This window comes from Zingiber officinale, chromosome 8B, assembly GCF_018446385.1.
Source record: "Zingiber officinale cultivar Zhangliang chromosome 8B, Zo_v1.1, whole genome shotgun sequence".
NCBI classification, from domain to species: Eukaryota; Viridiplantae; Streptophyta; class Magnoliopsida; order Zingiberales; family Zingiberaceae; genus Zingiber; species Zingiber officinale.
This window is the reverse complement of record NC_056001.1, coordinates 32686689-32758777: the sequence shown is the minus strand read 5'-3', so window position 1 is coordinate 32758777 and position 72089 is coordinate 32686689. Positions and strand designations below refer to the sequence as shown.

The 72089-nt window shown below is 38.8% G+C and overlaps 2 protein-coding genes across 2 annotated transcripts; both read left to right on the top strand.

Moving 5' to 3' along the window:
• The first annotated feature begins 15709 nt into the window (after positions 1 to 15709).
• Positions 15710 to 29567, top strand: LOC122014664 (DNA repair protein RAD50-like). The gene is made up of 17 exons (XM_042571009.1): positions 15710 to 16141; positions 16208 to 16375; positions 16459 to 16634; positions 17252 to 17366; positions 18328 to 18556; positions 19502 to 19680; positions 19764 to 19934; positions 21752 to 21856; positions 21946 to 22053; positions 22150 to 22361; positions 22452 to 22544; positions 26308 to 26435; positions 27308 to 27422; positions 27512 to 27641; positions 27732 to 27941; positions 28681 to 28889; positions 29280 to 29567. The coding sequence occupies exons 1-17, from the start codon at positions 15932 to 15934 to the stop codon at positions 29554 to 29556; spliced, it is 2835 nt and encodes a 944-aa protein (XP_042426943.1). The 5' UTR covers positions 15710 to 15931; the 3' UTR covers positions 29557 to 29567.
• A 1131-nt stretch (positions 29568 to 30698) lies between these two features.
• On the top strand, positions 30699 to 45853 carry LOC122014665 (DNA repair protein RAD50-like). The gene is made up of 7 exons (XM_042571010.1): positions 30699 to 30835; positions 30917 to 30969; positions 44698 to 44848; positions 44911 to 44973; positions 45159 to 45292; positions 45377 to 45505; positions 45587 to 45853. The coding sequence occupies exons 1-7, from the start codon at positions 30710 to 30712 to the stop codon at positions 45624 to 45626; spliced, it is 696 nt and encodes a 231-aa protein (XP_042426944.1). The 5' UTR covers positions 30699 to 30709; the 3' UTR covers positions 45627 to 45853.
• The last annotated feature ends 26236 nt before the right edge of the window (positions 45854 to 72089 follow it).

Below are 72089 nucleotides of genomic sequence, written 5' to 3'. Positions count from 1 at the left end.
GTGAAATGTTGTTAATCATGCATAAGATTAGTTAATAAGTAAGCTTAAGAATTCGAATCAATTATAATTAGCTGTTGTTAACTTGATGAAATGGATCATGTCTAGATAAGAACATTCTTTCTTTGATTTTATTCTTGACCATGGTGATGTAAGAATTTGATTTGAATCAATTCTAGAATTCATAATTTCTACTAGTTACCCTTGGAAAAAAAATACAACTTGGGACTCGTTGCTACAACACTTGTTTAAATTTTAATGAGTTTCAATTTTAATTAATTTGATGTGCCACGTGACATGCAAAAAACCGACATCATTAAACTGGCTCCCGGTTGAGTCCATCTGCTGCTTTAAAGATTTTCGCAAATTCTTTTTGCACCATTTTGCCTGCAGGAGGTATTAAAAGACCAGCCTGAGTCTGTTCACGCTCAAGCAAGGGTCTAAGGAATTCCTACGAGCATACATCAAACGATTCAATCAAGTGGTGCTTGATGTTTCGCCCGCCACTTCCGAAATACTAATAAGTACTTTCTCTCAAGGCTTTTTAGAAGGAGAGTTCTTCCAAGCCCTCGTCAGAAAGCCCCTAAAGGACTTTGATAACCTGTTGGGGAAAACGATCAAATATGTTAATGTCGAGGAAGCTCAGGGCGCTCGGAAGGAGGTGATTCTCTCAGATCTGATCGGCCAAGCCGGTCGGAAACCATTGCCACCTTTGGAACAACCCAGAGACTCCCTCCCGAATCTTTCGCTAGTTCGAGAAGAAGGGGCAGTGCGGGAGGTGGATTAGTCACTGCTTGAAAGATGTAGACATTTTTATGACTACCATCAATCTCTTCATCATGCTACAAGTGAATGTTATCAGTATGCCAAGAGACTTCGTCGAATGGATGAATCAAGAGAAGCAAATAAAGGATCAGTCTCGCCCTCCTCTCGAGGATCTCCTTCGAGAACATAGTGATGTGTGCATTTCATATAGATTTTTATCGTAGTTTAACATACATCCTATCTCATTTTATATGCATATATTTGATGTTTTTTATCTTTATGCTTCTTTTGTTACTTTTAGTTGGAGAATTGCTCTTTGCTTGTTTACATTGATAGGATATGAATTTAAAGCTAAAATGGAGCATTGAACATCGAGCCTCATTATCAAGCTGAACACACGAAACACCCACTAATAAAAAAGATTCAAAAGACCATCAAAATAAAGTTTTAATCAAGGAATATGCTTTGTCAATGTCCCATAACTCAAATGGGTTCATATAAAGGAAATCGGGCTCAAAACAATCCCAAAACACTTCCCAACAGTACCCACCATGAGCATCCGTGTGGCTAGCCACGACCTGTGGCCAAATTGGTCATTTTCCCACGGGCGCTCGTGGGAACCAGCACAGCTTGTGACAGGCCTCTGTCTGCACTACAGACCGAATTTAGAATAGTCATAACTTTCGGGTTAGTAGGAGCCAGGGGTCGAACCATATATGGAAATGTAAATAATTTCAAGATCTATAACTTTGTTTCAGGGTTCAACTCGAGAAAACCATGTTTAAGAGTTGAAAAACTAATTTTGGTGGAGCCAAGTAATTATGTAGAACTGGACAACTTGGGAGGAGGTATAAAAGGGTCAAGCAAATCGTTGTTTGAGCAATCTTGGACCAGAAGACTTCGTCCTCCTCCTTGGGAGAGGGCTTCCCCACTCTAGAGGAGACCTAGCTAGAGTCATCATCTTTATTTACTTCGGAGATACGTTCACCTCTGGCGCAAGGGAATCACTTCGAAGACACTGAGAATCTTCTCCCTAAGCATCTCTCTATCTCTATTTATTGTTTTCATCTATATGAATGCTTTCATTTGTGACTTTGGATTTTAATTCCTTTGCTATGGAGTAGTTCTCATGATTCTAGGATACAGGGAGTAGTCATTGTTGGTCCTTTTAGAGGCCGGCAAGATGTGAGGGGTGAATTGCCCTGAAAAAATAAATCAACCATTTCTCGACTTATAACTAAATTAATAATACTTGTAATTAAAAATAAAAAGACTAATTAAACAGGAAATAGACACAAAGGAGTTACTTGGTTTGTAATCAGAAAATTGCTAATCCAAAGAGAATGAAGCGCACTATCTGAAGATCTCCTTTGGACGGAGTAGCCTCTTACAGCGTTAACAACACACAAAGAAAGGTAGAACAAACAGAAATGGATTACAAGTTGTTGTTCAGCTTCTTGGACCAAGGATATATTTATAGCCTTGGTCGGGGCGCCTGGAAGGGTTTCAGGCGCATGAGAGGATAAAACTTTATCTCTTTTCGCATATATTGCGTTTGACCGCGATTTGGATAAAATCTAAGTCCAGACGCCCCGAAGGGTTCCGGGTGCTCGAACCAAGAAAGTCAATAGTGTTGACTTTTTTAGTCCAAACCCTCTGCTTCGATTCAGCTCGCCTCGATCCGGGTCTTCCGCTCCGGCTCCGCTTGCTTGGGTGATCTCGGCCATAAGGAAAAGGGTTCACCCGAACTCAAGTTCCGACCTTCTCCTCAAGCAGCCTTCCTTCCCGGTTTCTCGTCCCTCGAACGTTGCGTATGTTCTTCTCATCCACCGGTATAATCTTCCGTGGCACCTCGTCCCTCGAACACACCGAGCCCGTCAGCTCTCTCCCCGTGTCGTCCTTCTCACTAGCCGCGTCTTCCGCTCGACTTCCTGTGCTCCTAAGCTCCTGCACACTTAGACATAAGGGTTAAACCAAACATGACCTAACTTAACTTATTTGATCACATCAAAACAACCTTGGAGTTCCAACAATCTCCTCCTTTTTGATGTGAGCAACCCAAGTTAAGATAGGGTAAACAAATGCAAGAAAAAATGCAATGTAATGATAATTATTTTTGAAAATAAGATTTTTCAGTTAAAAATTAAATTATACCTCTCCCTAGACTTAATATATCATTCTCCCCCTTTGATCACATAAAAAAATTGGGGTTTCTTAACAAGTCTAAGGTTAACTTTAACACTTAAAAAAAATTTACAATAAATTAGAAAATTTTAAATGAGAAAATTTTCAAGCAGAAAAATTTCTAATTAAGAAAATTTCTAAGTAAGAACAATTTAATTTTCTAAGTTAAAAATAAAATTTTTGTGCAACGGAATAAATAACTTAAAAATATTTTTAACAGAAATAATTTAAATATTGAATTTTTCTAAGTGAAATTTTTAGAAGAAATTTCAATAAGTGTTAAACTATTGACAAATATTGAAAGCAATTAACTATTTTATGCTTATCAGTTTGTCAATTAAATATTTAATTCAGAAATCAGCTTCCAGACTGTGACGATGCACTAGACCTTCTTGGTTATTGGATCATTAACCACTTCTAAACAAAGCCTTTTAATGAATTCAAATATTCAATTTTTTACCTGAAAGCTCTATGTCTTAATTATTCTTTTAATTTAAACACGATTTTGGAATCTAATAGAGATTCCTTCCTACAGGGTTAATTAGGTATTTTCTAGGTACATAAGCTTTTGATATTTTTCTGATATGACTTTTGTAAAACCTATAGTACCAGTTTAATCCTCTATAGTTTCTAAAAGCAGAAATATTTGAATAAGTAGAATTTCTCAAGTTTTCTATTTCTTCTTTTAATTTATCATTTTCAAGTCTTACTTTATCAAAATCTTCTATCAGACATGATTTTGTTAAAATTCTTTTTATTTCTAAGTTTTAATTTTTAAATTTATTATTTTTATTGTTTAATTTGTACATAGATTTTGCCATAGATTTAATATCATAATAAAGCTTATCAGGAAGTAAGAGGTATACCTCACTTATCATATCAGACTTGAATCCTGACTCTCCCCCTGCTTCGCTGCATTCATCTGAACTCGCTCTCCCTTCATCGATGCTAGCTTCTGATGTATTTTGTCCTTCATAGCTCGCCATCAGTACAAGTCCGGTATATTCTTGTCTTTCGGACTCAGATAATGAATTGTCGTCCCAGGTAGCTTTTTGAGTGTACTTCTTAGATATTTTGACTTTATCCTTCTTGAGTTCTAGGCAATCTTCTTTTAAGTGTCCTTCCTTTTAACACTGGTAGCAACGAACCCTTCTTCTATTTCTTGGATTTTTCTTATTCTGTATTTCTTTAAATTTATTAAATCTAAAGAATTTTTTGAAATTTCTTACCATATAAGCTTTTTGATCTTCTTCTGAGTCTGACTCGGGTTCATCCTTATTAGTTGCATTTAGCGCTATAATCTGGCTTGAGTCTTTTGATGTCCATGCACATCTGGTTTCATGTAATTCAAGAGTAGAAAAGAGTTCCTCTAGGGTACTTACCTCTAGGTCCTTCGAGATGTAATATGCGTCGATTATTGAGGTCCATTCTAGAGTCCTGGGAAAGACATTGAGTGCGTAGCGTATCATGTCCCGGTTGGTTGTCGTTTCTCCGAGGTTTTCAAGTCCAGTGATTAATTCTTTTACCTTTGCATGTAGATTGACTACCTTCTCACCTTTTTCCAAACAGATATTTATCAGTTTGTTCCGAAGTATGTGTCTTCTTGCAAGTTTGGCTTCGGATGTGCCTTCATGGAGTTCCAGGAATTTTTCCCAGAGTTCTTTGACCAACGAGTAGCTTCCGATGTGGTTGACTTCTTGAGGCAGCAACACGCTCAGCAAGTGATATTCCGCCTGGTTATTTGCTACGGAATCGTTTTGTTCTTTCTTCGTCCAAAGACTTTCTTCTTTTTCTTCTCCATTTTGATTTGTAGGAGCTACAAAATCATATTTTATTATTAAACGAATTTCAAAGTCTGTTTTCAAAAATACCTCCATACGACGTTTCCAGTGTGAGAAGTCTCCCTTGAATTTTGGTAGAACGATGCTTGGTCCAGTCATTGGTTGCTTTGCTTCGGTCGACAGTTAGTCCCTCTGAAGCGTCCTCGCTCTGATACCACTTGTTGGTCCGTTTGGAGGCCGGTAAGAGGAGAGGGGTGGATTGCCTTGAAAAAATAAATCAACCCTTTCTCGACTTATAACTAAATTAAGAATACTTGTAATTAAAAATAAAGAGACTAATTAAACAGGAAATAGACACAAAGGAGTTACTTTGTTTGCAATTAGAAGATTGTTAATCCAAGGAGAATGAAGCGCACTATCTGAAGATCTCCTTTGGACGGAGTAGCCTCATACAGCGTTAACAACACACAAAGAAAGGTAGAACAAACAGAAATGGATTACAAGTTGTTGTTCAGCTTATTGGACCAAGGCTATATTTATAGCCTTGGTCGGAGCGCCTGGAAGGGTTCCAGGTGCCTGGGAGGGGATAAAACTTTATCCCTTTTTGTACCTGGGAGGGGATAAAACTTTATCCCTTTTTGCATAGATCGCATTTGACCGCGATCTGGATAAAATCCAGGTCTGGGCACCTGGAAGGGTTCCGAGCACCCCGGACTGGTCCGGGCACCCAGACCAAGAAAGTCAACAGTGTTGACTTTTTCAGTCCGGACCCTCTGCTCCAGTTCAGCTCGCCTCGATCCGGATCTTCCGCTCCAGCTCCGCTTGCTTGGGTGATCTCGGCCATCCAGAAAAAGGCTCACCCGAACCCAAGTTCCAGCCTTCTCCTCGAGCAACCTTCCTCCCCGGTTTCTCGTCCCTCAAACGTTGCGTACGTTCTTCTCATCCACCGGTGTACTCTTCCGCGACACCTCATCCCTCGGACGCACTAAGCCCGTCGGCTCTCTCCCCGTGCTGTCCTTCTCGCTAGTCACGTCTTCTGCTCGACTTCCTGTGCTCGTAAGCTCCTGCACACTTAGAGACAAGGGTTAAACGAAACATGACCTAACTTAACTTATTTGATCACATCAAAACAACGTTGGGGTTCCAACAGTCATTTTGTTATATGATCATCTTTTCGGTTAATCTATATATTTGCATTTATGGTCTGGATCTACTATATCAACACAATCTTTGTGCCAAAAGCACGAGATTCACATCCCATAAGAGTTTAGGGATGAATCAAAAGGAGAACCCGACCCTCTAACTCGTAGAAAAATGAAACACGGAGAGTTGGATACGAAAGTGCAACTCGATTTGTCGCGAGAAGCCCTAGGCTGACAGAGCTTAATAGATCAAATATATTTCGTTGTAGACAATGATTAGGGTTGATACACCATTGTAGAAGTAAAAGTTTACATCGGATACCATAGGATGGTCTACTTGCATAAATACACATTGAAGATATGAAACTAAATATAGATTAAGTGTTTACCATCAATTGGGTGAACCTGGAGTCCTAAAATCACTTCACCCTTCACTCACTCCTTTGACTCGACTTTCTTCTCTACCCCTCCCTCAATTCTCTTGTGCTTAGTTCTCTTGCTCTCTCTCTCAACTCCCCTTCTCTCTTTCTCACTTGTTCTTGTGACCACACACACCCGTGATTATTTAGATAATTTATTTTATCAATTCGATTAGTAGTTGATTCATAGTCCTCATGGAATCGATATCTTTTATTAATTGACAATATCTCCTTGCACTTATGGATTTTATTAGGGGTGTCAAAAATGAACCCGACCCGATGACCCAACCCGAGTCGACCCGAAAAAAATCAGGTTTGGGTTGGGCATTTTCGGGTTCGGGTTGGGTTCGGGTTGGAGGGTTGGAGTGTTAAATATTTTTGGGTTGGGTCGGGGCGGGTTCGAGTTGACCCGGATTGACTTAAATATAGGATTTTGTGGATTTTTTTGGGTTAAATCAAATTTTATTTTAAAAATTTAGATGTTTTTATGTATATTAATATCATGTTTGTATGATAATGATGGAGTATTGAGATAAAAGTGAAGAATTATAGGGAACATAACCTAAAAAAGTCGTTTTGAATCGGATTTTTGGGTTATATGGGTCGGGTTCGAGTTGATCGGGTTGGTCGGGTTCGGGTTTAGGTGTTTTGGGTTGAACTCGGGTTCGGGTCGGGGTTCGGGTTGGGTTAAAAAAAAAACTCAACCCGATCCGACCCACCCGAATTGACACCCCTAGATTTTATCACATCAAATAGTAGGAAATGTTGTGCAGACGCTCAAAGCAAATAATGGATATGTAAATTCGAGGATTAAAACATCCAAACGACATCTTCACGTGAAGTCCGACCGACTTCCTTAAACAAACGTTGATCGACATTAATCAAAATGGACATCCAATTAGAAAATCAAATCCGATCGATAAAAGGCAAAATCAGTGCTTGAGTGGAAAACTCAAAGGACCAAAATTTCAAGCCGATCAGCAGCGCCAAAACAACTCCAGTTGTAGGAATGCCTCGACCGTCTCTCATATCCTCGCTCAGTGGTTTGAGATTATCAGCTCAAGTTATCTGAAGATAAGTATGAACTTAAAATTTTGAATTCAAATTCTAAAATATCTCTTTATTAAATAGGAAATCTGGATCTCTCCAAGGCATTCGGGTCATCATTGTGCCTCCCCAGTTCTCCAGGGCATTCGGGTCATACACCGTGCCTTCCTAGTTCTCCAAGGCATTCTGTTTATACACCGTGCCTCCACAGTTCTCCAAGGCATTCAAGTCATACACTGTACTTCCGTAACTCTCCAAGGCATTCAAGTCATACACCATGCCTCCCTTGTTCTCCAAGCCAATCGAGTCATACATTGTACCTTCGCAGTTCTCTAAGGCATTCGAGTCATACTATATTACTATGCCTCCGCAACTCTTCAAGGCATTCGAGTTATATATCGTGCTTCCGTAGCTCTCTAAGGTATTCGGGTTATACACTGTGCCACCGTATTTCTCCAAGACATTCGGGTCATTGTGGACAAAACCATGAGGGCTTAGGCCCAAAGTGGACAATATCATGTCATTGTGGAGATATCTAAATTCTTTTCGATCCTACAATTGGTATCAGAGCCCGGACTGCCAGAAGGTTTAACCGCCGACTGTGCACAAGAGCTATGGTCTGATTGAGCCATGTGGGTACAATATTGACATCGAACAAAGAAAATGGGGGCTCCTATGTTCGGATCAAGAGGACCAGACACCAGGCAGGAAGTCCTAGTTGCGACTAGGTAAGGAAGTCCTAGTAGGTCAGGTGGACCGAGGGGCAGGAAGACCTGGTGGGTCGAGGATCGAATATGGGAAGCCTATGGTCATTTGTTTGAGGGGGGGATTGTTGGGGTTACAAGGTTGCAAACATAGTCCCATATTGGAAACACATGGGAAAGATCATGGGTTTATAAGAGAAAAGATATCTCCATTGGCTTGAGGCCTTTTGGGTAGAGCCTAAGAGCAAAACCATGAGAGCTTAGGCCCAAAGTGGACAATATCATGTCATTGTGGAGATATCTAAATTCTTTTCGATCCTACAATAAGCGAGTCTGCTCTCGTGCCTGCCCTAGACTCTCGTGTCGCTTGATCGATTTATAAGTGAGTCTTTCTTCGTGCATGTCCCAAACTCTCGTATCGCTTGGTCGAGTTATAAGCGAGCTTACCCTCGCGTCTGTCCTAGACTCTTTTGCCGCTCGGCAGAGTTATAAGTGAGTCTTCCCTCATACCTGTTCTAGACTCTCGAGCTGTTCAGTCGAGTTATAAGTGAGTCTGCCCTCGCGCTTATTCCAGACTCTTGAGTCATCCGGTTGAGTTATAAGCGAGTCCTCCCTCATGCCTGTTTTAGATATAGGATCGAAAAAATTTTAAATATCTCCATAATGGTATGATATTATCCATTTTGGGCATAAACTCTCATGGTTTTGCTCTTGGGCTTTACCCAAAAGGCCTTATGCCAATGAAGATATATTTTCTCTTATAAATCTATGATCCTTCCTATGTATTTTCAATGTGGACTATGTTTGTAACCTTGCAACCCTAAGAATCGCCCCTCAAACAAAGGACCACAGGCTTCCCACATCCGATCCTCGACCCACCAGGTCTTCTTACCCCTCGGTCCACCTGACCTACTAGGACTTCCTTGCTTAGCCGCAATTAGGACTTCCTGCCTGGTGTCTGGTCCTCTTGATCCGAACATAGGAGCCCCCACTTTTTTTGTTCAAGGTCAATATTATACCCACATGACTCAATCAGACCATAGCTCTTGTGCATAGTCGGCGGTTAAACCTTCTGGCAGTCCGGGCTCTGATACCAATTGTATGATTGAAAAGAATTTAGATATCTCCACAATTGTATGATATTATCCACTTTGGGCCTAAACCCTCGTGGTTTTGCTCTTGAGCTCTACCAAAAAGGTCTCATGCCAATGGAGATATATTTTGTCTTATAAACCTATGATCCTTCTCATGTGTTTTCAATGTGGGACTATGTTTGCAACGTTGCAACCCCAACACTAGACTCTTGCCCGACCGACCCAGTTATATGCGAGCATATTCGCGCCCCAGTCTTAGACTCTCCAGCAACCCGATCGAGTTATAAGCAGTATGCCCTCGCGTATGTTCTAGACTCTCACGTCGACCGATTGAGTTATAAGCGAGCATACCTCGTGCCCTAGTCCCAGACTCTCCTACCGACAGGTCGAGTTATAAGTGAGCATGTTCTTACACCCAAGTTCCATACTCTCATGTCACTCGATCGAGTTATAAGTGAGCATGTCCTTGCAATTATCCTAGACTCTTGTGTCGCTCGGCTGAGTTATAAGCGAACTTGCCCTCGCGCCTGTCCCAAACTCTCATGTCGCTTGGCTGGGCTATAAGTTAGCCTGCCCTCACGTTTGTCCCAAACTTTCGTGTCACTCGGTTGAGTTATAAGTGAGTCTACCTTTGCGCTTATTTCAAGCTCTCGTGTTGCTCAAACGAGTTATAAGTGGGCTTACTCTCACGTATGTTCTCAACTCTTACCACAACCGCGAAAGGGCAACACTCCCAACATAAAACTCGAACGGCAAAACTAGGAATGAGCGTCCAAGCCAATAACACTAAAGAACACAATGTCTAGTCAGTCGAGCTACAGCCTCCTTCGACTAGACTTGAAGAGGAGGATAGTAATATGACGAGTAAGGTGGGACCCTCGAAGTTGGGTTCAAAGTCAAGAAAGTCGGCTAACGTGTCGGTCCAAGTCAAGGAGGGGTGGACACTCAAGGCTAGTACTATCGCATGGTTCAACCAAATAGTAAGTTGAGTAGGATATTTTGTCTGATCAGATACCAAGTCCCCTCCCTAGCCTAATAGAATCCTGGGTCATTTTAGTTCAATTCAGAACCAAGGTTGATCGGACTACCTGCCCAGTCAGGCCCAGAGCCGGTCAGACCTCCAAACTTGGTTCTCCTCGATACAACTCCTAGCTTACATCCTTCCGGCTCTAAAGCCGGTCGGACCTCCATACTCAGTTCTCCTGGGCGCAACTGCCATCCTATATCCGTCCGACCCAAGCGCCAGTCAGACCTCAAGGGCTCAACTCCCTATTTTTTTGGAGCGCGGCTCCAGTATGTTCCCGATTAACCCAAGCACCTATCGAACTCCTTCTAGGAGACAATATTGTCAGAGAATCATAACAATCTGTCAGAAAGTAACAGATACTCATCAGGGAATATTCCGCTCCTCTGACATTACAGTCTCCACTACCCAATATACTTTGACACCAAACATTCTCTTTAACCCCATTAATTGTGGAGGTTATGAAAGGTGGTATAAAAGGGGGTCCTCTTTATTAGCCAGGTATGCTCTGATACGCAAGGTCTCGCTACTACAGTTCATCAGTTGTTACTACTGTTCATCTTCTCTATGCCACTTGGCTACTATTCTGATTTGAGCGTGAGAGTGCCTGCACCAATGACCCCTTCCCTTGTTCTTGCTCTAATATTCCCATCGACTCTGTCTGTGGTGCGTGCAGGTCCGTAGATCCTAGTTATATGATCGCATAGCACCATCTTCTTCCAATTCAGAGTCCTCTCCCATTCAATATACAAGCCACATTGACGCCACTCCTAACCAACGCGCTGTTTCCCCACTTTTAGACATAATCAATTTTCAACTTGGTTTAGGATACCTTTGACTTAACGAGAATCCTTGGAGGTAAAAAAAACAAAACTACTTACAGGACATAATACATTAGTGAAAGCCAAAGCCGAGCATTGGCTATAAAGAGCCAATTGCTTAAGTAGATTATCTAGGGTAGGGATGCAAATGAGCCAAGCCGCTCGCGAGCAGCTCGATTAAAGCTTGACTCGATTTCGGAGTTGACCGAGCTCAAGCCGGCTTGTTTAATATTCGATCCGAGCTCGAGCCCATTTAATACTGACTCGATGGCTCGTCAAGCCTGTTCGAGCCAAGCTAATTCAGTATTTTAATATTTAAAATAGTTTATACTTTAAAATTAAATAATAAGATAAGAAGGTGTTTGTGGTTAACCTATTTCATTAGGTAAGTAGAGGTTGAAGGTTTGAATCTCAGCCTATGCAGTTTGTTTTTTCGTTTAAATTCACTGTTTTGAGCCGAGCTTGAGCCCATAATTAAATGGTCGAGCCGAGCTCGAGCTTAGATTAAAAACTTGCTCGAGCCGAACCTCTTTAGTTTTCTCGAGCTCGAGCCGAACTAAACTCGAGCTCGTCCACATCAACTTTTCTATCTAAAATATATAATTTAGGTTAAAAAAGTTATTTTATTAAATTTGGATATCTACTTTTAATATACCATATATTAGATTCCCTATTTATTCTCTCTCATCTATAATGTTTAGGGAATGAAATTCATTTCCTAAATTTAGAGAAGTACTGTTCATAAATGCATAATTTAGGAAATGGATAATGTAGCTGATGCAAAGGTTTTTTAGCTACTCTATCCCAAATTTAAGATAAAATCCGCTTTGACCCTCTATTTCGGATGAGTTGTTTGTGAGAAAGTAGAGAAGGTAAATTATGTATGGCTACTAGTCCTTGGAATAGTGATTGACGTATGATGGAGGTATTTATCTTGACTATGTCAAGATTCAAACTTTAGATCTTAAGTTGACAGTACCTCATGCGTTAACCGCTAGACCGTTTCCAAGGGGATTGTTACAATTTATTAACAAGAAAATATACCAAGATGATATGCCCCACTTGCAGGGAGAGATGCAAGATGGAGAGGGGAGGGGCAATGCTGGGAAGGGAGAGGGCTGTTGGAAGGAACAGATGAGGAAGGAGAGAACCGGCGGAGGAGGGATTGATGTTTATAGGGGTGAGAACCAGGAGACATGGCTGCCAAGGTCACTTTGAATGAGGTAGTTTTTATTATTGTAAGTAATGAATTAGTTGCTTGTTTTTCAGGAAAAAAAACCTAGAAGCACAACTTTCGGATATGATCTCTTGAAAATATAGAGCCTTTGGCAAACTTGTGAAGATCTAAAGGCAATGATCTATGACATATCATATTTCTTATAATCTTTAGGTTCATGTATTTTGGGCAAGCAATAAAATAGCCGTTGTAAAGAACCTTCAAATTAGGAACAGAGATTAGTAGATGTATTCTATGAGCAATTCGATCTCAAAGATTAACAAAGGCATAGGGAGGCATAAGCATGTAAAGTTTAGATCTCCATCTAGGTTGAATCATTAAAGACTCTTATATCTTTCATTTGTCTTTGTATTTTATGTGTATAGAATTGTTTATGTTTTACGACATTTCTCCACCTTTAAAGGAGATTTTCATCATAGATTGTGGGCTTAAATTAACCAAATGGATTGTTAGGTTGTGGAGTAGGACTAAGTTTCGAACCATGGAAAATGATTTATTATTATTATTATTATTATTATTATGTAAATGCTTGCACCCTCCTAATTTGCTACCTTAAATTGCTTTCAAGCGTTTGGCCTTGCAAGAACATTCTATTTGCATGGTAAGATGTCATTCAACCCCTCTGTCGCCCCTCTCTTCTAACTACGTGGTTACACCATTTATCGTCCCCTTAAATGGATCTAGTGGTTAACACATGAGGTGTTGTCATAATGAGGTCTGGGGTTCGAATCTCGATAAAGCCGAGGTAAATGCCTCCCTTATGTGCTAGTCACTATTCCAAAGGCTAGTAGCCACCCGTGATTTACCTCCTCAGTGTTGGCCTTGGGACGAGTTGGCGCGGGCGCTGGGGGCGAACGTATTCACCTTTTACCCCAGTGGTTACACCATTTATCAATCCTAATAGTCCTATCCAAAATATTTTGTTATTAAAATAGTCTACATCGACCATATAGATTTATAAGATTGTAAAAAAAAAGAGATTATGCTTATTTTAGAAGTCTCTTACAGTGTCGCTCACTTGACTATCAGGATTCATAAACTCTAGTACTTAGTCTGGAGGTCTACAGTTCAAATCCTGAGGAAGACACGGCCGAGGGTCGTCGGTCGACGACATAAGGGATCACCAAATGGGCCGCCAGTTGAGCCGCCCAAGGGGCCACCAAATGGGCCGCTAGTTAGGCCGCCTAAGGGGTTGGGTCAGGCGGGCCAACTGGCGACCCCTTATGTCGTCGACCGATGACCCTTCGACCGTATCGTTACTCACTAGGTCTTCCCACCCCTGGCCAGTGGATTTTTACCTTCCCCAGGATTCGAACTCTAGACCTCCAGGCTAAGTACTAGAGTTTATGAATCCTGGTAGCCAAGTGACCGCCAAGGGGTCGCCAAATGGGCCGTCAATTGGGCCGCCCAAGGGGCCGAGTCGTTATAATTTTTTTATTATAACGACCCCACCCCTCGGCCCCTTGGCGACCCATTTGGCGGTCCCTTGGGCGACCCAACTGGCGACCCTCCCCAGGATTCAAACTCTAGACCTCCAGGCTAAGTACTAAAGTTTATGAATCCTGGTAGCACTCACTTGGCTACCAGGATTCATAAACTTTAGTACTTAGCCTGGAGGTCTAGAGTTTGAATCCTGGGGAAGGCAAAAATCCACTGGCCAGGGGTGGGAAGACCTAGTGAGTAACGGCACGGCCGAGGGTCGTCGGTCGACGACATAAGGGGTCGCCAGTTGGGCCACCCAAGGGACCGCCAAGGGGCCGCCAAATGGGCCGCCCAAGGGGCCGCCAAATGGGTCGCCAGTTGGGTCGCCCAAGGGGTCGAGGGCTGGGTCGTTACAATTGGTATCAGAGCCCCTCGGCGTGGAGATTCCATAGCCGACGTCGTTTCTCCTTAGCCTAACGTCGACCTCTCCTTCTCCTCCTTCCTGAGCCGCACCAGGTGCCACCACCACCTGAGGTCAAACGAAGCAGTACCGACCACTATATCTTCAGTTTGCCCTGGATTTGGTCCATGGCGCCTCTGCTCTAGCATTGCCGCCACCGCTTCTTCCTCTTATTCTCTGATCAGCAGTGTCGCCGACCCTCCCCTGTGCCCTAGCGCTGCTGACATGCCACTGCCGATCCACCGCTAGCACCCGTGCACTAGCATTGTCGCCGGATCCTTGATCACCTCCGACTAGTAGAGGGGAAGAGGTAAGATGAATTAGGTTGTTATGGGAATGATTGGTCAGGATTTATAAGCTTTTTAATTGTTGCAATAAAAGTGATTATGTTCATTTCATATGTTTTCATAGTCCGCCCCGGGTTTTATAATGGGAGGTAAATCATAAAATCAATTTATAGTTGACCGTTAAGTTGAATAGGATGAGAGAGATTTTTTTCATAAATAATTTGCTAAATTTCTAATTAAACTTGACTACATTAGGTATATTTGTACTAATAATCTCTTTTAAATAATCATTACAACTTTACTCGGTTCCTCAACGAGTATGAGCATTTCAAACTTTATTGGTAGGGATGGTAGTTTTTTCTCGGATTGGGGGCCACTTGGGGAAAACTTGAAACGGGCTGAGTTTGGAAAATTTTTTGAGTTTGGATTTGAGGATTTTTTTTGGGTTCGGGTCGAGGAGGATATGGGGATGCTATCTCCATCCTTGAACCCGTCTCGATATAACATGATGGGGTAAAGGGACGGAGACGGGGATGAGCATGGGGATGGGAAAAGAGATTATCTGATATTCTTTTATATTTGTTCCCGGATGGAAAGCAAAGATGAGAGTAGGGATGAAGATTTAATTTATGCGGGGGTGGAAATAGACATTCCCTGATTAGATGAGAGTGGGGATGGAGGCGAGAATGAGGGTGGAGAAAAAATTTAGGAGCAGGGATGGAAATGATAAATCTATTTTCGTTTCGTTTGTTTGATTGCCATCTTATTTACGTGTAATTTATTTAATTTTTACTTACTCGATATACATACTAGAAATATAAGATATTCCTAACTCAAATTCTTTTCCAACAACATCAAAATAAATTCTAGACTCCATAATTTAAAGACATTATTGCACCAACAAGGAGGTCTCCTTTGTTTGTGGAGGGGCGAGTGGAGACTCACAATCAAATATAGCTTAATTTCCATCCGATAAAAAAATACTAGAAATGAGAGAGCCTCACCCATGGCACAGAATATGGGAAGGAATGATTAATCAGATTGGGTAACATTGAGTCTGGGATGTCAATTCGGTCTTATGAAAGTTTCCCACTAGTCATCAGGATAAATCGGGAAACACTCATAGCGGGCAGCTCATAAGTCTAACATCTATTAATTACATGCCTCATTTAAAAGAATTTTTTTTTATAAATTTATCATAATTAAAATTCGAATCGTGAATATTTGAATGATAACCTGAATATTTTACCCTGCACCCAGGCTGAACAGGGAAGGAAGATTATTTTACAAGTGGTGCATGATTTGGTTATTTTAAAACGAAAATGTTTGTCCGAGCAATGTGCAGCGGCCGACGCCTCAATTTCTCAGGAGTCTCAACTTCTATGCCTCAGTAAAAATGCGCTCGCTAACCTAAGCCGAACCCCGAAACCAAAACCCTCGTTGGGGGAGGACGAGAAAGCAGCGAAGCGGACCAAGACTTTGGAAACTGATCGGCGACGAGAGGAGTGTAGGGCGGCGCGAGCAGAGGGAAGAGAGCGAGAGCAAGGATGAGTACGGTGGACAAGATGCTTATCAAGGGCATCCGGAGCTTCAGCCCGGAGAACAAGCACGTCATCACCTTCTTCAAGCCGCTCACCCTCATCGTCGGCCCAAATGGGGCCGGCAAGACCACCATCATCGAGTGCCTCAAGCTCTCCTGCACCGGCGAGCTGCCCCCCAACTCCCGCTCCGGACACAGCTTCATCCACGACCCCAAGGTCCGTTCCCCTCTTTCCAACTTCATTCTTCATCTGTTATATCTTTTGTCATTCCTCGACGTGAAGGTGGCGGGCGAGACTGAGACCAAGGGGCAGATCAAGCTTCGATTCAAGACAGCCGCCGCCAAGGACGTTGTTTGTATCCGCTCCTTCCAGCTCACCCAGAAGACCTCCAAGATGGAGTTCAAGGCCATCGAGAGCGTCCTGCAGACCATCAATCCTCATACTGGAGAGGTTCCTCCTGTCTCCTGTCATACAGACGCCCGTTGTTTGCGATCCTTATTCATGTTTATCTCTCCTTACCTGCTATAACGCAGAAGGTCTGCCTTAGCTATCGATGCGCTGATATGGATAGGGAGATCCCAGCATTGATGGGCGTCTCCAAGGCGGTTCTAGAGAATGTGATATTTGTACACCAGGACGAGTCCAGTTGGCCTCTGCAGGATCCTTCGACTCTTAAAAAGAAGTTTGATGACATATTCTCTGCCACTCGGTACTTTCCTGCTTCTTATCTAAATGCCTCTTAAGCTTCAAGGTTGCTGATGCTGAGTGAGATTCTGTGTCTAATGCAGAGACTAATTTATCCATTCACTCTGGGAGCTATATTATGAAAGAGATAATGTTTTTGTTAGCTTTTCATTGATCACATCCTATTAAAGAACTTCCTATGAATCTTGTTGAGGCATCTACTCAACTGTGCCTGCCTTGTGGAATAATTCATAAAAATTTAACTTATGGCACATAATTTTCAAATTAATCATATAACTAATTTTTAATTTCCTCATTTAATTCTGAGTGGATATTGATTTGCTTCTCAAGAGATAATGTAGAAAATGTAGCAACCACCAGGTGTTTCAATTTTTTAAATTTCCAAATCATGAAATTATTTCTATTGCAATAGTTGAGAGGTTTAAATATGAAACCAGTCAATAATTTCCCCCCTTTTATCTTTCCCAACTTATGTTTTTTAAATTGAAATGGAGTTGAGTTTTCACTCGACCTCACTGTATTATTATAGCTTCATGATACATGGCACTGCTGTTCTATTCATGTTGTTACCTTGTATGCTGTATCACAACATCTCTGACCTTGTTTATCATTTCGTCCTAGCTACACCAAGGCTTTAGAGGCAATAAAGAAACTTCACAAGGATCAAGCACAGGAGATAAAAACCTACAAATTGAAGTTGGAGAACTTACAAACTCTGAAAGATGCAGCATATAAGGTTCTATAACTATCCTATCTCCTTTTGCATCATATACCTCAAGGAATATATATGTGATCTTTCCATTGTACAAAATAAGTGCTTCTATTTCATGGACTACAGTGGCAAACCTGTTCCAGAAAATACTAGCTATAATCTCAGATTTTGAATCTTTAGTTTGAAAAAGTCTTAAATGGCCAAATTTGGTATTTTCTCATTTTTGTTTGAACTTGAAATGACATTTCGGTGCTGGCTCATAGTTTTTGGAATATTCTGAATGATGATTAGCATAAACTTTTATCTCATGTTCAAATATGGTAGTAGCCAGGATTATGGAATAAGCTCGTGAGGTCATCTTGATCACCAAAAAATCACATACAAATATACAACTAAAGGGATTAATAGCTAATCATTATTTGACATGAACTAAAATAGATGATGCATTTTTGATCCCATGAACTACTCATGCTGTTTGCAGTGGTGCAGTATGCCATTGTTCAATTTTTATGTTCCAGAGATCTTAGTGTAGCTTAACTAAGACCAGAAAATCCTTTTTGCATGACTAAACTAGTTGGCACAAGAGATCCTAAAATGGTCCTTGAATTTGAACACTTATTTTTATGTACCAGAAATTTGTGTCTAGCTCAACTGAGAGAGGAATATCCTCTTTGGATAACTAGACTAATTATCACAAGAGATCCTAAAATGATCTAACTTGAATTTGAACATCTGATCCTGAAACTGAATAAATTCTTCACCAGGTACTTCTTAATTACTTGATCTTAGCATTTCATACAAATTTGATGCCGAATGGGCAAATTGTTGTTACCATATAAGTTTTAAGAGTACAGACACTTTCTTTCTGGATGTAGTTGCACAGTTTCATTGTGAGAATTATTGATATTCCCATTCTTTCATGCAGTTCAAGCATATTGCTGATGCAATATCCTTATTCCATGGTGTTTTATATCATTAATTGCAGCTTCGTGAGAATATTGCTCAAGATCAAGAGAAATCTGAATCCCTGAAAGCTCAAATAAAGGAGTTGGAGAGGACTATTGAAGGTGTTGAGAACAATATACTACATGCTGAAACCACTGTGAAGGAATTGCGCAAGTTGCAAGATCAAATTTCAATGAAAACTACTGCTAGAAGCACATTATATAAACTTCAGCAGACACAATATGCTGCCCTTGCTGAGGAGAATGAAGGTTCATTAATCCATTAATATAAACTTGATAAACTGTTTGATTTTTTTTTCCCTATAGGTGCATGCAACTTTATTGACTCATATGGGATGTTGGTATGCTGAATGCCGAAAGATCCCTTGTAAAGTATTGACTCACATGTTTAGTTTGACGCTCTTAGCTTGTTGAATCAATATACCTCTTTAACATTCTAGCATATATTATTGATCAGAAGCGGTATGCATAAAAAGTATAAATGTTGCAGCGGCAAAGGTACTTTTAAAATTTTAGTCACTTTGTCTTGTTCCAGTAAGTGGGTTGTTGGTATATAAATGTTAAAAAAATATATTTTGAATGGGACAGATCATTCAAGTGTAATTGTTTGGGTTTAATAAGAAAAGGCACCATTTTAAATTTAAACTATATTGCCGTTATTGGTCAACGGTAAAGGGCAGCCTGGTGCACGAAGCTCCCGCCATGCGGGGTCCCAGGGAAGGATCCATTGCACGCAGCCTTACCTTGTTTTTTGCAAGAGACTCTTTTCCAGGATTCGAACCCGTGACGTTTTGGTCACAACAACGATGCATTTCTTTAAACGATACTGCCGTTATTGGTCAATGGTGCATTTCTTTGAACTAAATGTAGTAATCATGGATGCTCAATAATTTTTCTCATGTTCCTATATGATCATATTACATTAGTTACATACATTTCATAATGAGTTGAAACCTTGAACTGGCAAGACAATACCGGCTGATATGGGTTGGTAATCATCGAATTTGAAGTCCTTGGGTCAGTTAGTAATGCTTAGTTATTCTTTTCTCCCTTTTTTATTTTTCTTGATTATATGGGCTAACTAATTATCTGGTTTAATATTTTGCTCAACGGCTATACACTGCCTGGCAGGCTTATTCAGCTTTGAGGTCTTTTTTATGATAAACTTCTAATGTCTGTCATTTGTCCAATTAGATACTGATGAGGAACTGAAAGAATGGCAATCAAAATTTGAGGAAAGAATCACTTTGCTTGAAACTAAAATTAATAAACTGGAAAGGGAGATGAATGATGAAGAGACCAAAAGTTCCTTGCTTTTGCAAACAATAAATGACACTACACGTGAGATGGGAAAACTTCAGGCTGAAGCGGATGTATGTTACCAAGATTCACTTTAAGCTTTCTTCATACATATTCTTTCTAATCGCTTCAGTTTACAGATTGATACATTTTTTAGGCTCATATGTCTTTACGGCATGAACGTGATTTGGCAATACAGAGGATATTCACAAAGTACAATTTTGGTTCACTTCCTGATGCTCCTTTTAGCATTGATGTTGCTCTGAACCTGACAAACCGAATGAAGACAAGACTGTCAGATGTTGAGATGGAATTACAAGAGAGAAAGGTGCATCACTTTTGTGTTCCATATGTGACTTCTGTTTTGACAAAACATGTTTATATTTATCTATTGCAGTCAACACACATTCTCTAAATTAATGCTTTTATAAAACAGATCTCTTCATATTATGTGCTTTGCTATGTAATTGGGGCATTATATAGCAAGGTTTAAAATCTCGACCCTTGCCAAGGTTTCGGCGGAATAATACGGCTTCAGTATCATATCGTACTGTGCTGATACGGTTTCGATATTTTTTTATTTAAACTTGAAATAATATTCTAATAATAATAATAATTCAACTATCTCAATTTAGAATGATCAAAGGCTTACAAGATTATAAATGTTTTATTAGGAGTCATAAACTTGACAGACCTTTATCAAAATTTCTTAAATAAAGGACATATAATATTTCCTACGCAGATTGGTAGAGACATTCTAAAATAAAAATATATGTTTCATATGTTCAGAAAATAAGAATTCTAAAAGTAAATAAGCTAAATATCTTAATATTCATGGATCTGAATTTTAAATTAATTCTATATTTTTTCTATAATAAATATAATAAATATAAAAATTAATTAAAAAATGCTACATTATGTATAATAATTATATAAATTAACTATTTATTTATTTAAATTAATTATTATTTAAATAATATATATTTAAAATGATAAAAAATTAGAAAATTAATTAAATTGTAAAACAGAAAAAATATAAAATAATTAAAAAATATCAGAAATATTAATCTGATTTATTAGATTTTTTTAAAATTTTTTTTTAGAAATTTTTAGAATTTTTAAATAAAATTTAAATTAGTAAAATTAATTTTCAAAATATTAATTAAAAAATTTATTATTTTTTAAAGTTCTTTAAATATATTTGTATTTTAATGAGATAATTTAATTAGGCTTTATAAAAGCCTCTTTGAAATATCACACTTAAGTTAGGAAATATTTGAATTAATTAAATCAAAATATTTGATTTTAACAGTAAAACCTAAATTCACGATCTTCGCGTGTGGCACAGCGTCGGAGAGTCGTGGGGGACGCCTCCGACGCCCACGGCTCCTCCGGCGCCCGTGGCTCCTCCAGCGACGTTGGTCGCGATGGAATCGCGACACGCCTTCTATTGTGCGTGCGATTGTCGCGCGACAACGAGCGCGCGCGATTGTTGCGTGCGCGATTTCTCTGCCGCGTGCAAGTGATGACATCACGACGAAATTGTCGCTAAAATGGTGGCGGTTTCGGTGCACGGGCGGAATAGTAAATTTCATCCGTTCTGACCGGCATGGAACAAAATTTTCAACCATGCTATATAGTACACTTATTTTTATTTAGAGTTTTATTCGAAGAAGAGGAGGCAACTAGGTAACTGGAGGAGCTATTTTGTGGCCTCTTCCTCAATCGATGTTAATTGAGACTTTGGCCCTTTCAGTGGTCTTCGCATGTTGAAGAAAGTATTCATAGAGGTGTTTGTGAGCTGAAGAAAACCCATGCTTAGCTGTGTTTTTGAAATAGATAGCAAGTGACACCATAATGCCAGTGTAGCTGCATATTGCAATTCAAGTTGATATGTGGATAATGATTCCCATGAGTTCATAATCTGCGCATACTGGGCATGCACTAACCTATAAGTTAGGCTTATGCGCCCTATGATTTTGGCAAAGTTGTGGCATTCTTGCAACATCATCAAATAGCAGGGTATTAAGGTCCTTGTACTGCTGCATCTAAAATCGAACTTTTCCCCTTAATTGTTGCAGTCCAAGTATGCATTTAGATTCAATTCAACTATTTTTGACCATAAGACTATTTGTGCTTATATAGAATTCAAATGAGATGGAGCTTAAATTTTTGTGGGATCGTTATGTTACTGCAAATGCTCGTTGTAGTGAAGTTGATAGCCAGAAACAGGCCAAATATGAGGCTAAGGTTTGTTATGAAGAATATGGTTTCATCTTGTTGAAGTCTTTATTTTCTTGCTGAAATTAAATAATTTCTTTGCTGCAAGCATTTATCAGTCAGGCATTTTGAGACGAATGAAAGAGAAAGAGAATGAACGAGATCTTGCAGAACGTGAGTTGTCAAGCCTTAATCTGTCTCACATAGATGAACGAGAGAGAAACTTGGTATGCACTCACTGTGTATTTTTACTACAATAATCCTGATTCTTTTTCTTATGAAATAAGTGGAACTTAAAACACTAATGAATTTTTTATTGATAGCAAATTGAGGTTGAGAGAAAGACTGTTCTACTGGGAGAAAAGGACTACGAATCCATCATCAGTCAAAAGCGCACAGAAATATTTAGTTTGGACCAAAAGATTAAATCTCTATATCGTGAAAAAGATATATTGGCCAGTGACTCAGAGGATAGGGTTAAGCTGGATATGAAGAAAGAAGAGTTTGAGAGTTGCAAGAGGAAACTGAAAAAACTGTGAGTTCTTTCCTCTTTCTTATTTGTTTTAATTTATTGTTTACTGTATCAGTCATGCGTATTCTCTATGATGTAATCATGTTCTTTCAGATTGGAAGATAACAAGGAAAGAATCAGAGGTGTGCTGAAAGGAAGAGTTCCTTCTGATAAGGATCTCAAAAAGGAGATAACTAATGCACTTGGGTTGGCTATTAACTTTTCCACATTACCTGTTTTACTCATTATATGTCTGTCTTATTAAGGTTTTAAAAAGTGTATGCAGAGTCAGATAACTGCATAGTGCATATGAGCTATATATGTGATTTGACTATGGAGATGCATCTGAGGAGCCCATCTAAGATTCTTTTAACATTAGCAATCATAATAAATAGTATAAATCTACCATTATGAATAACAAAAGGCAAATAAGATCTGTTACTGCCCTTCCTTTAGAAAGAAAGATACCTTCTTTGGAGTAGACAAAGTCAATACCTAGAAAGTAATTTGACTTCACTAGATTGTTGATTTCAAACTCATGAGCTATTTGTTTTTTGAGTCGAATATGCTTGGGACTTAGCTCAAGTCTGTTACAATTATTTCATCAACATAGGCCAAACAATTTCACCTTTGTTTGAGAGGTGAAATTGTGATATTTTAAAGAAACTTTCATAAACGCTAATTAAATTATCTCAATAAAATATAAAAATATATTTAAAATTTTAAAAAAATTAATAAATTTTATTAAATAATATTCTGAAATTATTTTTACTATTTTAAAAATTCAAAAAAATTTAAAATTTTTTATAAAAATTCTAATAAATCAAATTTATATTCTTATATATATTTTAATTATTTTATATTTTTTTACTATTTTAAATATATATCTTATTTAAATTATTAAATAAATAAATAAATAGTTAATTTATATGATTATTATATATAAAATAGTATTTTGTATTAATTTATATAATTATGATTATTTAATCTGGACATTGGAGAACTATAAGGGTGTGTTTGGTTCAAGTCATCATGTATAACCTTGGTTATGTGATTACCTGGTAATCATATAACTAAGGTTATGGGGAATAAAACATAACCAAATGTTGTTTGGTTCAACCTAGGTAATACAACAAAAATTTGTTTGTTTGAAGGTTTTAATGAATACCCTAGTTTAATATTTTACCGTATTACCCTCAGTTACAAAACCAACTATACATAATAATAATAATAATAATAATATTATTATTATTATTATTATTATTTGTTTATTTATTTTTTAATGTTTTTTTACTTTTTTTTTCCTATATATTTTTTTACTTTTTTATGTGTTTTTTTATTTTTTAATGTTTTTATATTTTTTATATTTATATTTTTTATTTTTATACATTTTTTTAATTTTAATTTTATTTTTTTTATTTTTAAAATTTTTAAAATTTTTTAAAAAATTTCATTTTTTTAAATTTTAATTTTTTTTTAAAATTTTGGAATTTTTAAAATTTTTATTTTTAAAATATATATTTTTTAATTTTTTTTAATTTTTTATTTTTTTTAAAAAATAAAATTTTAATTTTTTTAAACATTTTTTTTATTTTTTTTATTTTTTCTTTTTTTTTCATGTTTTTTCTTATCGGAGGGTATTTTTGGTAAAAAAAATTCGTTAACCCCGGAATCAAGAAAAACCTTAGTTTTCTGAGGTTTTCCGATTCCGGACTGCATAACGCACCCTAAAGGTTATCTAAGTAACATATTACAAGAACCATTGCTTCCATTTGATTCATGCCACTCCTTTTAGTAAGGTAACATATTATAATATTATGATGTATCAATTTTAATTCAAGTTATTTATACATCAATTGTTTTTTTAAAGAAATCTATATTTAATTATTTTTTATAACAATATTAAATTGTTCAATAATGGAGAACCTATATAAAATCAATATATAACTTTTTTTAAATTGTATACAATAAATATATTTATCTAATAATTACTATATATAAATAAAAAAATACCGAAACTGTATCGGCACGATACGATACCGAAATCGTATCGTTCCGGTCTGGGACTGAAATATCGGCATAGGTCGAAATTTTAAACCTTGGTTTCAACTCAGTTCCTGAACTCTGATCAGATAATTGATTTTGCAGTTGAGCCTAATCTTTCTTCCTAGTTTTTGTCTAGGCAATAATTTCATTTGTGGGTCCCACAATGGGCTCAAAAGGTGGGCCCCAATGAGGTAAGAAGCTCTGAGGACTGCCCCTCCTTTCCCTTCTTCTTTTGTTTTTTGTAACACTCATCTGAAAGAGAAGTGATCAAATTGTTGGTGCAGCGGGGCCGACAAGAGGGGGGTGAATTGTCTGTCAAAATAAAAGTATACCCTCCTCGGATTTTCAACTCAAAAAAAATAGCAACTATTAAAGTAAAGGCAAAATAAAAATAAGAGACAAGAAATTAACTTGGTTACAACCAAGATGGTTGTTAATCCAAGGCGGTTGAACAGCTCTACTAGAATGTCATCTTCACTGTAGGCGGAGAAGTCTTTTTACACACTAAACGAGTTCACAAGTTGCTAGGAATTGAATGTTTGAATTGATGTTTATTTCCTAGCTCCAGGGGCCTTTATATAGCTCCTGGAAAGTCTATCCCGAGGGTCCAAGGCGCCTCCAACAAGGTTCAAGGCGCCTTCATCCAAGTCAACCGGATAAAACTCTATCGGCACACAAACGGTCGGGTTGACCAGCTTGGAGGCGCCTCAAACAGTGTTGGAGGCGCCGCCATTGTTGAAGGCGCCTCAAGCAGTGAGGTCAGCTCACTTCATCTTCTTTGCTTTTTCCAAAGCTCCGATCGCTTGGGTGATTTCGGCCAACCGAAATAGGGCTCATCCGAACCCAATTTTCGGCCTTCTCCTCGAGCAGGCTTCCGTCCTGGCTTTACGTCCCTCGAACGTTGCGTACTTTCTTCTCGCCCACCGGTGTACTCTTCCGCAGCTCTCTCGTCCTTCGGACGCACCGAGCCTGTCGACTCCCTTCCCGTGCCATCCTTCTTGCTAGCTGCGTCTTCCGCTCGACTTCCTGCGCTCCTAAGTTCCTGCACACTTAGACACAGGGATCAAATACAAACAGAACCTAACTAACTTGGTTGATCACATCAAAACAACCACGGGGTCCAACACAAATCATGTTAAGGAGATGACAGTCTTGCAGTCTGCAACTTCATTTATTGTGAGCTGTCAACTATAATGACTACAAAATATGAACCAACGAGTTCCATATATGCTTGGGAATTTTGAAGGGCTCCACACGTCAATATGTATGTGTAAAAATATGGGCAGAAGAGTTTCTATTACTTGATGAAACCAACACTATGTTGCTTAACAAACTGAAAAGTTTCACAATGAAAAGAAGTGACCCAAAATTCCTAAACAATGATGGAAATAAAGTTTTTTTTATTAAAAGTAAATGAAGGATGACCTTGTCTAAAATGTTTTAATCATATTCCATAGCAGGAGAACTATTGAAGCTTTTACTAACAATGAAGGATGAAGAGAAGTGATTCAACATTCCTAATCAACTAATGAAGGTCTTTGTGCATCCCATTTCTAGCTGTTCTTCACTATGACTTTGAGCTTTGTGTCACTTGTATCAGATTCATATCTCTCAGTATCATCAAATTTTTTTTTGCTTGTGCATTGTGTCGATCTCAGTGGTTTCTTGGGCTAGTTTGTGTTGCTTGTAGCAAAAATAGCTGAAAATAGGGTAGAGGGAGCTCTAAAGCGCAATCTAATTAAAATTAGGCAAATTCCTGCTAATGCAGACATTCAGTAGTAATCACCTTTTGCTACAATGTGATTAATTGTCTCATCGATTATTCATTTTAATGAAGCAAAATCTTCTACTTGATGGTCTAATTGATTTTGTTCTTCTATGTTGGTCACTTGGTTGCCACTTAAATTTGTTTATTCTAATTAAGGTCTCTAACGAAAGAGTATAATGACTTGAACTCAAAAACTATGGAAGCAGAAAAAGAGATGAAACTATTGCAGATGAAAATACAGGATTCTAAAAGTCACATTGTGAAGCTTCAAAAGGATGTGGATGGTAATTTATAATTTATGTTTTTGCAGATTTGATTTTCAGTACTCTTCTCTCTAAAGATCTGATAAGTCAAAATTGAACTTTTCTTTATCTTTTTGCTACTCTCTAAATCATCAGCCAAGTACGAATGCCCAAACATCTGAAATACTTATGTCAAGCTTACATTTCCCGCCCATTTTCTTATTTTGCTGGAATATGAAATGCATCTGATTATTTCTAGAATGAAGATTAATAATCAGATTAGTGAGTGATTAAATTGGCCTGTTAACATGCAAAGAGACAAAAAAATCTCTCATATTCCTTCATGTTTGTTAAAATTTTGTTTATGCACACAATAAGCATGCATTATACAATAGCCTACTAGCCATATGGTTGAAAAATTGAACAGGGAGGAAATTTTCATATCTGGGATGTTAGGGGACAATGTAACTTTGTCATTTAACTAATTTCTTGGTTTGCTCAAAATTCCAGGATGCAGTAAATTAGAACTTTTGTTAGGCTTAGCATTTACCTATATACTTAAGGTTTGGGTGTAACTTCAGAATGTTAGTTTGTGCAGAGTACAGCATGCAGAAAGTCAAACAATTTTCTTTTCTGGATTTGTGGATGTTTGTTGTGTTACTTCTTAGATACTTTCATCAACTTTGAATGTTTAGAATATATTTCTTGCATTTGATATATTGAATTCTAGCAACTACAAAAAATTTCCTCCTGTATATGTAGATCTGGACTGTGTGTGCATCAAACTATTCACAAGATCACTCTGAATTGTGAAATATTATCTTGGTGGCCATTATCTTGTTTTTCTTCTGGTAATATTTTCTCATTGTTAACTAAATTTGTTGAGTATTACTTTGAATGTTAACCTCATGCAGCAAAGAGGAGGTTTCTTGTCTCAAAGCTCCAGGCTCTTCTCCAAACACCAGGAGATATTGATTCATTTCCTAATGTTCTTCTTGAGTCTATGGAGAAAAGAGACGTGCAGAAGAGGTTTAAACTGCATATTGTTTTGATATTCATGTATCATATTTCATCTGGGATGACATTAGCATTTTGTTTGGCTCTGATTCTCCATGCAGCAAATATAACATTGCCGATGGTATGCGCCAAATGTTTGATCCTTTCGAAAGAGTTGCACGTGCACATCATATCTGCCCATGTTGTGAACGGCCTTTCTCTCCCTATGAAGAGGATGAATTTGTTAAGAAGGTCAGTGGGTTAAAATATAGAACTAGGCAGATATTAATTTGTGCTTCTGATGTTCCTGAAGTATTTTTTGATGTGCCTTTTTGATACCAGCAAAGAGTTAAAAGTGCAAGCTCTGCTGAGCACATGAAACTATTGGCTGTTGAGTCTTCAAATGCTGATACAAATTTCCAGCAGTTGGACAAACTCCGAATGATTTACGAGGAATATGTTAAGCTTAAAAAGGAAACAACACCTTTAGCAGAGAAAAACCTTGAAGAACTGATGGAAGATGTCACTCAGAAGTCTCAGGCATTTGATGATGTAATATAACTCATCTTTTCAATCTAGTAAAATTCGGTTAGAGCCTGGATTTTGCTGTTGGTTGTCTGCATGATTTTGTTACTGATCAACTGGAATCATCTTAACTTTGAATTTACGAGTTTTCCTGTAGCCCCTTTTGTATAACGTATTTCTTTCTCAGCTATTGTAAGTTACTTCGAGCCTTCTTAGATTATTCATCGTTCTCCCATCATACCTTCACAAATTTGTTCAATCATACACCAGCTGTTTTTGTTTACTATTTATTGTTAATTTAGATGTTTCTATACATCATATTTCATATGGCATTTTTGGAGCTAGTGCTTTTATTGTTTATCCTTGCACACTTCTCTTCAGTATAGCCTGTCTGTATTCCTTTAACCACAACTAAAAGTATGCTGATTTGGTTAGAAGCAAAATTTTGAGTTTCAAGTCATGCTAAATTCATGTTATTAATATGATCTATGTTATATGCTTGTGGTTCTCAGTTATACATGTTCTCAGTGTGATTGAATTTTGTTGTCTTTCTTCAAACTAATATTTTAAGTATTGAAATATGCCAAATTCGGAAATGCAAATGTGAACATTCAGGTTTTTATTGCAGCTGTGAATTGATATTTTAATTGTTAAATTCTGCCTTTTTGTTTGATATGTGAAACTATTACCAACTTTGTCTGGGCTATTGCAAAATGTATCATAAAATATTTGCCACTCTAAGGTTGTTATCATTCTCAAAATGCAGCTTGTAGGTGTTCTGGCTCATGTTAAAGCAGAGAAGGATGCTATTGATGTTTTACTTCAACCAGTAGAGACAATTAACCGAATTTGGCAGGAAATGGAAAATTTGAAACCTCAAATTGAAGATCTAGAATATAAGCTAGATTCTCGAGGGCAAGGTGTCAGATCTATGGAGGAAATTCAGTTACAGATAAATTCTTTGCAAAATAAAAGGTAATGTATTTCTGAGTCTATTTAGATGACCATGTCTTTAAATGCTGTTGCAGATTGGTTTATGTTGTCCATTTACATGTAGTAGACTGCACTATTTGTTCAATATATTAGTTATACAAGCAAATTGAATTTAAGTTCTATAAGATCTAGACATCTACTATACAGTATACCAAGAATACAAACATTTTAATCCCATGTCATTTTGTGTTGCTTATCTTTAGGGAGTGGTCCTATGAGAATAATGCACATTAGACTATTTTTTCAACTGTTCATTCTGATGATGATAATGCTGCTGCTGATGATGATGATTGTCAAAATGAATGTTAAATTAGTTACAAACTGAAATTTGACTCCCTTTAATTTTGAGGTTCTTATGTTTCTTGTTATTAGGGAGTCGCTAAGTGCTGACGTAGAGAATCTGAGAGAAGAACAAAAATTCCTCAATTCTGATTTATCAAATATTCAAATGAGGTGGCATGCCCTGAGAGAGGAGAAACTTAAAGCTTCCAGTATATTGCACAAAGTCAAAAAGGCTGAAGAAGATTTAGTTATCTTAGTTGAAGAAAAAGATCAAATTGAACTTGATGAGAAGGTATCTTTTAGCTTATTTGATGCTTCTAGGGTTACTTTCTCATGTGTTATATTTCTCTGTGGACTTTCAGTTTAGTTGTCTGCGACTCTTCCATGTTAAGCAATAGTCTAGGCGGTTGTCCTAGATTCCTAGTTCATATTTTGAATCTGTATAAACTATAAACATTGGTATATATTTTTTTTAAAGTCGACTTGCAGGAGAAGATGATAGTTATTTTTATTAATTATGTATCAGGTTTGAAAGGTAAGATAGAGTACACTTATTGTAGATACCTGCCCTTTTTATAGTTGTAAAAGGAATTAATATCACTAAACTTCATGAGAAAAATCATTTAAGTATCTCATCATGGTAGGTTTTGCTCCTGGTCTGAAAATGGGTGCGTAATGCACTAATGGGCAGTGTATAGCAATCCTCTAATGCATCTATTGCTTCTAGTGTAAAGCATGCAAAATAGTCTTTCAAATGAAAAGAAAAACTTATAACAAAGATAAAAAGTATTATATTTATAATCACATTTCATAATACAAGCACTGTGAGAAAATAGTGTGAAGCATGCAAAAGAGTCTTCCAATTAAACAGAATAGCTTCTAAAAATATATAATATATATTGTATCTAGAATAACATTTCATAATGCAGGTACTGTGAGAGAAAATAGTTGAATGAGAATAAGTATCATCCATGAGCAGGCTACGAACTGGGCAATATGTAAAACTGAACTAGAACGCCCTGAATCATGTGCATTTACAAGTACCAGTACGGAACTGTAGAATGGAAGAATTAGAAATACATAAGGATGAATCCTTATTGATTCCCGAAAATGGTTAAGCAAATTTCTTATACTGCTGATATAATTCTCTATAGAATATTTTTAATCAATGCTTAGTAGGATGTGAGACTGATGATAATTATGTGTTCTATATTCCTATGAGCAATATTTTACAGATTGTAGTTGATGAAATTAAGGTAGTGTTTATTGAAGTAATAGACTCGTTAGAATATATAAGACCTTGTGAATGGTATAAAAAAAAAGAAAGAATGGTGGTTACTACTACAACATTGCTTTTAATGGCTGTATTTTCACTTATTGTGCAATTTCTCCTGCTAATCATGTTTTATCTTCTTAATCAAATAGGAAAATCATTGGTCTTGAAATAAATGGTAATTCTATATGTAATTGTTTATCATGACAGTAATCAAGTATCCTAAATTTCTGCTGTTACATGACAGATGAACAGGTGTCATGGAACCCTATCTGTCTATCAAAGTAACATATCAAAGTACAAGATCGACCTTAAACATGCTCAATACAATGATATTGATAAGAGATATTTCAATCAGCTGATTCAACTTAAGGTATGCATTTCTCTTGATGTTGTTATTTCAGTTGACATTCTTCAAGTGCATTATAATCATTACTAATCAGTTTACTTGCAGACAACGGAAATGGCAAACAAGGACCTTGACAGATACTACAACGCACTTGATAAGTAAGCACTTTGATCTCACCATAAGTTAGTTTCCTTTGTACTTCGTGTTTGACAATATAACCAATTGTCATGGACTTGAATATTGTGATATAAAGCCTCAAACTACCTTTGTTTTATCTTTTTGGAAATTTTCTGGTGGATAATTCATGGGGGATCTCTGGGAGCATCATAATCTTAACCAATGAAATTCTATCAAACTTTATGACTTAATTACTTGGATATTCATGGTTAGCATTGCATGTACACAACTTGTGTTATTGTGTCCTGTAGACAAGAGATGCCTTACCTAAATCAGAAGTTCATGAGAATGAAAGTACAAAACTATGTGAGATGCACCAACAAACGCCAGAATTTTGGTAGAGGCAATGTTTAATTTATCACAACTACAAGCATTTTGTCTTGCCTGACATATTGTGCATTTACCATGCGTCAGTGAAGCTATTTTTTTTCCCCAAAATAAGCTTTGGCATTATGTGTGCCACTTCTGTCAAGCAGTTTATGCTTTCGTTGTATATAGCTGAGGCTCTAAAACCTATACGGCTTTTGGTTTCATCATTATCAAACTGTGTTTGTCCCAACTATTTGAACTTGGCTACATAAATTTTCTATTTCCATTGGCCCATATAATAAGATTTAGTTTCATGTTCATGGGTTTTGACAAATATGATGTTGGCTATCTAGGCCTAACAGAACCCTTTATCTTTTACCATCTGGACTTAGGACTCATTGGCAGTTTTGGCAAGCAAACATATATGTGACCCTTATTAAGTTTTAAATTGGACTGTAAACTAGTTATATTTTTCTTGTTAACAATGTCAACACATGCTAATAAGATAATTCATATCTATCACATAATGAATATTCAAATGGCAATAAGATATAATCTTTTAAGACAACTGATGAATGGAACATATAAACTAAACATTGATGCACAAATTTGTTTGCCTTTCTTTAGGAAGGGAGGTAAGAAAGGTTTTAGAACAAGTATGCAAGTTGCTTGTAATTGAGTCGCTGCGTAGTGTATATGAAATATTTAAGGGCATCCACAATGTATATGAATTCATTTTTGCCGGCAGATTATTTAACATTAAATTTATGCATAAAAATGCATTTTAATCACAATTTTTTTTAAACCTACTTCATAAGAATACAATATGCAAAGACCCCAACACCACCTAGGCGACACCTATAACAAAATTTAAGTTTCTAACATTTTTCTACAAAGCATGTAGTGTGTGTTGGTGTAGCAGAAGAAGTTTGAATCGTTAGAGGGGAGGGGTGAATAACATACTTGTAATTAAAGTTAATCTATTTCTCTTGCTAACGAACTAGCAAGGACACACACATTAATTGTAAAAAGCAATCATACAAAATGGAAAAAGGACACGAAGTTTACTTGATTACAACTCTTAGGGTGCGTTTGGTTCGAAGTTATTCTTGATAACCTTGGTTATCCATCCAAGGTTATCAACAAAAACCTTGTTTGGTTTAGGTATTCGATAATTCCCGAGTAATATTACATGCCCGACACGTCAGCAAAAGGGTCATTACCAAAAATACCCTCCGATAAGAAAAAACATGAAAAAAAAGAGACAAAATGTAAAAAAAATAAAAAAATGTTTAAAAAATTTTAAAATTTATTTTTTTTAAAAAATAAATAATAAAATTTTTTTTTTAAAAAAATATAAATTTTAAAAATAAAAATAAAAAATTTTAATTTTTTTCAAAAAATTTTAAAAATAAAATAAATAAATAAAAATTTAAATTTTAAAAATGTAAAAAAATAAAAAATATAAATATAAATAATATAAAAAAAATAAAAACATTAAAAAATAAAAAAAAACACATAAAAAAGTAAAAAAATATACAGGAAAAAGAAAAGTAAAAAAAACATAAATAATAATAATAATAATATGTATAGTTGGTTTTGTAACTGAGGGTAATACAATAAAATATTAAATTAGGGTATTCATTAAAACCTTCAAACAAACAAGTTTTTGTTGCATTACCTACGTTGAACCAAACAACATTTGGTTATGCTTTATTCCCCATAACCTTGGTTATGTGATTATCTGGTAATCACATAACCAAGATTATACATGATAACTTGAACCAAACGCACCCTTAGGTTATTATCCAAGACTATGAAAAGCTTCACTAGAATTTTCTTTTTCGAACACAAGTTAGAGGCGAAGAAGCCCCTTATAGCAGTTGAGCACAAACGTAGATTGTAACGAAAAATAAATAACTTGAACAGTGAATTCGAGTGTGTCTATTTAACTTCAAGCTCTATTCCTTTATTTATAGCCTTCGTCTTTGATTTGATCGTTTACTGACGTGGCACCTTTCGGGCGCCTAGAATCGTCTAACTCGATCTAGTCTGGCAATGGTTTGCTATAACTTCACGCATTCTGGGTGCTTGGAAGTGATTTGGGCGCCTAGAGTTGGCTGACGTGTACGTCGTCCTGATATGTTTCGGTAGCGGCTCTGTTGACGTGGCCACGACATCCGAGTGCCTGAATTTGTCCCTGGCGCTTGGAAACATTCTAGGCGTTGGAATGGTCAACTTGTGGAGTTGATCATTTTCTTTTCCAATTGTCTGGGTGATTGCATCGTAGAATTAAGCTCACCCCAACTCAATTCTCTCATATGCATCTCGTGCGTCCTCGTTCCATCAGAGTACTCTTCCGTAGCTTCTCGTCTATCGGATGCACTAAGCCTGTCGACTCCTTTCCTTGCAACCCTTCACGACCGCTTGCGTCTTCTGCCATCTCGGATGCTTATGTGTTCCCCTAGGTCCCTATACACTTGGACATACAACTTAAATTCACAGGGTCTAACTTAATCTGTGTTGAACTCATATCAGAACTGTGGCTTAACCACTTGAGGTATTTACAATCTCCCCCTTTTTGATGTGAATCAACACAGATTAAGTTAGAGATAAAATAAAAAGAAGCAACAAATAGTTGAAAGTAGCAAAGCAAAATAAATTACTTGATTTATCAAATATTTTTGAAGGATAAAATATTTTGATACTTTTCTACTTCAGCCCCTAGAATTCTGGAAATTATATTTTGGTTCTTCCCTTCCAACTTTTTTTACTTTGATTCTTTAATAAATTCAAATTATTTGAATCAATCTGATCCATTAATCTTAAGTTTTCATTTGATAATCTCATATTCTTCTTTTGAGCTTGAATTGTCTAATTTAACTTTCTTCAATTCTTTATGCTTAGTTCTTAATTTACACAATGAACTAGGAAACATTTTAATCGCATCATAAAGCTGATCTAAGGGTAGAAGTCTTGCCTCACTTACCTTGTTAGATTCGTTGATTGAGGCGCCCCTGCACTGTTGCTTTATGCGGTTGATGAGTAGTCATCTTTTTTTGCAAGCCCCGCTATTTATTCTGACTCTAAATCTTTTAAGGAATCGTCTCAAGTTGCTTTTAAATTCTTGTATTTGTCTTGGAGGCTTCTTGTCCTTGGCCTTTTCTTTGTTCTTTTTCTTGACCTTGGGGCAATTGTCCTTGATGTGACCTTCCTTGTCACAATTGAAGCACCTTACTTTCCTTTTCTCCTTTCTTCTTAGTAGTCTTGAGGCATGTTTCTTATCAAACTTGTTAGATTAAAAAATTTGTTCATCTTCCTTACCTGATAAGCTTCATCATCTTCGTCCAAAGATGTGTCTGATTCTGATTCGCTCTTCTTTGCATTTATAGCGATATTGTGGTTCGTCATTCCTATTTTTTTCATACCTGCACATCTAGATTCGTGTAATTCCATAGTGGAAAAGAATTTGTTTAAACTACTTATCTCGAGATTTTTTGAAATATAGGAGGAGTCTACTATCAATATCCATTCTCGAGTTCTTGGAAATGCATTGAGTGCAGATCTTGATTTGTGATTATTTCTCCGAGGTTGCTGAGACTAGTGAGGATCTCTTTTAACTTGCCTTCATGGAGTTCCATAAACTTTTTCCAAAGAACTTTGGCAGAGTCGTAGGCGTCAATCTGGTTGAGTTCTTGCGCTAGTGGTACACTTAGCAAGTGAAACTCAGCCTTACCATTAGCCATGAACTCGTCTCGTTGGTCGATAGTTTTTCCTCGATTTCTTCACCATCCTTGTTCTTGGGCACTTTGAAACCATGCTTTATACAAAGTATAATATCAAAAATAGTTTTAAAAAATACCTTCATTTTTTTTTTCATATTGTGAACTCACCCTCGAATTTAGGTGGATGGATGTTTGATCTAGCTATTTTCTTGATCCCCTCTTATTGCACAATCGACGATTAGTCCTTCTAGCGGTTCGGGCTCTGATATCAATTGTTGGCGTAGTGGAAGCAGTTTGGATCATGGTTTGCAAAATCCCAATCTAGATCGTAGGATCGCGCATAATCGATTTTTGCAGTAGGATCGTAGTAGGATTGGTAGAATCGGTAAGATCGGTGGAAGCTTTGAGAGATCATAACTTTTGACTCGGATTGAACCACGGGGCCTATAATATATCAAATCAAATCTCGTTCAGAGATCTTTAATAAATTTCAAAGTTTATACTTAGCTACTCTATTTCAAACCCAAAAAATATCATTTAAATTCTTTTTGGATGTCCAGAAGATTTTATCTTTTTTTTATTATTTTTTTTGTCTTATTAGGGTTTTAAATTATTTAAGCATATTTTTAATTATTTTTGAATTAGTTTTTATCAATAATATTCTGTCATTTCTTTTCCCCAAAATGATGAGTTTTTGGATGTCTATTATCTAGTATTGTGTGGCATCAACTAGTCTTTAGAAGATTATTTCCAGCGTTCATATTTGAATCAAAGGATTCAATAACTTCTGTTATGAACGTTAGGTGCTTTGTTGACCTTTAAATTTGATCATCTTATAAACTAAGGAAATATTTTTACCGTTGAATGTGTTATTATTATTGTGTTAATAAAAATTTTATATTCTTTCATTTTATGATATGAAAATATAAATATTATTACTATGCGTGAATGATAGTTAAATTACAAGATAAATTAAATTTGTACATATAGTAATGTAAGATGAGGTGCTGAGTGTAAATAATTGCATATATATGCAAATTAGTTATCTATTTATGTGTAAATGAGTTTTTTAGATATTTTTTCTAATTATTAATCATGTATGATAAGATGTTAAGGGTTTTTGGTAGGATCGTATGATTTTACGATCCGATCCCAACCGATCCGATCCTGATCCTAAATCGATTCTGCCTAGGATCGCGATTCTACAAATTATGATTTGGATTGTTAGAGGGGAGGGGTAAATACCGACCAACATTTAAAGTTAATTTATTTCTCTTCCTAACGAGCTAACAAGGACTCACACATTAATTGTAAAAAGCAATCATATAAAATGAAAAGAGGACACGAAATTTATTTGATTACAACCCTCGGGTTGTTAGGCCTAGACTATGAAAAACTCCACTAGAATCTCACAAGTTGGAAGCGGAGAAGCCCCTTATAGTAGTTGAGCACCATAGATCGTAACGAAAAAATAAAGAACTTAAACAATAAATTTTAGTGTCTATTTAACTTTGAGCTCCTGTCCTTCAATTATAGCCATCGTTTTCGATCCGACCATTTAATAATGTGTCACCTTCCGGGCGCCTAGAAGTAGTTCGGGCGCCTGGACTCGTTGAACTCAATCCACTTTGGCAACGGGTTTCTAACGGCTCCAGTTGACTTCACGTATTTTGACGTTTGGAAGTGATTTTGGGCACTTGAGTCCGCTGATGTGAACGTCGTCTTGATCCATTTTCGCTACGGCTCTGCTGATGTGGCCACGACATCCGAGCGCTTTTCGAGCACTTGGAAACGTTCCAGGCGCCTGGATTTTTTTTCCAATAGGTGATTGCATCTTGGAATTGAGCTTATCTCAACTCAATTCCATTCTTCTCGAGCAGTCTTCTAGCTTCTGTCTCTCAGATGCATCTCGTGCATCCTTCTCGTTCCACTGGAGTACTCTTCTGTAGATTATCGTCTATCAGATGTACTAAACATGTCAACTCCTTTCCTTGCAATCCTTCACGACCGCTTGCGTCTTTTGCGGTTTTGGATGCTTGTGTGTTTCCCTAAGTCCCTGTACAAGGTCTAACTTAATCTGTGTTGAACTCACATCAGAACTATCAACCACCCGAGGTACTTATAGTGTGATCTATACAAGAAGTTCCAACAATTTATATGCAAAATTAATAATCTTTTTTAGGAAATATAATCAAGGTTGTTGAATTGAGCTTCAAAGTGTGAATTGTCTTGTTGATTTTGTGAATATTGTATTGTCTTGTTGATTTTGTGAATATTGTATCGAATTGTGAATAGTAACATTCATCTATATTTTAAGTAAAAAATTACCTTTCTAAAATTTATAAAAGTGTTGGATATAAGATAATATGATTAATAAAGCACATTGTAACAAATAATAAAATTTATTATAGAATTAAAGATCCTAAAGGTCATATCGTTAGAATAATTGATTAAAACTTTCATCTATCTTTACAAACAATTGAAATATACAAAAAAAATCGTTAAAAAGAAATGTCGTAATCATTCTATATTCCCATTTGAGATGTCATCATCCTCGTGTTGAAGGCATAGCAATTTTTTTCTTTTTCATCTTCAACTTTTTTCTTAATAGTTGTACTTACCAAGGAAAGAGACCTTAATGTCTCGGGTAACAGGTTAGCTAGTCATCAACGCCAGTTGCTAAGGATGAGGGCTGGGAGATATGGACATCTTATTGTTGAAGAGGCTTGAAGAATAAGGGAGGGTTGTTGTCTATGGAGGGGTGGCATTCTATGGTGGAAGATGCTCGTGGAATATAGACATCGATTAATGTTGCTGAGCATGAGAGCCAAGAGACTTCCTCTAATCAACGTTGATTACTAAGGGAGCTCAAGGAATACAAACGCCAGTGTCGGCATCCTCTTGTTAATGATTGATTATTGAGGACAGGTGTTCAAATATGTCCTTTGGTTCAAGATGCATCAGGAAGAAGCCACTAAAGCTTCAAACAACTCTGATCGTTTGAGAGATGTTCATTGATGGTTCAGGGTAACGAGCCACAGTTGAAGAAACAACATTTGATTAACAAAGGGTCATAGACAATAAGCCGCCATCGAAGAAGTAACCTTTGGTAAGTGTGGAATACTTCTGAAGATTCCCCATCCCTACAATCAAGGGAATCTTCAGAAGTATTCCACACTTACCAAAGTCTATGACCCTTTGTTAATCAAATGTTGTTTCTTCAACTGTGGCTCGTGGATGATGATTGATTTAGATTCCCTTGATTATTGGGATTGAGATTGATCTTGATTGTATTCCCTTGACTATAGGGATTGAGATGGATTTTTCTTCTCTCCTTGTGTATATAAATACTACATGTAAACATATTAATGATAACATAGAGAGATTTTCTCTTTTCCACATGATATCAGAGCGAGGTTGAAAGATAAACCCTATTTTTTTTCTGCACCGCCGTTCCTTATGTTGCAGCATCGCTCGACGTTGTCGCCCTCCTCTCCTCTTCGCGAACTGATGTCGGTATTTTCCTATGTCATGAGCACACCGTCCTTTGTCCTCTCTTACTGTCCAGCGATAGAGAGAAGCTCGAGAGATCAACAGTTTGGCGACGGTAGGGATTATTCTTCCTGTAATTCCACCGTCCTCACCTATCTTCTTGCAACGCTCAATCCTTTTTTCGCCGTGTACCCTCTTTCACCGAGCTGATCAATGACTTTCTCCGACACTCCAAAATCGGATATTTCAATATTTACCAACCATATCACTGCACCACTCTCTTCCGAGCAGTTGGATAGTAAGAACTACTCTTCTTGGGCTACTCACATTGAGCTTTGACTTGTTGGACAGGGTTATGAGACACATCTCACTCACATCGAAGAGGATGTCCAAGTCGCTGATCGTCCTTTATGGAAAAAGATTGACACCCAGTTGTGTTGCATTATCCGAGCCACATCCATTCATCTCTTAGGGATGTCTTCCGCACTCACAAAACCTGAACTCTGTTTAGACACAGGCTCAACAACTCTTTACAAATACCTCTCGGCGACTCTATTAGGTTTGTGAAGATCTCATGACCATCCTCAATGCCTATCAGGTTAAGGATTCAATGTCTATCTATCTAGGTTCAATCTCTAGCCTTCTTTGTGACTTTAATGAACTACTTCCACCTGCGACCACTTCTGTTGCGGAGCTTGAAAATCGGAAGAAATTTTTTATGTCTTTGGCTTTATATGCTCTGCCCACAGATTATTCTCATGTTCGTGATCAGATCTTGGGCAGCTCCATAGAAGCTACCATGGACAGTACCTGAGCAACTCTGCTCCGTGTCTTTGCCAAAGTCTTGTCGTTGCCTTCTTCTATTCCTGTTAACTCGTCAACTTTGGTCTCTCGAAACAACAACAGACCTCCACCTCGTAAGGGTGGCAAAGGATGTCCTTGGTGTGATCACTGTCATCGACCAGGACACACGATTGATAAGTGTTAGAGTCTCCATGGTTGACCTCCTCGCATTGCTCAGATCGCTCAGAGTTCTGTCACTTCTTCAGCTTCCGCTGCACAATTGCCATCGGATCTGACCCCATCACCTTCCTATGATGACTTTCTGAAATGGTATGAGAATCGTCAGGCTTCAGATTCCATTGCTGCCATCGCACACACTGGTAATTCCTTTGTTCGCATATCTCGCTCTTCAGGTCCTTGGGTTCTTGACGGCCACGATTATATCACTGGTAATAAATCCTTTTTTCCTTCTTTCTCTACTTCCGGTTATTCACCCTTTGTCACCATGGCCAATGGTTCCCAAACTCAGTCCCAGGTGTTGGCATTGCTCATTCTTCCCCGTCTCTTTCTATCCATAATGTTCTTTATGCCTCCGGAGCTTCCTTTAATTTATTGTCTATAAGCCAACTCAGTTACTCGGGCCTTTGATTGTGTCATCTTTTTTACTAAAGCTTTTGTTTCCTTACAGGACCGGAGTACGGAGAGGATGATTGACTTTGGATGTGAGTCTCATGGCCTATACAGGCTTCAACAACCCTCTCTTGTTGGACATATCCACTTCTTATTCATGCTCAATTGGGACATCCAGATCTGGATAAGTTGAAACAATTACATCCTAGTCTTTCTCACTTAGAGTCTTTGTCTTGTGAGTCATGTCAATTAGGAAAGCATGTTTATAGTTCTTTTTTTCCTTGTACTGTGAGTCGGGCTACGCCCCTTTTTTCTTTGGTTCATTCTGATGTTTGGGATTCAAGTCATATTTCTTCTACATTGAGATCACGATATTTTGTTACTTTTATAGACGATTTTTCCCGTTGCATTTGGTTATACCTGATGAAGAATCGTTTAGAATTGTTTTCTATTTTTTAATTTTTTTTCCATGAAATCAAAACTCAATTTGGTATTTCTCTTCGAACTTTGCAAAATGATAATGCACGTGAGTATCTATCTACTCAGTTTCGTATCTTCTTGGCATTTCACAGTGTGTTGCATCCCACGTCTTGCCTTCATATCCCTCAACAGAATGGGGTTGCAGAACGTAAGAATCGTCATCTCCTCGAGACCACCTGGACTCTTCTTCTCCACTCTCACGTTCCTCATCAGTTTTGTGGCGACGCTGTACTTACTGCGTGTTATCTCATCAATCGCATGCCTTCCTCAACTCTCCAGGGTAAATTACCTCATCATGTAATTTATCCTCATCAATCTCTTCATCCTTTACCACCTAGGGTCTTTGGTTCTATATGTTTTGCTCATGCTCTTGATCTTGGCATTGACAAACTCTCTCCCCGGTATTATAAGTGTCTTCCTTGGATGCCTCCGATCTCAGAAAGGGTATAAGTGTTATTCTTCTACTCTCCGTCAGTACTTTATCTCTTTGATTCGGTTCCCTTTTTTTTTTTTGAGCCTCACGCATCTCCATCCGAGTTCTCTCCTCCTCCTGCACTAGTGACTGTCTTTTATCTCCGGGGGCGTCTCTATCACCTCCAGCCCCATCTCCTCCTTTGCAGGTTTATTGGCGTCGTCCTTGCCCTGCTTTGCCATCGCCCATCATTGACACTGGCATAGACACCTTTGGAGCTGACTCCTTTGCCTCTTCCTCCAGTCCCATCTCCTGAGTCTAATATTTCCATTGCACTACGGAAATGTATGCGTTCCACTCGTAATCCTTCTCATTATATTTCCTTGAGTTATCATCGTCTTTCTGGTTCCTACTTTTCTTGTCTTTCTTCCTTGTCGTCTGTTTCTCTTCCAAAGACTGCAGGTGATGCCTTTGCCCATCCAGGATGGAAACAGGCTATGCTTGATGAAATGTGTGTCTTGCAGCGCAGTGGGACTTGGGACCTCATTCCTCTACCACCTGGGAAGTCAGTTGTTGGCTGTCGATGGGTGCAAACTGTGAAAGTTGGTCCAGACAGCATGGTTGACCGACTTAAGGCTTGCCTCGTCACTCAAGGCTATACTCAGATCTTTGGATTGGATTATGGGGACACTTTTTCTCCTGTTGTCAAGATGTCTTCTGTGCGCCTTTTCCTGTCCATTGCTGCGATTCGACATTGGTCTCTTTATCAGTTGGACATCAAAAATGCATTCTTGCACGGTGACCTTCTCGAGGAGGTCTACATGGAGCAACCTTCGTGTTTTGTTGCTCAGGGGGAGTCTTCTGGTCTTGTATGTCGCCAGTGAAAATCTTTATATGGCCTCAAGCAGTCACTCAGGGCATGGTTCGGTAGATTTAGTACTGTAATTCAACAGTTTGACATGACTCGGAGCGAGGCTGACCATTCTGTCTTTTATCACCACTCATCTACTAGTTACATATACTTAGTGGTTTATGTTAATGATATCGTCATCACAGGTAGTGATCATCTCGGGATTTCACAGTAAAACATCTTTCAAACATTTTCAGGCAAAGGATCTCGACAAATTTAAATATTTCTTGGGGATAGAAGTAGCACAGTCTAAAGATGGGATCATCATATCCCAAAGGAAGTATGCAATGGGTATTCTGGAAGGAACAGAAATGTTAAAATCAAAGACAGTCAACAACCCCATGGATCCTAATGTCAAGCTCTTACTAAATCAGGGGAGCTTCTTCCAGATCCTGAACGGTACAGACGATTAGTAGGGAAACTAAGCTATTTTATTGTCCCTCATCCGGATATCTCGTTTGCAGTAAGTGTAGTAAGTCAGTTTCTTAACTCTCCATCCAAGGAACATTGGGATGTTGTGACTCGCATTATTCGATATATCAGAGGTGCATCAGGAAAGAGTCTTTTGTATGAAGACAAAGGACATACTTGAGTTGTAGGATATTCTGATGTAGATTGGGTAGGATCTCCCACTGATAGAAGATCCACTTATAGATTTTGTATATTTGTCAGAGATAATCTTATTTTTTGAAAAAGCAAAAAGCAGAATGTTATGACAAGATCCAGTGCAGAGGCAGAGAATCGAGCTATGACCATAGCTAGTCAAGAGCTTACATGGCTAAAATAGTTACTTTAGGAACTAAGGTTTGGAGAGGTTACACAAGTATCACTTATATGTGACAACTAGGCGGTCATGCATATCGCCTCGAATTCAGTTTTTCATGACAGGACAAAGCATATTGAAGTTGACTATCACTTTGTGAGAAAGTGTCATATATGGAGAAATATCTACTAGCTTTGTCAATTCACATGATCAACTAGTAGATATATTCACTAAGTCACTAAGAGGTCCCCGAATTGACTATATATGTAACCATCTTGGTGCATATGATCTATATTCTCCAGTTTGAGGGGGAGTGTTGAATACTTCTGAAGATTCCCTTGATTGTAGGAATTATGCTTGATTTGGATTCCCTTCATTATTGGAATTGAGATTGATTTTGATTGTATTCCCTTGACGGTAGGGATTGAGATTGATTTTTCTTCTCTCCTTATGTATATAAATACCTACATGTAAACATGTTAATGATAAGATAGAGAGATTTTCTCTTTTCCATGTTAAGCAAAGAGTTTAAGACAATACGATGTGTGAAGGATCAAAAGATGAATCATCAAATAGAGTAACCCATGATATTTTTCAAAGCCTAATTAATTGTGCGGAACAAATTATTTACCCAATTACATTTAATTAATGGATAAGTTCAAGAATCAGTTGATTGACATTGAATCAAGTTGGAATTGTATTGAGTGAGACAGATTTTTGACACAAATGATTCACCTATATGGTTTGAATCGTTTTGGGTGCAAGTCCAATTAAATTGTGCCATTTGAATTGTGAATCATACAATTCTGATATTTATGAACATGGTAATAAAGTTCAGTTATCCCACTTACTCCCTCTCTAAACTAACTTTTGCATTATTAGTTTATATGATATATTATAAATGATTTGTTGTTTTTCCTCGGCTGTTCATTAGCATTCAAAACTTTTGCTACTAAATTTTATGTAAAACTTCACCTAGATGCAACATCCGTTTGTTCTGAATCACTTAATGTCATTCGTTTGCACTCATGAATAGTTTATAATTAGCTTGTGTCTGTTGGAGAGGAGGAAGAAGGGAAAGAAAGAAAAGAGTGTTGGAAGGGAAGAGAGGAAGGAAGGGAGGGGAGAAATTTCCTTTGTTTTGTCTCCTTGAAAAGAGAGGAATGGAATCATAAACTTAATCAATTCCTTGTATAGTAGCCAAGGTTCTAAACTTAGAATATTGGTTAAACCTTTAAATTTTTGTCATTCCCAAAACATGCAGGGTTAAGCAGGTCTTTTCAGTGCTTTCCTTTTTTTCCTTTCCTCTTCCACCCACTTTTGGAAGGAAAGAAAGGTAAGGAAAGAAGTTTCAAATTGTTCCTTTTCTCCCCTTTTTGTTCTTCTACCACCGAAGTAGATAAGACTGCCTTTCCTCCTCCCATCCATTTATTTGGTTCCCTTCCTAAGTAAAGACAGCATTAAAGATAAATTAAACCTGTCATCTGACTTTCTTCTTTCAGTATTCATAAACTATGTTGTAAACTGTTGGATTGGACTTTGGGCTGCCAAATTGAAGATGAAAGAAATATTTGATTGCACATGGATATATGATGCACTGAAGCTCATATATATGTTGGTATGCACAACTGCATGGACTTTTTGAAAGTATGGTCAAGTCTAATAGATTTATATAGACTGGCTGAGCCAAATGATGATTGAAGCAATAAAGAATTTGCTTGTGCTCTTTATGGCTGTTTAATCTTTTATAAAGTGCATATTAATCCAATTACCTAATAACATCAACAAAGCATATCACCCTTTTGAGGTTTGCACCACTGGATATGGATATGCAGCTACATGGATGGCTTAACATGACACCTGCCCATCAGAAAATACTCAATGAACTTGTCATTCTATGTAAAGAAGACAGATGTTAATGCGATAATCCAACTCAGGCTTATCATTTGCAATGCCTTGGATGTTTTCCCTTTTGTAATGTTTAACGACATGCAATGCATCTCCTCTTGACAGTTTGATCTTTGACTATTTTCTCGTTCTCTATGATACATTTGTTAAACTGCAGTTGCATGCCACGCCTCTCTGTGCCAAATGTTTTGCACAATGAAAGAAATTAGAATTTTAGTTCCCTCCTATTGCTGTGCCTGTATTTTTTTTTTCCTGTAGCGCTGGCTTCCTTCTTGATAAATTATTTTCTGTCACCAGGGCACTCATGCGTTTTCATACAATGAAAATGGAGGAAATAAATAAGATCATAAAAGAATTATGGCAGCAAACATATAGGGGCCAGGATATAGATTACATTAGTATCCACTCTGATTCGGAAGGTGCTGGGAGTCGGTCATACAGCTACAGAGTAAGGACAATAATATTAATTAAAAGATTAAGCAACAATTCTAATCTGTGGTGATTATTCAGGTCCTGATGCAGACTGGTGAAACCGAGCTTGAGATGAGGGGAAGGTGCAGTGCTGGTCAAAAGGTGATTTCTTTTATTTTGCTTTGTTATTTCTGTTTTTGTATATTGTTTTATAGATGTCAAATTTGATCACTGATTGATAAGTTTGGGAAAGAAATATACTAGTATTCATCAATTGCATAACTATGTTTCATTTTGTCTAATTTGACAATTAGGATAATTTTGTGCATCTTATGTTGATTTTTCAGGTTCTTGCTTCTCTTATCATAAGATTGGCGCTCGCTGAAACATTTTGTCTAAATTGTGGAATACTTGCACTGGATGAGCCAACCACCAACTTGGATGGGCCAAACGCAGAAAGTCTAGCCGCTGCTCTCGTAAGGTAATTTATCATCACGGAAGCGATAGTAGTTATACCAATGATAAGTTGCCACACTATTAAATTCAATCATTGCTTGATTCTCAGAATCATGGAAGATCGGAAGGGTCAAGAGAACTTTCAGTTGATAGTCATTACACATGATGAAAGATTTGCTCAGCTGATCGGTCAGCGCCAGCATGCTGAGAAATATTATCGGGTCACAAAGGACGAACAGTAAGCTTAAATAGTTGCTTTTTCTTTTCAGGCTTTTGCTTTGGTGTTCTTCCTCTGCTCATTTAAACGGTTTTGTTCCAGTCAACACAGCATTATTGAAGCTCAAGAAATTTTTGATTGATTTTGTTGCGTCAAGATGGAGATTATTGGCTTACAAAAAATCTCTTAGTTGAATGTTATCAGTAGGCCTATCTCAAAACAATTTACAGATCAGCTGAAGTGAAACAAAGACCAGCATCAATGCCTTTTTTATTTGGATTGGTGGGTTCTGGTTGAGTTTTGTTTATTGTATCCAAGAACCTACTGTACATAAGTATGTTTTTAATTAATCTAGTTTTAATTGATACACTGGCTGCATTTTGGATCAGCAGTTATCTATGTCTTCACAATTCGTTTCTTTTAGACATCAAAAGTTTAGACATCCAATGTTATTACTACTGTAATGCTAATTAAATATGCGCTTAATCTACAAAAAGAACATGGATGGATCGGTGCGATATATCAAATTATAAATCACATATTTTATACTGTATTAAAAAGTTCAATGTAAAAAAAATTTATACCAATATTGTATTAAAATTTTGGTATACTAAAAATTTAGTATATTAAAATTTTAGAATGGTATAAATTCTCTTTTGTTTATAGTAAAACTATGGTATCAGTAAGATATCAAAAATTTTGATATAAATTTAATATTGATATTTAAAAATTTAGTATGATATAATATTGTATCATAATTTTTAGTATATTATTAAATTGGTATGATTCGGTATAGTTCAAGAGGGGATATGTAATATATTGAGTTTTTGTAAAAAAAATTTCACCCCTACATAAGGTTCATGGTTGTTATAATATAATCTGGACTGACTGTGTTAAATTTCGGAGACACCACGCTTTACCCGGACCAGCATTCACTGTTGATTTACCTCCTCCTAGGATCCCTGTGGGGCCAGGCCTAGGGGGCTGCTGGGCGGCGGGACCCGCCTTTTGCACAATGGTTGTTATAATATAGCTCCTCCGTGTTGACCTAAGGACTGATTGGCGGGGGCGTTGGGGGCGAACGAATTACTTTTTTATCACATGGTTGTTATAATATAGAAAAAATAAAAAAATATATAATTATGAATTGTGGCTGTTATATAGTTACTGTATGTGGGAAAAAAATGTGACTTGTCTGCCGAAACGCTCCTCATTACTGATTCCAGAATGAGATAAAGTAAATAAATTATTATATAGCTATTATATTATAGCAAAAGTGATTATATTTATTCTATACGTCCCTCGTAATCCATCCATATAACTGACGTTTAAGTGGTCAAGGGATCAGAGAAATTTTTTTTCTCAAGATATGTATCCGTCAAAAATTGAATAAAGTTACGTAGCTATGGAATTGTAGATCAAATTTTACATCAAATTTTACCTGTGTCCTTTATTGTCAGACGGATCAGTTATATCCAACAACGGCGTCTTTAGGATGTTAGTACGGTATCTTCGTGATGTGGCATGTGTGTAATACGATAATTCCGATAAGAAGATACGAAGATAGAAAAATTTAAGGACAGAAGATTTGATCTCATAGAATTGTAGCAAGAAATTGTAGCATTTATAACAATCATAGGGTACGATTGGGGAACTTGGTCTCAAGCTCACCATTGGGCTTAATTCAGACAACAATTAAGCCTCCTAGTCGGCTTGAGCAGCATAGTGGGTCTGGTTTGTTCAAGCCATCAAGGGCTGAGGTCATTAAACCTATGCGACCGAGACCTTAGGGCATCTCCAACGGTGATATAGGTTGTTAGCTTTTTTTGATGGCCCCCACTGAAAATGAAGACAGAGAATAAGAAGCTGGGTTTGATTTTCCGAACCCAGCTTCTTTAATTTTGATGACACATCGGACAGAGAAAATGAAAAAAGTTTACAAAAACTTTTCCTTCTCTCGATTTCTCAAACCGAAACCACATCTAACGCTGCCAAAATATAAAATAAAGCTTTAAATGCAGAAGTTGTCCACTTACAAGTTGAAGCCCTTTGATTCTTAATGACCCCCCAAAAATAAATATGTATCATTTATTTAATAGTACTCGTCATTTAGTATGCAACCCCTAAACTTAAAATCCTCCCATGCTCATGTACAATCTCAACTTGTCATCTCTAGAGCTTTAGGATTTACCTAAAGCTATCATACACAAATATAAAACTTTATTCTTGGTTGTTAATTTTCACATAACATATATGTTACTACAAATTCTATAGTTACTAGACAGATTTACATTAGGCTTGTTTTGAACCATAGCCCGGTCTAAAAAAAAAACATTCAGGTTAAATCACCCACTTCAAATCCCACACCGAACCAAACGTGCCATTGGAAAAATATTACATTCATTTATCCCTTGTCAAATCAGGAGAAAGATCATCCATTACTTATTCCTATCTCAAGTTGTCAATATATTACTTAAATTTAATCGAGCATTTTTAATATTATCTTTTTTTTTTTAAATTTTATTTTCGTGTCAGATTCCAAGTGTGTTATATTATTATTATTATTATTATTATTATTATTATTATTATTATTTAATTCAAAAAAATTTTGTTACTATTTTTTTTTATAATTTTTTTTTATTATATTAATAGAAAATTTTATTTTCAGAAATCTTAATATATAAATAAATTAATCTTTTGAGATAATCATATATTATAATCCCAATAATTGTCCATTACATTTGTACAATCAATCTCAATTAAATTTATTAACCCATTAGGTGTGAAAGAGAGTATGTGTCAATCTACTTAAAAAAAAAAAAAAAAAAAAAATCTTCAACTCATTACGGTGCATAAGATAGAGTTGTTTTGGACTCTAATCTAATTTTAAAAAAAATTAGATAAGTATTTTATGTTGGATATAATTATCTTTATTAAGTGAGTTTATTAATCTAACTTTTTATTAATCTAACTTAGGTTTATTAGGTTTGATTGTTGGATGTAAACCTTATATGTGTAGAACTTTTAGTCCCGCATTTATTATCATCTATATGTTGATAATAGATATTCAGTATATATATAGACTTATAGTCCCGCATCTATTATTATCTATGAGCTGATAATAGATACCTCCAAGGGTTTAGGAAATGATCTTGACATAGTTTCTTGTTCCATATTGACAAGAAGTTTTATGGCGTCGTCATCTCTTAAGCCCCTTGAAAGACCTTCCTTTCCGCTGCATCTTCTTCCATAGAAATTAAGCTGACGACACTAAAGACAAGTATATGACTCTTCAACCAGGTTCCTTGTCTATTATGTTTATGTATTTATTTTTCTTATGCCAAGTTAAATTGATGAAACGAAAATCCATGCTCATATATTCTTGTATTTTCTATATGTGAATACTTATACGATTCTTAAAATAGATGTGACTTAGGTTTTACAAGAACTATCAATTGATATTAGAGTCACGACTTTGTTTCATTGATTTCATGGTTTAAAGTTTAATTTTTTATCGATCTTTTGGGTTTTATGTTGGCTTATGTTTTACTAGTATAAAAAGTATTTGATAGTCGAAATCTTTTGTATAGAAAATTTAAGAAAGACTTAATCTTCCATGTTAACGATAGTTTAATCAATTGATTTGATCAGCTAATCGTTTATCAATTAATTACCAAGCTGAAATATCGAACAGAATTAATAGGAATCGATTAAGAATTTTTTCTTAATCAATTTTCAATCTAAACTCGCGACGGAATCCATTAGTAATTGATTAAGTTTGTTTTTAATCTATTATATTTTTTTATAATCGATTGAATGTTATTTTTTTAATCGATTGAGTTTTAGTTTTAATCGATTGCATGATTTCGTAAAATAATATTACTGTCACATAAAAAATAAATTAATAAACTACTATTTCAACCTGACGAATAAAAAAAATTGAAACAGTATGAAAGTTTTTCTTTAAAAAAAACGGTATTATGATTAAAAAAAAGAAAGCATTAGTTTTTTTTTAATGTTCAAAGAGTATTAAAAGTTTTTTTTTTATTTAAAAGTGTTCATGCAGAGGTAAAATAGTATTAATTAGTACTATTTAATTAAATAATCTAAAGAAAAATTTAACTTCTTAATAAAAGATTGTATATATATATATTTAATTAAATAATTTAAAGAAAAATTTAACTTCTTAATAAAAGATTTTATATATATATATATATATATATATATATATATATATATATATATATATATATATGCTTCTAAATTGATTGAGATAATCGATTGAATTATACCAATCAATTAATAAGTTTAATTTTATATTGTTAAAACTGATTAAATAATTTTTGTTCGAATAAAATTCTTAAGATTTTCTTGAGTTTATCTACATAACGTGTTACTAAGTTAAACTAATATGTTGACCCAAAGGAAGACACCTTAGGTAGATTTAGTACATTTTGTTTTAGTAGACGTATATCTATGCTAAAAGTAATCGGTCCAAAGGAAGATTACTTTTATGCCAGATATATGCATAAGGTAGCTTACAACTATGGAACAAAATATTATTTTATTCAGATAATGCACAAAATATGTTGGCCCAAATGAAGACATATTATATGACCGATTAAGATTATTGTGAGCTATGGATCAAAATATAAATCATATAAAATATCATATTATGCGCACAATGGGTCAACCCAAAGGAAAGCACATTGTATGACCAATTAAAGTTTGAGTTATATTAGAGAGTATTGCTAACAAATAATATGTTGGCCCAAAAAAAGACATATTATGTTGTACTTGGTATCTCATAAAGAGTCTATTTATATGCATTTAAAATTTTATTTTATTTGCATAAATTTATATATTACTTATATGTTATTGGTTTTAATTAAACCACGAGCTTAAATAAATTTCTCTCTTTAATTTCAATGCAATATGTAATTGCTAGTATTAATAACATCCCAACACTAATTGGTTCGAATTTTGCTGAATGGAAAGAATACATGACTATAGTCTTAGGTTGCATAGACTTAGACTATGCATTAAGGAATGATCGTCCCGCACCTCTGACCAGTGCTAGCACTATGGAGCAGAGGATTGAATTTAGCTGTGGGAGAAATCAAATCATATGTTTCTGAGTATCATGAAGCTTTCCATACCGACACTAATAAAGGGCTCAATAACAGAGGGATGAGATGTTAGGAGTTTCTGGACCAATTACCAGACCGATTCACCTTAAATGAAAATGTCAAGACTACCACACTTCTTACGAAGTTGGTAACCATGCTGTATAATAGTAAAGGAAACATAAGGGAGTACATTTATGGAGATGCCCAATATGGTGACAAGTCTGAAAGCACTAAAACTCGATATGCCTGAGGGTATATTCGTGCATTTCATCTTGATGTTTCTGCCTGCACAGTTCACTCCTTTTAAGATATTGTATAATATTCAAAAGAAAAATTGGACATTGAATGAGCTCATAGCTCAATGCATGCAAGAGGAAGGGAGACTAAAGATTGAGACATCTGAGAGTGCTTACTTAGCATCTAGTTCTCAAAGTGCGAGCAAGAAATAAAAGAGGATCAATAACAAAGGAAAAGGAAAACAAATTGTAGATTCTGGGAGTTTTCTCAACTTTGTTATTCGGAAATCAATTTAGCTATTGTACCCACTGACACTTGGTGGATAGATATTGGTGCTATTACTCACATAAGTGTCACTATTCAGGGTTGTCTCAGGAGCCGACTTTCGCTTGATGGTGAAAGATACATCTATACAGGAAATGGAAAGAAGGCTAAAGTCGAGTCGATTGGTGTTTTTAGGCTTTGTTTAAGAACCAATGTTTTTCTGGATTTAGAAAATACATTTATTGTATCGTCTTTTCGATAGAATTTAATTTTAATTTATTGTTTGGACAAATCAGGTTATTCTTGTTCATTTAGAAATGAAAATTTCAGTATTTTCTTTAATTTAGTGTTGGTTGGCAATGATTCCTTGGTTGATAAGTGATCCTGTCCGAATGCTGAATCGATGGACACTGGGCACGTGGCGCTCTTCCAACCGATGGCGTGGATCTCTGACCGGTCGTATGGATCTCGGCGAACCTGCGAAGAAGTCGGGCCGGGAAGGGGTTCCCGACGGCGACCCTCCGACACTCAGTCGACAAGAGAAAAATGATAGTGGCTCAGAAGATGTGAGATCGCGTGATTGCGTACCTTGGCGAAGTCAGAGGGCTCTTATATAGAGTTGTGGGGAGGAGTATGCACACCTACCGAGGCATACCGTGTCCTTTACCATACCTTAGTATGGGCTTGCCAGAGGAACATGCCTGACACCATACTGCTACAGTTCGAGCACCTCTCTGATGGGACGGTAGAACCTTCTGTCGTGAGATTCTGTGTATGGCTTGGTCATTGAACATGCATGTTGTCAGAAGATGTCTCCCAATGTCCCCTTGTCCTTGTCTCCTTTTTCCCCGAGCCGAGTGTCCCTCCGCTCGGCAGGCATCGGTCCGACCGAGCGTAGGTATCGGTCCGACCGGGTGCTCGGCTGAGACTGTTCCTTCACAGCATTCACCTCGGCCGAGCGGGCCGGCCGCTCGGTCCGGAGATCCTGTTCACCATGAGCGTCGGAAACCCGACTCCTAGTCGGGTTGTCTTTGATTCCGCTTGGACCCGTTCGGCCAGTTGACCCTACTCTTCTCCGATCAGCCGTTTGACTTTTGACCTCCACGTGGCGTTGACTCCTCTCAAAAGGGGGTCTCCTGTCTGTACATCTGAGTGCTCACTTAGCATCTAGTTCTCAAAGTGCGAGCAAGAAATAAAAGAGGATCAATAACAAAGGAAAAGGAAAACAAATTGCAGATTCTGGGAGTTTTCTCAACTTTGTTATTCGGAAATCAATTTAGCTATTGTACCCACTGACACTTGGTGGATAGATACTGGTGCTATTACTCACATAAGTGTCACTATTCAGGGTTGTCTCAGGAGCTGACTTTCGCTTGATGGTGAAAGATACATCTATACAGGAAATGGAAAGAAGGCTAAAGTCGAGTCGATTGGTGTTTTTAGACTTTGTTTAAGAACCAATGTTTTTTTGGATTTAGAAAATACATTTATTATACCGTCTTTTCGATAGAATTTAATTTTAATTTATTGTTTGGACAAATCAGGTTATTCTTGTTCATTTAGAAATGAAAATTTCAGTATTTTCTTTAATTTAGTGTTGGTTGGCAATGATTCCTTGATTGATAAGCTTTATAAATTAAATACTTTTACTCCTATGGTTGACAACGTAATAATGCATAGTATAGGTACAAAACGTAAATTGATCGATGAGAATTCTTCCATGTTGTGACATAGGCGTTTAGGACATATATCCAAACAATGCCTAGAAAGGTTAATGTCACATGGAATTTTTGATTCCCTTGACATGTCAAACTTTGATGTCTACATAGAGTATCAAGGGGAAGACCACTAACAAAAGGAATAAGAGGGCTAGTCGTTGTAGTGATGTTTTGGAGCTAATCCATACGGATATTTGTGGACTATTCCCTAAGGTATCTTGGAATGGACACACATATTTTATTAGTTTCATAGACGACTATTCTAGATTTGTCTATCTGTACCTTATTCATGAGAAATTGCAATCTTTGGACATGTTTAAAATTTTCAAAGCCGAAGTTGAACTTCAACTAGGTAAGAAAATTAAAGCTCTCCGATCCGATCGTGGAGGTGAATATTATGGTCGATATGATGGATCAGGTGAACAAAGTCCAGGACCTTTTGCGAATTGTGCCTCAATATACCATGCTTGATACACCTAGTCAGAATGGTGTAGCTGAGCGTTGCAATCGAACCCTAAAAGACATGGTAAGAAGTATGATGACTTTCACTTCTCTACGGGGTCCTTGTGAAGTGAAGCACTCAAGACCGCAGTTTACCTAGTCAATAGAGTATCTAGAAAGACAGTAACTAAAACCCCATTCGAGATATGGACGGGTAAGAAATCTAGATTAGGTACTTACACGTCTGGGGTTATTCAGCTGAAGCTAGGCCTTACAAGCCTAATGAAAGGAAATTGGACTCAAGAACGGTTAGTTATAATTTTGTAGGATACTCTGAGAAGTCAAGAGGGTATAAATTTTATGATCCCTCTAATAGATCCTTCTTCGAAACGGAAAATGCCAAGTTATTAAGGACAGTGGGAGTAATAAAATCAAGGAAGTATCTTTTGAGGAAAACATTGGCGATCCTCCTATGGTTACTACTAGTGCGATAAGTAGCGGTATGGTTATCATACCGCACATTATGGGTATCACACATCCAGTGAACGTAGTGAACCAAGATATTCGCATGACATCTCCAATGCAATTAGAGGAACCTACCACTGAAATTGAAGTATTGCCTCATATTGATGAGCAAGTACCTCAATCACCTCAAACACAAATGCCTTTAAAGTGATCCATAAGGGAACGGAGAATCACGAATTCTCGTGATTATGTTTATCTCCAAGAGCATGATTTTGACATAGGATCGGAGAGTGATCCTACATCTTTTCAAGAAATCAAATAATGCTCTAACCCTGAAAGGTGGATTAATGCCATGCAAGAAGAGTTGAAGTCCATGACAGACAATGACATTTGGGAACTTGTTGAATTGCCTGAAGGAAAGAAGTCCGTTGGCTGTAAATTGATATTTAAAACCAAGCAGAATTCAAGGGGCAATGTCGAAAAGTATAAGACTCATCTTGTTGTTAAGGGATTCACTCAGAAAGAAGACATTGATTACAAGGAAACTTTCTCACTTGTGTCGACGAAAGACTCTCTTAGAGTAATCATGACACTTATAGCTCATTATGATTTGGAGCTACATCAAATGGACATAAAGACTGCATTCCTCAATGGAGACAAAGAGAAGTCTATATATATGATGCAACCAGAAAACTTTGAGTCTAAAGATTCAAAGCACCTAGTATGAAGATTAAAGAAGTCCATTTATGGTTTAAAACAGGCATCCCGTCAGTGGTACCGAAAATTTGATCAAGTGGTTACCTCATTTGGATTTAAAGAGAACCCTATTGATCAGTGCATGTATGCCAAGTTCAGTGGGAGCAAGTTTGTTATACTTGTTTTGTATGTGGACGATATATTGCTTGTGAGCAATAATAAGGGTATGCTACATCAAACCTGTTGGTTGCTACTCGAAATATAATCCTAGTTTCCTTGTACAAAAATTGGTACAAGCATAGAACTATCCTAGCTACCCATGTACTCTACTAAAGTTAAATTTGGGTTGCAAACGATGCTTAATATCATTAATCCAAATTTCCCTTTTAGAAGTTAAACTTGGATTGGGAATGAAATTTAATATTCTTACTCCAAGTTCAACCGATGAGATCTTCCTAAGTTAAACAATATTACAGAAGTTATCAAATATCTATTTCAAAGATAGGCTTCCAGGTTAAACATGGTGAGGCACTAGTGTTGGTGCGGGAAGCATCAACGATCGAACCTGAGTTTTGATAATGGAAAAGGATTCAAAGTTAAGGTGTGTTGTGATCTAACGTGCTTGATTGAGTGTTTCAGGAAAGTCCTAACTGTGGTTAGGCAGGTGAAAACCCTAGGGGGTGGTAACCCTAGGTAATAGGGGGTGGTAACCCTATGCGGAAAGTCTTGGTGGGTCGAGTGCTTCAGGCAAAAGTCCTGGGGGGGGTAACCCTAGGTGGAAAGTCCTGGTGTCGCAAACCAGGTGAAAGACTGGACCAGCCGGGAAGCGGACGTCCAGCAGAAAGTCCGGAAGCATCGAGCACCGAGCAAAAGTCCAGTCGATCTGGAGGATCGCGCTGGCAACAGGTAAATCTCCTGAGTGCAGTAGATGAGGACGCGTTCCCCGTAGAGGGAACAGTAGGCGTCGGGTCGACCTAGGGTTTCCGGTTGGAAATCCAAAGTCAGACCCGGACAGTCCGGAGACTGTCAAATTTATTTATATATATTATCTTTTGTGTTCTAACTCTGTTTTGTAGGAAACTAATACTTTTGTGCAGGGTTAGAACTGACCGGGATCGGTCGACGAACCTTGGGATCGGTCGACCAAACCCCAAGGTGCGGAGTTCGGGTCCGGGGAGTGCTCGCGAGCGCCAGGACGGGGATCGGAAGGACCTCTGGGCGTCGGCGAGGCGGAGGAACGTCGAGGAGGCGATCGGTCGAGCCGAGAGCGGCGGAGGGGGCCCTGAGTCTGCGGAAGCCGGAGGAGACCATCGAGGGCAGCGAGTAGGCGATCGATCTGGTGGAGATCTCGATGCCGCGGAAAAGGAGGGTCGGCAGCCGAGGCCCGCGGAGGCGCGATACATAGGATCTGCTCTGGAGGAAGGAGGCTTAGGATGCAGCTTCGAACAACAACTCTCAGAAAGAAGAACCTGTGCTCTTGTGTGCTGCTCCATACGCTCCAACAAGACCCTGCTGCTCCAACGACTTAAAGCTCTGAAGTTCTTTATTTACTGTTCGTTGGTATAATTTTTCTTACTGCACTTAACTATATTTAATCTTGTAATCATCGATTCTATAGTTGTTGCCCACGTAAAGCGATCAAGGATCGCGGGACTTCGAGTAGGAGTCGATCTAGGCTCCGAACGAAGTAAATCCTCTTGTTCTTTCTGTGTGTTTTTCATTTACTTTCCGCCGCGTTTAATTACTCGAACGATTTTCGAAAAACGTGAAATAGCCGCGAGCGCTATTCACCCCCTCCCCCCCTCTAGCGCTTTCGATCCAACAACTAGGCCTTCTTAGGTATGAGATCATCCATCACTTCCTAGACAAAGTGTTTCAAAGAAATTGGATATTTAACTTCTTACAGTAAAATCGGTTTAACTATAGAGACCTCAATAGAAACATAATATCAAAACATGGAATCGAAAAATAAAATCGATAACAAAATGATAAACTAAAACCGATAGCCTCTTGTGTTTGTTTTTTCAAGATCTATACAAAGAACATGAACTAGTTATGATATGGAAACAAATAACTAGTTATACCTTTCTTTGTAGTTAAAGACATCTTGATCTTATGTTGTATTCCTCTCCTCCGCTTGGACGTTGTGTGGGCAATGATCTACCAAGATGGAATCCACTCGCACCACTTCTTCTCCTACAAGACTCTCGAGCCACCAAGGGATGCCAAAATAGGAAAACTCCTTCTCTTCTTCTTCCTCTCCAAGCAACCGACCACCTCTATGCTCTTTCTTATCTTCTTCTTTTTCTCCAACCTCCGGCCACAAAGATAATATGGAGTGTCGGCCCTAGAGGGAAGAAAGGAAAAGAGGAAGCAAAGTTGTGCCACCGGCCATAGGAAGAGAGAAGGGAGAGGAGAAGCCAACCACACCAAGGAAAATAGAAGAGAGGAATAGAATTAGGGTTGTATCTCTTCATGAGGCACTCTCTCCTTCTCTTTTATAATCCTTGGTCAAGGCAAAAAAGGAAAGTTTTATAACAAAAAAAAAATAAAAATTTCTTTTTTATCATGGTGTGGCCGGCCACAAGCTTATGCTCCAAGCAAGGAAAGATTTTAAACAAAATTAAAATTTCTCTTTTAAAAATTTACTATTGTACATGGCAATAAGGGAAAGTTTTAAAATTAATCTCTCTCTTTTAAAACATGCAGACAACTACAAAAAGGAAAGATTAATTAAAACATCTCCTTTTAAATCATGGTTACAAAAAAGGAAAGTTTTATCAAAAAATTAAAATATCTCTTTTAAACATTATAGATAACTACAAATAAGGAAAGATTTTAACAAACTTTTGTAGATAGCTATAAAAGGAAAGATTTTAAAATTTTAAAACTCTCTTTTAAAACCATGAGGATGGCTATAAAAAGAAATTGAAATCTTTCTTTTATCCATTGTAGATAAGTACAAATAAGAAAATATTTTAACAAAATAAAATCTCTCTTTTAGCCATTGTAGATAACTATAAATAAGGAAAGATTTTAACAAAATTTGTTTCAAAACAAACTTCATTTTCCTTTTATTCTCCATGTGGCCGACCCTTAGCTTGGACTCCAAGCTATGGCCGACCACCTCTTGGCTTCCAAGCTCATGCTTGGCCGGCCCCTTGCACCAAGCAAGGATGTGGCCGACCAATTACTTGGATAAGAAGTGGACTTTGTGGATACAAGGTTTTATAGAGGCTACAATAGGGACCGAGAGGAGAAATTAGTTTTAGTTTCCCGATGAGCTTGAGCATCCTGTGTTCGCCCCGAACACCCAACTCAAGTTCATCAATAATAACTCATACCACTAAAGAGTTATTATTGAACTACCACACCAATCCCAAATTACATTATGGGCTCCTTATTATGAGTGCATTAATCTCCCTGTGTTTAAGATATAGAATGCCCACTAATTAAATGAGTTACTGACAACTCACTTAATTAATATCTAGCTCCAAGAGTAGTACTACTCAACTTCATTGTCATGCCAGACTAGGTCCACATGCAGGGTTTACGTGACAATCCTTATGAGTTCCTCAAGGAGACATCATCAACCTAGATTACTAGGACACAGTTTCATTCTATAATCAACAACACACTATATAAATAATATCATTTCCCAACTTATCGGGCTTATTGATTTAACGAGCTAAATCGCACCATTTGATAAATTAAAGAAATAAATATTAAATATATGTGTTTGTTATTATATCATGATTAAGAGTATACACTTCCATAATAACAGATGTTTTGTTCTTTTATATAGTTAGTATAAAAAGATATATCTCAAATGGTCCTGCTCAATACACTCATAGTGTACTAGTGTAATTTTATAGTCTAGATAAATTAATACCAAATTGTACTACAACCACTCCAATGGTTTTCCCATTCTATCTTGGTTATGAGCTAATATTTATAATTTATAAGGATCTAATAACATAATCTTCTGTGTATCTACTCACACCATGTTATCTACAATATAAATTAAATGGATAACTACACTTAGCATAAATGTAGACATTTGACCAATATGATTCTTATTTCTAAATAAATGTTTATACAAAAAAACTAGGCTTTTAGTATACATTCCAACAAAACCAAGTCATTTCTATATGATAATTTTGAAATGAAAGATCTTAGTGAAGCATCCTTTGTTTTAGGCATACAAATCTATCATGATCATTCAAGAGGCATTCTTGGACTTTCATAACATGCTTATATTGAAAATGTACTTATAAGGTATGGTATGCAGAACTGTACACCTAGTGACACACCTGTGTCAAGAGGTGACAAGTTCAGCTTACAGCAGTGTCCATGGCTTAAACTTGAAATAAAGGAGATGGAGCAATTCCCATATGCGTCAGCAGTGAGAAGTCTCATGTATGTACAAGTTTGTATTCGACCAGATATAACATTTGTAGTGGGAATATTAGGCATATATGTTAGTAACCTAGGACCGTTACACTGGAAAGCGATAAAGAGAGTGATGCGGTATTTGTAAAGAACTAAAGGATATATGCTCACGTATCAGAGATCAGATCACTTGGAGGTGACTGGATATTCAGACTCTGATTTTACTGGATGGTTGGATAGCAGGAGGTCCACTTCAAGCTATATCTTCATGCTTGCTGGAGGGGTTATATCTTTGAAGAGTATCAAGCAGACGCTAATAACCACTTCTACTATAGAAGCAGAGTTGATAGTATGCTATGAAGCATCCAATCATGAGATTTGGTTGTGGAACTTCATTATAGCATTGCAGATCGTTGATAGCATTGACAGGGCATTGAGGATTACTATGATAATAAAGTCGCAGAACTTTATGCCAAGAACAACCGCAGTTCATCAAAGTCTAAACACATCGACATCAAGTTTCTAGCAGTTAAAGAAAGAGTTCAGAGTTGTCAAATTATGGTAGAGCACATCAGCACAGATTCTATGTTGGCCGATTCACTTACCAAAGGCTTAGTGCCTAAGGTGTTTCATGCACATATTGTGGATATGGGAGTCCTTATAGAAGAAGAACTCATCTAGTAGGAGTCTGTATTTATTGCACTATGCTGATTAATAAAGACAAATATTTGTTTTGATTATTGTAAGCACTTAAAATTCAAAACATTAATGGGAATTTATATGTTTGTTTGACATTCTGACTATGATATCATTTACTGTTGCTATTTAGTATTTGGTGTTTGTAAATAAGATATAGATTCCTTTTGGAATCATACAGTTTGGATCATGATTTGTTATTGCAATTTAGCATAAAGTATTTTACAAATATGATCTGACTTCTTTTGAGGTCATCTTAGGACCAGTTGAAAATTGACATGTACTGATTATATTTCATGTAATTTTCACTCTACACATCTATATCTTGATCTATGTCATTAATGACATTGGTATTGTGATTACTTTTGGGGCTTGTTACGATCATATACAATAGCTATGACCTCTTTAGTTCTATACTAATGAAGTAAATGGATCAGATTGTTTGCAGGGGTATATATCTTGTACCCATAAAGTTTGATATTAACTAAAATTTTACTTGTATTCCATATACAACTCATATATAGCCCAAGTGGGAGATTGTTGGATATAATTATCTCTATTAGGTGGGTTTATTTGTAAATACGATCTGAACCCTTTAAAGTGATCTAACTTAGCCTTATTGGGTTCAGTTGTTGGATATAAACCTTGTATGTGTAGAACCTTTAGTCCCACATATATTATCATCTATATGCTGATAATAGATGTTCAGTATATATATAGATTTATAGTCCCGCATCTATTATTATTTATGGGCTGATAATAGATGTCCACTATATATAGGGTTGGTCCCCAAGAGCTTAGGGAATGATCTTGACATAATTTTTTTGTTCTCCATTGACAAGAAGCTTTACGGTGCTGTCATCTTTTAAGCCCCTTGGAAGACCTTCCTTTCCGCTGCATCTTCTTCCACAGAAATCATGTCGACGCCGCTAAAGACAAGGATATGACTCTTCAATCAAGTTCCTTGTCTATTATGTTTATATATTTATTTTTCTTATGTATGTTTAATTGATGAAACGAAGATCTATACTCATATGTTCTTGTATTTCCTATATATGAATTCTTATGCGATTCTTAGAATACTTGCGACTTAGATTTTATAAGAACTATCATTTTATAATCTAAATTAATTTAACATAAAAAGAATTAATTTTTTATTTTATTTGGATTCTTAATTCATTTTTTTCACGCTCAAAGCTCATCTCAACCTAGCTTCCAAGATTCATCCATATAGTTCCTATAATACAGATTTAATTATTTATTTAATATTTATGTTATAATTTATAATAGTTATAGTTTCATAATTATTATAATATAAATTTAATATATTGACCTAATATTTACATTATCGTAGTTATAAAATCATAACTTTTTCAACGGTTTCATAGTTCTAACGAGTTCTCTTAAACTGTTAAACTCAAACTTAATTATTCTCATACATTCACATAGTTACGGAATTGTAACTTCAACAAAGTAAATATATCATGAAAATAATGAAAATTAAAAACCAAGAAATCAAAAGGTCTCAAAGAAGAAACCAATAAAAAGTTTTTATTCTTATATGTCTTATAATTTTAAACAGATCTTAAACCTCTTAGGCGGTGCATGAAGAAAACCAAATAAATGGACGGAAAGAAAACTAAAGGTGATGGTAGACAAGCTGTGCGGTGGAATTAACGATGATGAGATAGGACGCGTGGGGTAGGGATTTTGGACAAATTACGAAGTAGCAAAGATAAACCAAAGGGGCGAGTTTCCTTTAAAAAATAATCAATTTTAATCTCGTTCATTCGATTCAAGATTTAAACTTATCTATCAAAATATCAAAATTGATCAAAAAGTATATTTAAGAATAGTTATATCGGGGTAGTAAGATAGAATAAAATAATAATAATAATAATAATAATAATAATAATAATAATAATAAAAAGTATCTCTTCAATGATTCCTGATATGGATTATGATGGATCGATATGTCGAGTGAAGGAAATGTTTAGATTGAGAAAGATAGGAAAGATATATAGTCGTTCGAATAAAGGGCGAGTGAGCACCCACGTGCTCATGTATGCTCGATTAGGTAAAGCTCGTCCGAGCATAAATGTATTTAGCTTTATGTATGACTTCTAGCATATTATCGGTCGATCGCAGGCCGAGCGAGCACCCACATACTCATATATGCTCGGCTGGACAAAGTTCGCCTGAGCATAAAGACATTTAGCCTTATGTATGATTCGCAGCATATCACCGGTCGACCGAAGGCCGAGCGAGTACCCACATGCTCATATATGCTCGGCCGGACAAAGCCCGCCCGAGCATAAAGGCATTTAACATTATATATGACTCTCAGTATATTACCGGCTGACCGCAGGCTGAGCGAGTGCCCACGTGCTCATATATGCTCAGTCGGACAAAACCCGCCCGAGCATAAAGGCATTTAGCTTTACATATGGTTCTCAGCATATTACCGGTCGATCGCAGGCCGAGCAAGCACCCACGTGCTCATATACGCTCGACCGGGCAAAGCCTACTTGAGCATAAAGGCATTTAACCTTATGTATGATTCGCAGCATATCACTGGTCGACCAAACGCCGAACGAGCACCCACATGCCCATATATGCTCGGTCGGACAAAGTCCGCCTGAGCATAAAGACATTTAGCCTTATATATGACTCTCAGCATATTACCAGTTGACCGCAAGCCAAGCGAGTGCCTACGTGCTCATATATACTCGGCCGGGCAAAGTCCGGTCGAGCATAAAGGCATTTAGCCTTACATATGGTTCTAAGCATATTATCGGCCGACCGCAGGCCGAGCGAGCGCCCACGCCCTCATATACGCTTGATCGGGCAAAGCTCGCCTGAGCATAAAGACATTTAACCTTATATATGGTTCTCAGCATATTACCGGTCGATCGCAGGCCGAGCAAGCACCCACGTACTCATATATGCTCTACCGGGCAAAGTCCGCCCAAGCATAAGGGCAGTTAGCCTTATATATGGTTCTCAACATATTACCGGTCGACTGTAGGTCGAGCGAGCGCCCATGTGCTTATATACTCTCGACCGAGCAAAGTTCGCTCGAGCGTAAAGGCAGTTAGCCTTATATATGGTTCTCAACATATTATCGGTCGACCGCAGGCTGAACGAGCGTCCATGTGCTCATATACGCTCGACCGAACAAAGCCCACCCGAGCATAAAGACATTTAGCCTTATATATGATTTGCAGTATATCACCGGTTAACTGCAGGCTGAGCAAGCGTTCACGTGCCCATATATGCTAGGCCAGGCAAAGCCCGCCCGAGCATAAAAACATATTCAACAAAAGGTATTCCTAATATACAGCCGACTTGAACGATCGGTCGAGACATATTCAACAAAAGGTATTCCTAATATACGGTTGGCTTGAACGATTGACCGAGACATATTTAACAGAAGGTATTCTTAATATACAACCAGCTTGAATGACTGGCCGAGATATATTCAACAGGGGGTATTCTTAACAGCATATACAGACAATTTGAATGGTCGGCCAAGACATGTCCAATAGGATATTTGGCAGGAAATATCTTCTAGAAGCTTCTTCAGTCATGATGATGTGTCCCCATTATAAATACAAGTTATAAACGACAAAACGGGTACATCTGGGTTACAGAAAAGATTCCTTAAAGGATTATTGCACGAAGTATAGAAGATAACTTTATCTCCTAACAAACCCTAATGAACTAGGGACCACTTCACGACTACGGAGGTCACGTGAGGTAGTATAAAAAGGAGAATCCTCTCCGTTGGCAAGGTACGCAAATTTTAGCATCCAAACTTTGTTTCACTTCAGTTACTGTTCTTCTTCCACCTTTTGAGAGAGAAATTGACTTGAGCGTTGGAGGGCCTAGCCAGGGATCCCCACCCCGGTCTTAGGTCACTAACGCTTTGTTGGTTTGTCTCACTGTACGTAGGATCGTGGAAGGCTTCTTCTAAATCTTGAGGAGGCATTCTCTTCATCAGGGATCGTCGTTCATTGGAGCTAGCACACATCTTCACAGATTTTAGACAAGATCAAATTTGGTGCTGTTTGTGGGAACTATTCACCTGGATCTGAAGCTACGATGATGGAGGAAGCTGGCAAACCCAACACTATTAGTACAGAAGATATTGCAACAACAACAACAACAAGTCAATACTGGTGGCACATTGCCTGTAGTGTCACCTCCGACGATGTCTGTAACTTCGCATCATAGAGAGAGAGATATCAAAGGAGGAGATCTAGCTTATTTGTTTTCTGCCCCTCTCTCTCCCACTCGACGCCCTAAGGCTTATTTCAGAACACCCCTTGAGCAAGGGGGACGAAGAGTAATTCTTCAAGAGTCTTCTGGAGAAACCCCCGTAAACGAAAAATGAAAGGGAAAAATTATAACTAGTGATAGTTCTCCTGAAAGGATTATTACTCCATTTTCTCAACGAGTACTAGATGATCCTTTGCCAAAGCATTATCAGAATTTAAATGTCGGAGAGTACTCGGGAACAACTAATCCCGAAGACCATCTTCTTAAATTTGAACATGCGGTGCTCCTCCAACAATTTACTGATGGAGTTAAATGTTGAATGTTCCTTACTACTTTTGGAGGAGCGGCTCAGAGGTGGTTTAAACGGTGCCAGAAAATTCTATTCGGCGCTTCAAAGACTTCCGCAAGGTATTTTTACATTATTTTTCTAGCAATCGAAGGTACCACAAAACTCTTTGGAGTCTTTTTTCCATCAAGCAAAGCCCTAAAGAATCTATTAGGGCTTATATTAAGAGATTCAACCAAGTAGCTATTAATGTTCCATCAGCCATCATGGAGATCTTAGTAAGCGTCTTCTCTCAGGGGCTTAATGACAATGACTTTTTTTAAGGATTTGGTTAGGAACCCTCCTACCAATTTTGACATATTAATCGAGCGGGCTTCAGAGTTCATTAATGTAGAAGATTCTCAGGTTGCCCGCAGGAAAGACGTTAATACTTCTGCGCCGGTTCCGGTAGCTATACGTCCGGTGGGACCTGCCTAGCCCCCTAAAGGACCTCGGGCGGATCCGTACCATCGTCATCCAGAGCCTCGGCCTCAAGCAGTACAACATGTGGATGCTCCAGCACATTTCCTGCAAAGATGGTGCACCTATCACCTGACCAACACCCACAACACAGGAAACTATTTTGCGCTGAAGAATCAGCAGGCAGGTAACACCCTCTATCGTCGACATTCTCCAATCCCAAATCACCGGCGATATCCGCGACATAATAGTCCTCTTAAAATTGAATATCAACCGAGCGGATCGCAAGCGAGAATATTACCTCTCCCCACTGTACAAGCACAAACACCTGGCCAAGCACAATCAGAACCACCATCGACTCGACAAGAGGGAAATCACAATAATGTTGCTCGCAGTAATATTAATATGATAGCGGGAAGACCCACTGATGGTGATTCTAATCGAGCAAGAAAGTCGCATGTTGGGCGATTAATGATTCACGCCGTTAGGTGTAGTGCTGAGAAGGCAGTAGGGCCAACAATCAGTTTTGGACCCAAAGATTTAGTAGGTGTGGAAGTACCCCACGATGATACACTGATAATTAAGACTGTTATAGCTAATTATAACATTTCACGTACTTTTATTGATACTGGTAGCTTTGTTAATATTATCTTTAAACATGTTTTTGATTAGTTGCAGATTGACCCGAGTGAACTTCATCCTTGGCCACTCCGTTGTATAGGTTCACAGGTGATCCTGTCCGAACCAGGAGTCAACGGACACTGGGCACGTGGCGCTCCCTGCTGAATCCTCGAATGCTCCGGCGAACCTGCAGTAAAAACCGAGCCAGGTGGGGTGTCCCGGCGACGGCCCTCCGACGCTCAAGTCAGGCGAGGAATAACAAAAAGGTGGCCTCAAGATGAAGACTTTTTTCATACCTCCGGTGAAGAAATGGAGGCCTTATATAGACCTCTCGAAGAAGCCTGGGCGCGCCAATCAAAGCAACCACCTGCCTTTGACCATGCCCAGGCATGGGTCTGTCAGAAGGGCCATGCCCAGATATGGATCTGGCAGGAAGACGTCCATGAGGCCATACTGCTACTGTATCAACCTTTCCATGATGTGACGGCAAGATCCTCCAGCGTGCGATCTTGTGTACGGCCTAATCATTAGACATGCTTCTGCTGATATCCCATATCCCGAGCCGAGAGCATAGGCCGCTCGGCCACCTTTGTACCCTCGCCCTTATCTTGGCTGAACGGACAACCCGCTCGGCCCTTTGGCCGCAGCCGAGCGGACTCCCGCTCGGCCCTTCGATCCTCCTGCCTTGGCGTCGGAAACTCAAGCCCCTGGATGGGTTGTCTCTAGATCCGCTCGGACTTACTCAGCTGCTCGGCGCGGCCATTAACCGCTTAGTCAGCCCTTCATCGGTCCTCAAGCCCCATTCTTACCGCCGGATCACTTGCCTTCCCTTCAAGTCTAGTCGAAGGAGGCAGTGAGTCTGACTGACTGGACTATGTGTCCGAGCGGGCGGTCGCCGCCTTACCATTGCTTATAATATCCCTTGAGCCGTTCGGCCCTTATGCCAAACTTAGCCGCTCGGCTCTTCGTTTTGGTTGTCTTGTCGCTCAACGTGGATGCTTGCTTGTCTAAATCTTCTCGAAAATCGTGCAATCTTTTTCATTAAGGCGAAGCGTGCGCGGTATGGGCGCATTAATTGCGCTAGGTGACAGGGCGCCACGTGTCGACCATTGTGTGGCGGCGGCGTCACTTACGATGGGACGCCCCCGTTTGAAATGGACGGCTCGATGGCGTCCTCGTTTCTCGTGACCTAGATCGGACGGCGGAGGCCGACCGACCTCAGCCGTATAAAGCCTCCGTCCCCTTTTTTGGCCGGCCACTTGCTTGCGCTTTGTCTTTCTGTTTCGTTCTGTTGCTGCGGTCTCCGGCGATCCAGTGTCTGTTTTTAGGCGGCGATCATCTCATCGGTGATTCTTTCCGCCCGTTTCCTTCCCAGTGAGTCTTCTTCCTTCACTTACTAGGTCTTCTCTGCTCATTTCGCCCCTTTCGTTCCCCTTCCTTCGATTTCTTGCTATTCTTTCGCCTCTCCGAGATGGCAAGCTCCTCCGAACCCGCTGTTGGTGTTCATGGCCCTTGGTACCTGACCATGGAGAGTCGATTTGATGAGGAGGGTGCTCGGCGCCTTGTTCAGACGTATGAGATTCCTGATAACCATGAAATAGTTGTAGCCGACCCGACTGACCGGCCCCATGACCCCCCGATCGGCACCATTTGTTTTTTTCTAGACCAATTCCAGGGCGGCCTTAGATTTCCTACCCATCCCTTTATTTTAGAGGTTTGTAACTATTTTCGCATCCCGCTCGACCAACTAGTTCCTTTAGATTGCTGAGCGGGGTGGTCGTCCTCTTCAAGTTGCACAGTATCCCTCTTGACCCCAAAATATTCCACTTCTTCTTCTACCCCAAACAATCAGAGCTGGGCACTTTTATTTTCCAAAGTAGAATAGGCTTTAAATTTTTGATAATATCACGACCTCCAACAAACCTTTGGAAGGAGTTTTCTTCTATATCCGACTTCCGGCGACATTCAGACAAATGGCGGACATTGTCTGAGCCAGTAGGAGCTCAGCGAGTTCGAAAACAATCGACCTATCTTCATCGTGACTGGTTGTCCGGTCGTGATACAAGATCGACCGATTCTTTGCTCAAGGGGTGTTGTATATTTTCGGATTGTCTCCCGTTCGGGCAAATCTCCCTTCCGCATGAGTAAGGTTCTTTACTCTCTCGCCTTTTTATCTAGCGATTTTAATTTCTTTCTCTGACTGAAGTCATGTGGCGCTCAAGGCTACTGATCATCTGAAGTTGAAGGCCGTGGAGATTGAGGCCGCCACAAAAAGGAACTCGCCGGGCGGGGTCTTATCCCTAGCCGCGGATGTAGGAGAGGGGACACGGTCGCCCGGAAGCAGCCCCATCCGCTTCAGCGGAGGTTGAGGCGGATCACATTCCTCGGCCCCGGTGGGCGTCCCAGGTTGGAGATCCACCATTGGAGGTTGGCGGAAGCGTCGAAGAGACTCCGACCTTCGCAGCCAAGAGGAAACACGACTCGATCGGCGTAACCGCTGCTGCGCGCCATCACGGATCGGGACCCACGTGGCCGCTAACGCGACCCTCGGCTCTCCTCCCGGACTCGTCGCCGCTTCGTCGGTTGGGCGAAACTTCCACTATAGGAGTCCTCGCATCGCGGCCGAAGCCGTCCGGACATCCAACCATCAAGACTACCCTCCGATTCCCATCGGAGGAATATTTACTGTCCGCCGATCGGCCCTCGAGCCTCGTTCACGAAATAACCTTGACGGGTCCGCTCGCCAAGCTTTTTGAGGACGCGCAGATTCAAGTGGCCCTCATGACGCCCAAGCAACTCGGCGACAACAACATGCAATAGGCCACTCAGGTAAATTCATTTTTCTTCCTGTGCCATGCTACTGTTTGGTTCCTGATTTCATTATTTCCTTTACAGCGCTGGGCTGAGCAAATCGCCACTAGCCATCGGCTAGCCGAGTTGGAGGAGCTCTTGGAAAAACTTCAAGTGTCGGGGGGTCCCACGGCCGAGCGGGAGAAACAAGCCCTCGAGGCCGAACAGAAGAAGGCCGCCGACCTAGCTACAGAGGTGGCTCGACTTGAAGGCCTGGTGAAGATACGCGACGAAGACGTGAAGCGCGCTAGCAGTCGGAAGAAGCGGGCGATCGCGGATCTGGATAAGATGAAGGTTGAAGTTCGGGCCCTAGATCAGCAATCCAAGGATCTGAACGCCCAGCTGAACGCCGAGCGGGAGGACCGTTCGGCAGAACGCACAAAAGCCGAGGTGGACTTGAAGGCAGTCCAAGATACCTTAACCGCTTCCCGAGCGGCACTCAAAAAATATAAGGAGGGAGAGCCGAGTCGCCTAGCAGCAGCGCTCCAGGAATACCTCCGCTCGGAGCGCTTTGGCGAAAAGTTCGGTGGCAACGTCTCCTCAACCTTCATCGAGGCGGTCAAGGTCACCACGGCGTACTTTAAGAAGGGGGGGCACCTTCCTGCTGACCTGAGCATTCCCCCTCCTGAACTGGCGGCCATGATTGACGACATCCCGGATGCCTTTTTTAATTTTGAGGATCCGGAGTGATGCGAGTTATTTCAAGTACTTTCTGTATTTCATCCGCTCGGCGGATGTAAAATTTTTGTACGTGCCGTTCGGCATAATTTTTCTTTTAATGAAACGATGCCCCTTTGCTTGTATTTGTTTGCCCTTCATTGTCTCCTTTTAGTGTGTTGCTGCTTATTCGTAGAATCAGTTGGGCTCCTCATGTTTCCTACCAAACGACTGATCAGGTTAATCGGTAGACTCGTTTTCCTCGAAATCGTTTAACGCTTGGCTACACTGCTTGCATCCAGTGAATGCGAAGTGTTGGCAAGCCGATGGCCGATCGGACCTAATTAATTTAGTACTTGCGAACGCTCGTTATCGTCGACCTTTCGCTCGGACATTTATAGACGCCGGCTCGTCTCTCGATTTTTAACGACGGTGCTCGTCGACGTTCCGCTCGGACGTTTATATACGCCGGCTCGTCTCTCGATTTTTAACTACGGTGCTCGTCGGCGCGGATGTTTATAGCCGATCGGCGCGGCTCTCGATTTTTAACGATGGGGATCGTCGGCGCGGATATTTATAGCCGGTCAGCGCGGCTCTCGATCTTTAACGACGGTGCTCGTCGGCGCGGATATTTATAGCCGGTCGGCGCGGCTCTCGATCTTTAACGACGGTGCTCGTCGGCGCGGATATTTATAGCCGGTCGGCGCGGCTCTACGGTTTAACGTCTGGGCTAGACGGCCTTCAAGGCTAACTCCTTACCAGGTTAAGCGACCTTGGCCTTCATAACTTATCCCCGACCGGCACGGGTCATTTGCTTACGAATCTAAATGCATACGCCGTTCAGCGGAGAAGGCTCCATGTGTTTTCATCTTTTTGCTCCCTAGCTTGGAGAACGTACTCCTGGCCGACCGACTCAGGGTCTGCTTCGTCGAGCATTTTGTCTAGGATAATATACCTCCGTCCGAATGGTACGGGGCCTTCAATTTCCGAGCGCTTGGCTCGACCCATTTACCTCCGGCCGAGCGGCTCGGGGCCTTCGTTTTTTTGTTGGCGGTGCCTTATTTGTTCTTTTGATTTTCCGTTTCTGCATTTCAAGTATTCAGTCGAAAAAAGTACACAAGATGATTTACATAGGCACACCTTTCACCCTGCCCGGTAAGGCTGGAGGTGGTTCGCGCTCCACGGCCTATCTAGCTGCCGACCTTCCTCATCCTCCAAATAATAAGCACCCGAGCGGAGCTTTTCGATGATTTTGAAGGGACCTGCCCATGGAGCTTCAAGCTTGCCGACGTCGCCGACCGGCTTGACTTTCTTCCAGACAAGGTCGCCGACCTGGAATGATCGGGGAATGACGCGCCGGTTATAATTTTGTTTCATTCGTTGACGGTACGCCATCAGCCGAACGGACGCCTTTGCCCTCTCCTCTTCTACCAAATCCAGCTCCATATTTCTCCGTTCGGCGTTGTCCTCATCGTAGCTTTGGATCCGGGCGGAATCCACGCCGACTTCAACCTGAATGACGACCTCGCCACCATATACCAAATGGAACGGTGTGACTCCTGTCCCTTCTTTTTGCGTCGTTCGGATGGCCCACAAGACGCTCGGCACTTCATCCGGCCAACTTCCTCCCAAATGGTCGAGCCGAGCGCGCAGAATACGGAGAATTTCCCGGTTGGTCACTTCGGCTTGACCGTTGCTCTGAGGATAAGCCACGGACGTGAAGTGTTGCTCAATCTCATAGCTCTTGCACCAATCCTCTAACATCTTCCCTGTGAACTGCCGCCCGTTGTCCGACACTAGTCGGCGAGGGATGCCGAACCGACAAATGATGTGTTGCCAGATGAATTTTTTAACCATTTGTTCAGTGATCTTTGCTAGCGGCTCGGCCTCCACCCACTTGGAGAAATAGTCTACCGCTACTAGTAAGAATTTCCTCTGCCCGGCCGCCATCGGAAATGGACCGACAATATCCATTCCCCAATGGTCAAACGGGCATGAAACGCTTGACGCCTTCATTTCTTCGGCCGGTCGGTGGGAGAAGTTGTGATACTTCTGGCATGAAAGGCAGGTAGATACTGTCCGAGCGGCATCTGTTTGTAAAGTTGGCCAAAAGTATCGGGCCAGAGGATCTTCTTGCCATGATCGCCGCCCGGATGACCCCGCATGATCCTTGATGTACTTCTTGGAGGATGTAAGTGAGTCCTCCGAGCTTACACATTTCAACAACGGGCGAGAGAAAGCTTTCTTGTAAAGCTGATCTCCGATGAGTGTAACCGGCTCTTCTTCCGAGGAGCCGGGCTGCATATTCCTCGGAGGGTGTGGTGCCCGAACGGAGAAATTCTATAATAGGTGTCCTCCAGTCGCTTGGAAGCGTGAGGCCTTGCATCCGATCGGCGTGCGCCACCAGATACTTTTCAATTGGTTCTTGAATGACAAGCGGTGTTATTGAACTCGCGAGTTTGGCTAACTCATCTGCTGCACAGTTCTCCGTTCGGGATCTTACGTATAAGAACCTCTCGGAAAGTAGCTTTGAGTTTTCAAAGGCCTCAACGTAGAGTTTAAGCGAACACTATTGATTTCAAAGGTGCGAGAGAGTTGAGCGGCCAGCTGTGAATCCGAATAGAGAGTCACCGACCGGCACCCATGTTGGGCTGCCTGCAATCCGACTATGAGGGCCTCATACTCGCTCCGTTGTTGGTAGCTTTGTAATCCAGCAGGACGGATAGGTGCATCTTCTCTTCTTGAGGTGAGAGCAGGAATATTCCAATCCCACTTCCGAGCAGTGGAGGACCCATCCACATATATTCTCCACATAGCTTCGGCTCGGCCTTTGCAATTCGGTCACAAAATCAGCCAAGGATTGGGCTTTGATCGCCGGGCGGGGCTGATATTGGATGTCAAATTCACTTAATTCGTCCACTTGATGAGCCGTCCGGACGCTTCGGATTCAACAATACTCTTAGTGGACTGTTCGTCCGGACAATGATGGTGTGAGCCAAGAAATACGGTCGAAGGCGTCGAGCGGCTAAAACCAAAGCAAAGGCCAACTTCTCGAGCCCGGTGTAACGAGATTCAGCATCTTTTAAAATGTGGCTTAGAAAATACACCGGCTGCTCCTCGCTGCTTGCCCTCACAAGTCTTGAGCCTACAGCATGCTCAATCGATGACAAATAAATATAAAGTGACTCACCCCGATCGGCTTGGCTAACACTGGCGGAGAATTAAGATATGTCTTCAATTCTTGACGCTCTGTCACATTCTTCATCCCACTGGAACTTAGTAGCGCAAGATCTTGAAGAATGGAAGGCTCCGGTCGGCGGTTTGGAGATGAATCTGGACAAAGCAGTTATCCGACGGTCAACCTTCGCACTTCTCTTGTATTTCTTGGGGGCGGCATGTCTTGCGAGCTTTCA

Coding starts and splice junctions, on each gene's coding strand:
- LOC122014664 (XM_042571009.1), top strand. CDS start 15,932: ATGAGTACGGTGGACAAGATGCTTATCAAGGGCATCCGGAGCTTCAGC. Junction 21,857..21,945: donor AGGCCAAATATGAGGCTAAG/GTTTGTTATGAA, acceptor AGCATTTATCAG/TCAGGCATTTTGAGACGAAT. Junction 22,054..22,149: donor ATGAACGAGAGAGAAACTTG/GTATGCACTCAC, acceptor TTTTATTGATAG/CAAATTGAGGTTGAGAGAAA.
- LOC122014665 (XM_042571010.1), top strand. CDS start 30,710: ATGAACAGGTGTCATGGAACCCTATCTGTCTATCAAAGTAACATATCA. Junction 44,849..44,910: donor GTCGGTCATACAGCTACAGA/GTAAGGACAATA, acceptor GTGATTATTCAG/GTCCTGATGCAGACTGGTGA. Junction 45,506..45,586: donor CGGGTCACAAAGGACGAACA/GTAAGCTTAAAT, acceptor GTTTTGTTCCAG/TCAACACAGCATTATTGAAG.